The 59,056-nt window shown below is 49.1% G+C and overlaps 6 protein-coding genes across 10 annotated transcripts; 3 read left to right on the top strand and 3 right to left on the bottom strand.

The window, feature by feature from the left end:
- The first annotated feature begins 3,918 nt into the window (after positions 1-3,918).
- On the top strand, positions 3,919-8,193 carry PTPMT1 (protein tyrosine phosphatase mitochondrial 1). 2 transcript variants are annotated; one of them, XM_053925206.2, is made up of 4 exons: positions 3,925-4,357; positions 4,460-4,540; positions 6,497-6,688; positions 7,920-8,193. In XM_053925206.2, the coding sequence occupies exons 1-4, from the start codon at positions 3,962-3,964 to the stop codon at positions 8,076-8,078; spliced, it is 828 nt and encodes a 275-aa protein (XP_053781181.1). In that variant the 5' UTR covers positions 3,925-3,961; the 3' UTR covers positions 8,079-8,193. The 2 variants fall into 2 exon arrangements, with proteins under 2 accessions (XP_053781182.1, XP_053781181.1); XM_053925207.2 differs by lacking the exon at positions 6,497-6,688 and having other exon boundaries at positions 3,919-4,357.
- A 416-nt stretch (positions 8,194-8,609) lies between these two features.
- Positions 8,610-13,575, bottom strand: KBTBD4 (kelch repeat and BTB domain containing 4). Of its 3 annotated transcripts, none has more exons than XM_045194180.2 (4): positions 13,407-13,575; positions 11,853-12,470; positions 10,891-10,997; positions 8,610-10,205 (listed from the first exon to the last, which is right to left on the bottom strand). In XM_045194180.2, exons 1-4 carry the CDS (start codon positions 13,573-13,575, stop codon positions 9,345-9,347), a joined length of 1,755 nt encoding a protein of 584 aa, XP_045050115.2. In that variant the 3' UTR covers positions 8,610-9,344. The 3 variants fall into 3 exon arrangements, with proteins under 3 accessions (XP_045050115.2, XP_024414728.1, XP_053781155.1); XM_024558960.3 differs by having other exon boundaries at positions 13,302-13,458; XM_053925180.1 differs by having other exon boundaries at positions 11,853-12,466; positions 13,302-13,458.
- NDUFS3 (NADH:ubiquinone oxidoreductase core subunit S3) lies at positions 13,503-18,290 on the top strand. Its single transcript, XM_024558959.3, has 7 exons — positions 13,503-13,631; positions 13,743-13,808; positions 14,944-15,041; positions 15,248-15,397; positions 16,300-16,425; positions 16,529-16,648; positions 18,046-18,290. Exons 1-7 carry the CDS (start codon positions 13,574-13,576, stop codon positions 18,211-18,213), a joined length of 786 nt encoding a protein of 261 aa, XP_024414727.2. The 5' UTR covers positions 13,503-13,573; the 3' UTR covers positions 18,214-18,290.
- A 1,081-nt stretch (positions 18,291-19,371) lies between these two features.
- On the top strand, positions 19,372-20,990 carry FAM180B (family with sequence similarity 180 member B). Of its 2 annotated transcripts, XM_024558759.3 has the most exons (3): positions 19,372-19,518; positions 20,317-20,387; positions 20,595-20,990. In XM_024558759.3, the coding sequence occupies exons 1-3, from the start codon at positions 19,422-19,424 to the stop codon at positions 20,988-20,990; spliced, it is 564 nt and encodes a 187-aa protein (XP_024414527.1). In that variant the 5' UTR covers positions 19,372-19,421. The 2 variants fall into 2 exon arrangements, with proteins under 2 accessions (XP_024414527.1, XP_045050305.1); XM_045194370.2 differs by lacking the exon at positions 20,317-20,387 and having other exon boundaries at positions 19,381-19,518; positions 20,560-20,990.
- A 1,187-nt stretch (positions 20,991-22,177) lies between these two features.
- C1QTNF4 (C1q and TNF related 4) lies at positions 22,178-26,695 on the bottom strand. Its single transcript, XM_053924984.1, has 2 exons — positions 26,469-26,695; positions 22,178-23,290 (listed from the first exon to the last, which is right to left on the bottom strand). Exon 2 carries the CDS (start codon positions 23,283-23,285, stop codon positions 22,311-22,313), a length of 975 nt encoding a protein of 324 aa, XP_053780959.1. The 5' UTR covers positions 23,286-23,290; positions 26,469-26,695; the 3' UTR covers positions 22,178-22,310.
- Positions 26,696-41,966: 15,271 nt separating this feature from the next.
- On the bottom strand, positions 41,967-58,440 carry MTCH2 (mitochondrial carrier 2). The gene is made up of 13 exons (XM_024558892.3): positions 58,237-58,440; positions 56,005-56,089; positions 55,745-55,851; positions 52,841-52,867; positions 52,585-52,647; positions 50,699-50,756; positions 50,381-50,432; positions 49,897-49,956; positions 48,667-48,760; positions 47,470-47,517; positions 46,701-46,768; positions 45,021-45,096; positions 41,967-43,283 (listed from the first exon to the last, which is right to left on the bottom strand). The coding sequence occupies exons 1-13, from the start codon at positions 58,321-58,323 to the stop codon at positions 43,197-43,199; spliced, it is 912 nt and encodes a 303-aa protein (XP_024414660.1). The 5' UTR covers positions 58,324-58,440; the 3' UTR covers positions 41,967-43,196.
- Positions 58,441-59,056: the final 616 nt, after the last annotated feature.

The raw sequence follows: 59,056 nt of genomic DNA, 5'->3' as shown, positions 1-59,056 counted from the left end.
ATGGATGTTTCTCTCCCTCTCTCCCTCCCTTCCCCTCTCTAAAAATAAATAAAATAAATCTATTTTAAAAACCAAGAAACAACTAAGGGAAGAGATATGTTCTCTTGTAGGAGGCAAATATGGGGAGAAGTGAGCTTGGGAAGGACTGATGAGAAACAAAGTCCTGGCAGCATTTGCGTCCCTGGTGATGCCTGTTGCCATTGGCCCGCTTGCCCTTTTGGAAGTTTGTTACGTGAGTTATAGATTACCTGTTCCACCCAGGCTCATTAAGAGTTGGGCTTCAGAACCCAAGTGTTCCTCGATAAAGGAATGGATAAACAAAGTGTGATATATGAGGTCTCTCCAGAAGGAATCCAGCCATGTAATATGAAAAAGAGACATTCATTGAAGAAGACACAAGATACAGGAAACATTGTACATAGGACAATGATGCCTCAGTCCCCTTCAAAGTAGGCGCCTTGGGACATCACACAGTTCTCCCAATCACCATCAGCTACCCTGTTGTATTTTCCTGAATCTCATTGACCATCTAAAATCTCTTTCTTTTCAAAGGTGATTTTAGTTTTGGGATAAGCCAGAAGTTGCAGGGTGCCAAATCTGGGCTGTAGGGGGCTGAGTCACCTGGGTGATTTGATGTTTCACCAAAAAAACTCCGCACAAGTTGTGATGCATAAGCGGGCGCATTGTCGTGGTGAAGCTGCCAGTCGCCGGTTGCCCACAGCTGTGGCCTTCTGAATCATCCAAATGGTTTCCATGGAGGAATATCCAAGCTTAATGCAAAATTTGACGTTGCTCCACTTGCTCAGTCATTTTGAATGTGACAGCCACACAGCACACACGCTCACTCGACGGCATTTGCCACCCCCACTAATACAGCGAAGTCTCATTGTTCATGTGTGCGCATTCCAGCGCTCTCTCCTTGGCTGCCAACTTATATCAGTGTCACATTAACCGTTCTCATTATATTAACAATGGTTGGACTTTTCCTGGACAGATCTCTATACATACAATGGTATGTTGCTCAGCCTTAAAAAAGGAAATTCTGACACCACATCATGGATGGATCTTTGAGGACAGGATGCTAAGTGAAATAAGTTACAAAAGGCCATATTCTACATATTCCACGTATACGAGGTACCTAGACTAGTAGTCGTAGTGACAGGAAATAGGATAGTGTTTTCCAGGGGTGTCAGGGAAAGCTGTCATGTTCTAGGACTCCCTAATCTGAGGCAGCCTCTCTCCCATTCTTTTTTCATGCTTTGACTTGATAAATCAACTAAGTTGGTTTTGTTTTGTTTTTTTACTTGAGAAAGAAGAGGAGGAGGAGGAAGGAGAGAGAAACATCGATTTGTTGTTCCATTTACTTATGCATTCATTGGTTGCTTCTTGTATGTGCCCCGACCAAGGACTGAACCCACAACTTTGGCGCCTGGGGACAACACCCCAACCGAGTTACCTGGCCAGGGCTGAGTCAGTCATTTCTGAAAAACATCATATATTCCCGATTTGTCTGTTTCTCCCCCATGGTAACATTGAACTTATCCTCTATCACCTATATTTCCTATAAATGAAAGTTAGCCTTGCTGGTGTGGTTCAGTGGATTGAGCATTGGCCTGTAAACTGAAAGGTTGAGGGTTTGATTCCCCGTCAGGGCACATACCTGAGTTGCTGGCTGGGTCCCTGGGTTCTCTCACACATTGATAAACATTTCTCTCTCTTTCTTTCTCCCTCCCTTCCTTTCTCTCTCAAAATGAATAAACAAAATCTGTTTTAAAAAGTTAGCTCTCAAGGCTTGGTTAAATCCAGTTTCAAGCTTTTTGAGGTCGGTACTGCCAGCAGCACGCAGCACCATTTCTAGAGGCCAATGAAGTCAGGTTGTCCTGCTTTTCTCCAAGTGGAGATTAATCAGTTTAGGTGGCCTCAGCCTGATCCCTCCATGCGAGTATCCTACCAGTATTTCATCTCACGCTTTTATCCATTGATGACAGTAGACGGGATCAAGTGTTTCACCAGGGATTGTGAAATACTGAGTTCCCAATTTTATCATTCTTTCCACATTGATTAGCTGGAATGCAAATACTGAGTTTCTAGTTTTATTATTTCTCCCACATGGATTAACAGGAAGTATGCTGTAGAGAAGAACTTCCCCTCACCAACTAGGGATATTTGGTTATCCCGAAACACAGTTCACACAAGAAAGGCAAGAGAAGAGAGGGCAGCAACCCTCCCTGCTGTCGCTCGCTGAGGTATCCCGAGTGCTGGAATATTGTCTGGAAAATGGAGGCCACTCAATAAACATTTTTAAAGTCCAACTGAAAGCCATATTTTGGAATACTGTGTATACAGTTGGAATACAACTCTTTGAAAAGGACAAAGCAAATATGTGTCTATCTATGCTGACATGGCATAATACTTATATTGTTGAGTGAAAAGGTCACAGAACAGTAAATAATAGGATCAGACAACTTTTATAAAAAATGTACATTATAAGTGCATCAAAAATAGGATAGATGAAAGGGTTAATTCATTTTGAAAGGAAACAATAGCCCTGGTAGGGTAGCACAGTTGGTTACAGTATCATTTCCATACACCAAGGTTGCTGTTCCATCCCCAGTCAGGGCACATACAGGAATCCAGCAATGAATGTATAAATAAGCGGAACAACAAATCAGTGTCCCCCCCCCTCTCTCAAATCAATTTTAAAAAAAAAAAGAAAGAAAGAAACAATAGCCTCAGCCACTGTGGCTCAGTTGGTTGGGCGGAGTCCTGCAAAGCTAAAGGTCACTGGTTAGATTCTGGTCAGGGCACATTACCTGGGTCTTGGTTCATCCACTGATGGGATGTGTACCAGAGACGCCCTATCAATGTTTCCCTCACATATTGATATTTCTTTCCCTCTCTTTCTCCCTCCCTTCCCCTCTCTCTAGAAATAAAATAATATATAATTTATTTAAAAAAAATTTTTAAAGCACCAGATGCAGCTCTGGCTGGTGTGGCTCCAGCCAACCCATCCATTGAGCACCAGCCTGTGAGCTGAAAGGTCGCTGGTTGCATTCCCAGTCAGGGCACGTGCCTGGGTTGGGGCCAGGTCCCCCGTTGGGGGCGTGTGAGAGGTAACTGATCTCTCTCCCTCTCTTTCTCCTTCCTTTCTCCTCTCTAAAAATAAAATCTTTAAATAAATAAATAAATAAATAAATAAAAGCGCCACACGCATATCTCAGACAACTATTTAAATGTAAATAACCAGCATACAACCATTCCTCTTACCAGTTTGTAAGTTGTGTGTTTTACATTTAAGCATATATTTTTCTTTCCTTTTTTTCTTTTTAAAAAAGATTTTATTTATTTTGCGGGAGGATAACCAACCAACTGAGCCACATCGGTCAGGGCATATTAATTTTCTTAATGATATGTTAATGTATTTTCATAATATATTATAGATATTACATTTTTTCCATAATATACGGTTGGGTCAGGAGGAGGGAGCCATAACTTAGGCAGATGGTGAAGGGGCGGGGGCGGTGAGAAGGGACCTATCCACCCAGGTTGCCCATTTGTCCGGGATCTGGCCCTCTCCACCGAGGCAGCCCTCTGCTCGCCCCTTCAGGGCTACCCCTACCACAGAGGCTCTTCCCGGTCTCGTCTTCGGCTCGGGTGCGGTCGCACGCTCACCTGGGGTCAGAGCCCTCTCGGTCCCGCCGCGGTTCGGGAGGGTCACAGCCCACAGGCCATTGGCTGGGGCCCCACCTCCCTCGGCCCGGATCACAGTTCCACACGCAGGGGTCAGAGGCCCCCTCCCTTGGGGGGAGGCTCACCGACCACAGGCATGGGTCCCAGTCTGACACGCGGTGCAGTCACAGGCCTCTCCGCCAGGACGCGCCCTCCCTGGGCCGGGGCCTTAGTTCCCCGCCCAGGAAGCCCTGGTCCCTCCCCCGAGGCCCGCGGCCCCGCCTCCGGACCCATGCAGCGGGTCCCGGGATCCCCGGGGTCCCGAGTGGAGTCCCCGGGCGCCAGGCCGGAGGTCTCGGCGCCCGAGAGGCCTGTGCCGACCGCGTCGCCTCCGCAGGAGGCCTCGGATGAATCGCGGCCCGCGTCCTCGTCGCCCTCCTGGCTCTCCCAGCGGCCGCCGACCGCGAGCGCAGCGGTGGACGGGTCGCTGCTGCGCCAGGCCGCGTGGGGCGGGATGGCGTCCGGCACGTTGCTGGAGGCCGGCCTGGCCCGGGTACTCTTCTACCCGACGCTGCTGTACACGCTGTTCCGCGGGAAGGTGTCGGGCTGGGCGCACCGCGACTGGTACCACCGCATCGACCGCACGGTGCTGCTGGGCGCGCTGCCGCTGCGGAGCATGACGCGCCGGGTGAGCCGGGGCCGGGAGGCCGGGCCGCGCCGGGCCTGGGAGCCGGGCGAGCGCCGCCCGGGCCTGGGCCGCGGGTTCTGAGCCCCCTCTTTACCTCGGCAGCTGGTAGAGGACGAGAACGTGCGCGGGGTGATCACCATGAACGAGGAGTATGAAACCAGATTCCTGTGCAACTCCGCCAAGGTGAGGGGCTGCGGCTGGGGCGGGTCTGGAGCGCCGGGGGAGGCTGGGGGAGGGGCGCTACAGGTGACCGTGGTCCGGACCCTGGTGTCCCAGGCTTTTTTTGCCGCCTCAGGAGGAGGGTCCAGTACTCGAAGCTTAAATGGCTGCGGCTGCAGGTAGAAACTAATTGTGAAACAGAAACTATTGTGAAAGGCGTTTAAAAGTAGAGTTGACAAAGTGATTATGGTTTTGTGCACAAATGTAGTAGTCTTAATTTCGGTAATTAAGAATCAGTAAGTAAATCTGAAAGGCAACTTTTCTTTGGCTTACTGTTTTCATTCATTCAACACTGACAGCTCTAAGTATGGATCAGGCGCTGCCCTAGGCATTCAAGATGAAGGCCCTATAAACTACCCTCGTCCTCCTCCCCCAGAGTAAATTTATCATAGAACAACCCGTTAAATAACTGCATCGGGTTCATTTGGCTCTTCATTTGAGGGAATTTTTATTCACGTTAGAGATTTAGTGGAATTCCAAAGTACTGTCAAAATACAGTTCAGCCCTAAAACATAACTTTCATTAAATGTGAATGCCTGTTTGTGGAACTCCCCACCGTGGTTATTGGACATTGCCCTAACTGCACGTGAAGATGCTGCCCTCCCTGCCTTACAGTGTTGGACATCTATTAGCCTTACGCGATTATCTTTTTTGTTTACTGTATTAATATGGTGAAGATGCTGTAATTTCAACCCGTAGATCGTTGGAAACCTTGACGATATTTATGACTCCTTTAAAATACTGTGATCAGTGATGGCATACATTTTTAAGGAATGGAGAACAGTTCCTTGGACTTCCCAAAGTACCTTGCCACAAAGCCTCAGGAACTGTTAGCCAGAATGGTCAATGTTCCTTAGTGTGGTCAGTCCTGTGGAGCAAGAGTCACAAGAAAGTGCTTGGTGTCTTGGATGTGTGGCCTTTGACATTTGTACCACTTCGCTGTACTATCCATCCCATTAACCTAGAAAAGAAATCTCCAAGGCAGGCAGTGGTTCTCACATCGTCTATGTCTAAGGATGATCTGGCAGTCTTGTTACAATGCCAGATTCCTAGGTACAAGCCCTAGACATTCTGACTCAAAACTTTAGGGTGGATCCCAGGAACCTGAATATTTAGTGAGCTCCCTGGGTGTTTCTGGTGTAATTGAAGCATGAGCCACATGCTGCAGAACTGTTTGTTCATTTCATCAGCACTATTGACCTTCACTCAGAATCCTCAAGTCTCTGGTTCTAGCTAAAGAGATTAATAACAAGTATCTGGGGCCTATCTGAAGTCTTAAAGTTAAAAAAAAAAAAAAAGCTTCCCTGTTTGCCAGAGACCTTTTATCTCCTATTTTTGACTTTTTTTCTTCGCAAATTGGTAATATGCCATAGCAAAGGTAGGCGCATTGTTTTAATTTTAAAATAACTATTTTCTACCATTTACTCTCTCTAGAAAAAAGTGGTAAAAAAAAAAGACTTATGCGAAGATAAATAGAAAGCTCTTGCAAAATACAGTAGCCCGACCCCACGGCCAGGTCACTGCATAGGCACCAAGATTATGCAAAAATGTAGCTGCACAACTTTTGTAGATGAATTTTATACAGCTCACGTTTTACAGCTAAAAATGCAATTACCCAAAGGGCACTTGAAGAACATTTTAAAGCTTGGACATAATTCTAACTCAGCAGCATAGCTATCGCTCGATGAAAGACTAACCATCTAGGTCAGGTATTTAAAAAATATTTCTAAAACACACACACACAAAGAAAATAAAAATTTCTATAAAAAGTTGCTTGTTTAGAAAACAGTAAACAGTATATCCACATTGAAGGAATAAACCCTGAGGCTTCCTTGTGGCTCTGCTGCCTTGGGGAGCCCATCTTCCTACTACTGACACCTGGCTGTTTCCCTCTGTTTCTGCTGGTGGACCTGGTTTCAGGAGTGGAGGAAAGTAGGAGTTGAGCAGCTGCGACTCAGCACAATAGACATGACTGGAATCCCAACCTTGGCTAACCTCCGGAAAGGAGTTCAGTTCGCTCTCAAGTACCAGTCGCTGGGCCAGAGTGTCTACGTGCATTGTAAGGCCGGGCGCTCCAGAAGTGCCACTATGGTGGCAGCGTATCTGATCCAGGTAGGAAGGGTCTTTCTGCACTGGTCCCATTTACAGTGGATCTCCAGAACTTCAGTAGCGTAGTCTACAGGTGGGTCTTGCTGGAAGGAGCCATGTCCCGGGTTTCAGGCTGTTGGGAGGTGGGAAGCACCTGAGCTTTGTAGGTAGGCTGCTCTGTGGTTTTGCCGCCTGCCAACTCTGTGACCTTAGACCAAAGTGGCTTCTTCCTCCGAAGCTGTTTCCTCCAATTAAGAGTTACAAAGGATCTTAACACCAGCTAAAGGCTAGAAACACTTGTTACCAATAGCACGTCAGAAAGTCTAGCACTGTAAATAGTGATCACTTACAGCTCTATAGTACTCAGATTTCTTCAGGTAGTTCAGAATGTGGTTCTGGACATTAGTTTCTAGAAATGGAGGATCCAGTGGAATTTGGCCTATCAATTTGTTATGATCAGGTGGGATACTTTTAAAGAATATTTAGAAGCCAACAACTCTTATCGCTCCCTGTTATATACCCCTGCCTGGCTCATTTTTGTTACCTGTCTGGCCTCTGCAGAGCATTTACTAAGTCGCATGGGTAGTTTAAGGAAAAGGAAATGTAGAGATGACCAGCCTGGCCTTGTCTGTGTTCCTGTGCACTGGGGAGCATATGACTTCACGATGCTAAAGCTTTGGTCATTAGGACTGCTGGCTGGAAACAGGGGCTCCGGGGGATATTTTGGGCCGAGTGAGAATTGAACCAGCAGGCTAGAAATCCTATTTTCTTGGTTCTGTTGTGTTCTAAACCAGCAACTTTCCTTAGGACACAAAGATAACTCTCCCAGCCAGATTTTAAAAGTGCTGTTTTTCTAGCCATGGGAACAAGTTGCATAAAAACATCTCCTTTTTCCAGGAAACTTGTACCCAGGGGACCAGCTCAGGGAGGACAGACACCTCATAGGCCTAAGCAGGCTTGACTTTAGGATCTAAGCTTCACCTGTTCAACCTTTTGCCAGAGGTTTGGCAGAGCGAGACTCAGGTAGAAAGTCTGACTTGTCCCCCCAGCCTGTTGCATAGGAATTTGGGACTGGCTCACAGAGGGCGCTGAAGTGCTCTCCCATTTCTAATGTGTGGGACATGGTTTTGAACTCCCCTCTCCCAATGGAGTTTTAAAAAAATGAAATTCTGGGAGCCCGTTAGCACCTGTTGTCAGGTCAAGGACACCACGCCCCAGCTTCTCTCTTCGCTGATTTCTCAACCCTGCACTGCAGGTGTACAACTGGAGCCCGGAGGAGGCGGTAGGGGCCATCGCCAAGATCCGATCACACATCCACATCAGACCCGGCCAGCTGGAAATCCTCAAAGAGTTCCACAAGGAGATCGCCGCGAGGGCGGCAAAGGATGAGACGCATCGTACATCACAGACGTGAAGTGTGGGGACTAGAAAGAACTCAAGACAACCCTGCTGGCCGTAGGATGGAGAAGTTTAACGGGACCCATGGGGCTTAAGCCCAGGTGGCGTTAATAGAAGTGTGCTGAATCATGCGTGATTTTGCTCCCTTTGTCCTGTTTCATTTTCCTGAACACGGGTTCCAGTGTTCCGTCATGTGGCTGGAAAGATTGAGCATGGCTTCTATTCACAGGGCTTGGGGGTACGGAATAGGGATGGGGGTGTCCTAGTTTTTGGAACAGGGTCAAAGAAGTCAATCGTGCACCTTGTGTTCTATCTAACAATTGTAGAACCACAACCCAAAGGCATTTACCACTAGGAAAAGGGGGGCAACACTCAGCTCTGGCCAGACTCTCCATTCAGCGGCCCCCACTTTTGGAGCAGCGACCCTAGGTATGAAAAAGGAAACACAGGATGCAGTCAGGACTGTGGCTGACTTAGAACTGTGTGTGCATGTGATTAGCTTCCCTTAGAAAGTCACCCCTTCAGAATTCAAATCAGACACACATAGCCCTTGAAAACTTTTATTGGTATGAACAGTCCCTAGCTCTCGATGGGGCTTGGAACTTTTAAAAGAGTAGAGACCTTATCTATTGGAGTTTCAAAAATGTTTCTGCTATTAATCAGAAATAATCCTTTCTACTTTTTTTCTGGCTTATTTCTTAGAGTAAGCCCAAAATCAAACCAAAGTATGCATTTCCTGACCGACAGTTGAGAAAACAATAGACAAAATGACTAGGACTCTAGAGACGGTTATTGTTGACTCTTGCTGGTGAAGGACACCTTCAGCTTTGTTCTTTCTCCCGACCAAAGCCTGAAGGAAAACTCTTAACACCTAGTTCTCCGTGAAAAAATGACCAAGCAGCCATTTTGCAGGCTGCAGAAAAAAGGAAGATCGGGCATCTTTCCTTTTGTCCTGGGGTCAGGGGTCCGGGGTACTTCTCTTTAACCTTTATCAAGTCCAGAGGGGAGGCTGTGCCAGACATCTGAGAAGACGCTTGCGCTAAGCGGTCCGTGTGAGGCACAGGATTACCACCTCGGCTCAAGCAGCCAGCTGGACAGCAGCAGTCTAGAAAGCCCCCAAAGGGCTGCCCCTGTGGGTTCAGGGAAGGGCTGAGTGCTGCCTTTCGAACACGGGCCAGTGAATAACAGAACTCTGAGCTGGGACCTGGGGGGCTTTGAAGTTTGAGCGGGTAGGTGCTGGAAAAGGGGAGGACGAAAGTCAGCTGCTCTCCCCACCACAGCCTTAGGCCAACACAAACTGCAAATTAGTGAGCAGCACCTTAATGCCTCTGGTGACAGTTATTGTTGAGGTGGCAGGGTCAAGCTTGTAGGTGTTGGCATCTCCCTTTTTATATCGGTCCCGAAAAACATAAATGCTCCCGTTACAGCTGGCGATCTTCCAGAGGGACGGGGCAGAGCTCCAGGCCTCAGGAAGGCAGAGCCGGGTAAAGCTGTCCAGCAGGGGATTGTAGCACACCAGGGAGTCCCCTTCAGCCACGATGAACACCAGATCCTTATGCACAGCTGCGTGCATGCGGCCTGCGAAGGGCAGCACATAGGGCTTCACGTGGCACTTGTCTGTCTCTGTATCAAAGCACTGGATGAGCCGGGAAGGTTTGGTGAAGAAGTCCAAGTCATTCTCCTCCCCCCCCAGTAAATAGATGATCCCGTTGAGGTTGGCTCCGGCGGCCCCTGACACAGCCACCTCTAGCTGCGTCGTCTCTGTCCAGACGTTATCACCCACCCGGTAGTAGATGACTGCGTTGGAGAGGGTATCCTGCAGAGTCTTGCCACCCAGTGAATATATGGCGTCTTTCCCGGGCACAGACACAAGGGTGTGCTGGAGCCGGTCCCGGGGCAAGGGCGCACACCACTCCCAGTCCACGGTGGCATTGTTACACTTCCACATGCGCCGTGGGATGGACCCTCCCACCACGTACAAGTCCCCACCATGCTTGCAGGCTGCGGTGATCTGGTGGCACAAGCTGTTTTGGCCACTGACGCTGATGGAGTCATCTTCTGCACAGTGCAAGGACACAGCCAACGAGTGAGTACGAGATGACTCCTTCCCGATCAGATAAATGTGCACATTCTCCCCAATTTCCTATTGGAAAAATTAAAATTATAAATGGTACCTACCAGCTCTGTGCCAAGGCTGAGCTGAGACACACAGCCTTAAGGCCCTGGGCCACACACTCGTATTTTGCTCTAACCTACTCCCTCCTAGTGTTGCCCTGACTCTCCTCTAATCACTGGCTTCCAGGCATTTTATGCTGGGGCGGGGAGTCTGTTGCACTCATGCTTTCTGCTTTTTAAAGCTATCCTGAGATGGTGATTCAGACAAAAGATCCTTAGGACTGCTATGCAATAATGGAAGTAGTTCTCTCAAGGGGCTTTTGGGCTCAGAGGCTGGTGGCTTTTGAGCTCACACACACATCCTCTTCCCTGGCTCCTACCAATCAAGCCAGGGATGACTTATTCACTAGTCATCAAAGAGGCCAGGCCAGCCCTGGCTGGTGTGGCTCAGTGGATTGAGTGCCAGCCTGTGAAACAAAGGGTCCCCAGTCTGATTCCCAGTCAGGGCACATGCCTGGGTTATGGGCCAGGTCCCCAGTAGGGGGCGCATGAGAGGCAACCACACATTGATGTTTCTCTCCCTTTCTCCCTCCCTCTCTTCCCCTCTCTAAAAATAAATAAATAAAATCTTAAAAAAAAACAAGACGCCAGGCCTGTCGACAGGTGTAATGAATGTTGTTATAGTGTCCTGACACTAAAGAAATCTGCCTTACCTTCAAGCTACTCCTGAGTGACTCTGCAAAAGCTTCTCTTTCCTCTTTATTAAAATTGATCCAGGCTTCTATTGCCTCTGTTGGGTTCTGGGAACATGGAACTCCATCTGTCGAGAACCAGAGGAAAGGCACGGTCAATGGCACACTGAAAGAGAGGTTTAGAGCCAGGGGCTTTAAAGGCGTGAACCACTTTGTTAGGCTACCAGCATGTATGTATGTGTATGTGTACGAGAAGTTAATCTAAAATTGCCTTGTTTCTTTTAATCAAAATGCTGGTTTGCTATACTCCCATTTGCCACGAAAGCAATCTACTAGGCTGCAGAGCTCACACCTAAAGTGTGGTTATACCTCACCCGCAGGGTCAGGATTGTTGCCTAAACTTGGCCCATCACTTAACAAGTGTTTTAGATATCTTGACTAATCCATCATAAATTTACTTAGGTTACAGAGACATGCAGAGTGCAGGATGGATAAGAACACTTAAGCCCAGGGGAGATTAGAGTATAAATACAAATACTGCTCTGGCTGGTGTGGCTCAGTGGATTGAGCACTGGCCTGCAAACCAAGGGGTTGCCAGTTCAATTCCCAGTCAGAGCGCATGCCTGGATTGCAGGCCAGGTCCCTGGTGGGGGACATGTGAAAGGCAGCCACACATTGATGTTTCTATCTCTCTCTTTCTCCCTCTGTCTAAAAAGAAAATCTTAAAAAAAATACAAATACTTCCTCGCTATCTTCTGTGGGTTTAAGTTGCTGCTGCTTTTATTTTCATGGAGCCTTCCTCAGAAAGGGACTCTGATAGCAGCTGTACCAAATTGCAACTCAGTTTCTCTCAGAAGGTATCTAAATTCCCACCAATAATAGTGTAAACACCAGGAAGCCTGAGGGTTGCTTTCCCCTGAACTAGAATATCCAGTGAGCATATCTAAGTAGCTGGGTACAATGTACCCTCTTCCTCAACTTACCGGAGATGATATCAGTGAGCAGATGGTGGGGTAAGTGGAGAAATTCCTCTGTGCCCTGCAGCTGGGCCAGATGGGCCTTGGCGCAGTGCTTGGCAGCTGTGTAGAGCTCGGGATCACTGTGTCGATCTGCCAACCACATCACCTGAAGGCAGTTTCCCACCTGCACTGTGCGGGCCAAAAACCGAGAACATTCCTCAAAGAGAGACGTCAGCTGATACATGTCTGACACCTCATAAATTTCCTGCAGCTCATCAGCTCGAAGTTTCACAGTTCCATGGTAGATGTAATCAACCAGGAGCTGGAAAACAGACTCACTGACATCCTGCAGCACGATCACCCGGTTGTGGGCCTCCTTCAGGTTGGAAGTGAACATGGACCGGAAGAAGCAGCTCTGAGCTGAGAGGACCAGCCGGTGGAGCTGAAACTCCCGGCCTTCCACTGAAATGGTGACGTCAGCAAAGAGCTCTTCCTCCAGGCACAGTTTCATGATGCCCTGGGCCACACGGCCTGAGTGTGACCGATCTTTGAAAGTGTAGTTCACAAAGTAGTTCTCATCCATGGATGCTCCAGGCTCCTCCGGTGATTCCATGGTGGCCAGCTTCTCTCTCTGCCAGCTGTCTGCAAAGCAACACCACCCTCAGTAACTTAGGGAATCCACAGCCACAGTCTATGGATCAAACTGTGCAGCTGAGAGCAAAGTAGGCCCAGACTGGTCCTGGCCCTGTCCATAACATCTCTGATGATCCCCTCCAACCACAGCTGGGTTCATTCTCCTGCAGTGGCACCCCATCCCTAATAAAATCAATAAAATTTCTTACTCTGGGTGTTTCCCTGAGAAAACATGGAATGTTCCTTTCTGTGATGTAACAAAAGGCCTGTATTTTTGGTCAACGGATGAAAGCAAGAGGCTGGAGAGAGCCCATGATCTTAAAAAGTCTGGCAAAAGTCCGTCTTGCAAACTAAATATTGAATTAACTATTGGGTATAAAACTAGTGAGGCTCTAGAGAGCAGAAACAAATAAAAGGGATCCCCAAGTCCTTGTGTGCAGGAAGAGCCCACCCCCAACCCCCTCTCCCACTTCCCCGCTCGCATGGAGACCAGACTTTCCAATACGAGGCTGGGCTAGGACATCTGTCAGCCCCACATATGCTCTTTTCTGAGCTTCTCCCCAGCACTTCCCCGCTCGCCCTAATGACTCCCCAAAGCTCCGTCCCAGAACCCGAGTCAGAGTCCAGTTGTCCCCAGCCCCGGGCACAAGGAGGCCCATTGCCACTTGCAGTGTCGCCGCTTCACCAGGAGTCGCCTGGGAAACGGTCGCCAGGGAAACCGTTCCCCACCCCCACCAGGCCAGCCAGCCCCGCCACCCCTTGTCAAAAGCTTAGCTTAGGGAAAGGGGGAGGGGTGTGACATGTAGAACACAGAACCCCCGCCCCTTCTCCTCCTCTCACCTGCCCGGTTCTTCAGGGTCCTCGCCTTCTCTGCAGCCTCTGCCACACCAAGCTAGAGCCAGGTTCACCTCACGATTTGCCCACCTGCTTGCCTCGTTTCCTCACCTGCGTTCCCTCCTTTCATTCCAAAGCCCAGAACCCGGAATCTCTGCCTCCGGCCTCGGGTCCGCCGGGAAGAAGATCTAAGGAACACTTCCGCTTCCGGTCCGTGCCCTTGGAGTTCCGTGTCCTGTGAATCTTGTCGACAGTGCTTGGTCTGCATCCGGGGGACCATGGCGGCGGCTAGGGCCTCTTGGCGGGGGCTCGTGGGGGTCATGGCCTTGTCCAGGGGTGAGCAGGGGATAACCGAGTGAGGCCCGGGGCAGGAAGCAGCGGCGCGACCAGTGCAGGGAGTCCCTTAGGCCTCACGCTGCGCCCCTCTGCCTTTTACTCCCGGTGCAGTGTCCCGACGACCCTCGGCGCCGTTGCTGCCGGTGAGGAGGGAAAGTGCTGCAGCAGACGCGCGCCGTGAGTATGTGCGGGCCCGGCCCTTCTCGGTACGGCAGGCGGGGGTCCCTGATTCCGTTTGTCAAATGTTTGCCCTTGCTCTGGGACGCCCTTCCCTGCGTCCTGGCAAAATCTGCTTGTCCTTGGAGATTTGACTGCAATGGTTCCCGCTCTGCAAACAGAATCCGGCCCTCCCTGTGCCCTTAGGCCTCTCTGCTATGGCCCTGATTTCCCCCTTGTCCATTTCCATGATTCCCTTTTTCTTTGATTAAACTGTCAGCTGTTTGAGAACAGGAAACAACATTTGGGCCTGTTGTTTCAGAGCCCAATATAGAGCCTGTTGTAACGGTAGCTCACGGTTGAGTGCCTGTTGTGTCTGGCAACCGCGAAGTGTTTTTATGAATGACCTTATTTAGTCCTCACAACAATCTTATGAGGTAGATAGTATTCCTTTTCGTACTGTGGATCAGGAAACAGTCCAGAGAAGTAACACCTTCAGGGTTAGGGCACTGCTGAGTGACTGAGCAAACTGGCCTGCTGCCAGCGGCAGAGAACACGGAACCTTCATCCTGCAGACAATGACGTGCAGGCGCTCGGTGATTTAGGGTTGCATGAGTCCGAGCGCAGAAATATGTTACAGTCGACCACGGCCAACCGGGGGTCAGGAGACCTAGCATTTCCTCCTTTTGGGGCCCCAGTATCTTCATCTGTTTAAAATTAATGAATAAGGTTTCCACTAGATAATCCATGAGGGCTCTTAAGCCCTGAAGTTCTTAAGCTGGGAGTTTTTTACTACAGCCACGTGCTAAGGAGATACACGGAAGCGAATGTTGTTATTCCCACCCTTAAAGAGCTCCTAGTCTGGTAAGAGAGCTGAGACATACCCTGCGTTAGCAGAAATGCTGACAGTGTGAAGGAAGGACCATGGAGTACTTCCGAGAAGAGGCGAACACACCAGCTTCAGGAATGAGAGTCCTTGTGGACTGTATAGGTGGCATTTCCCCTAAATTTTCATCACTTCCTGTTTCCTGGAAGATGAACCCTCTACCCTTACCTTTCTCAAAGTTCTACCGGGATCCTCTTATAAGCCCAGACTGGATGCAGGGCTGGCTGCTGCCTTTGCCATTCCTTTGTTAAATATGCCTTTTTCTTCTAGCCACTGTCAGACCACGGAATGATGTGGTCCAAAAACAGCTCTCAGCTTTTGGAGAGTATGTGGCTGAAATCCTGCCTAAGTACGTCCAACAAGCCCAGGTAATACTACTGTTATTTGGTCGGAGTCAAGAAAGAACTGTATTCTCCAGTCATGTGGGAGTGGGCAGCCCAGTATCAAAGAAACCACAGATTCCTCCATCCCAACTTGGGCTGCTTTCCCTGCCTTACGTCAGGAGAATCAGCTGAAGTTCGCTGTTCCCTTGGTAGCTCCTTGCTGTCTCCCCCCTCCTGCCGCCTGTCTGCAGGTGTCCTGCTTCAATGAGTTGGAGATCTGTATCCATCCCGATGGAGTCATTCCAGTGCTGACTTTCCTCAAGGATCACACCAACGCACAGTTCAAATCCTTGGCTGACTTGACGGCAGTGGACATCCCAACCCGGCAGAACCGTTTTGAGGTCAGTCGGGCGATTTGAGAAGGACTATGGCATAAAGGGAGGAAAGGGGACAGAACACTTGCAGGGGACAGCTGCCAGGAGGAACCGTAGCCTTCTTAGTTTCAGTTTGGGTCAGACGGTTCGACAAAGCAGTTAAACGGGGGCCTCAGAATCAGGCATGCTCAGTCGGAATCACGACTCTGCCACCCACAGGCTGTGTGATTTCCAATGTTTTGCTTAATCTCTCTGTGTTTTAGTCTTCTTATGTGCGGAGTGAGTATGAAGTTGTCCCTGCCTCACTGGGTCGCTGTGAGGACTGAGTGAGAGAGTACAGGTAGATCGCTGGCACATAGTTCTCAATATGTTTAGCTGTTGATATTATCGATCCTATGCTGTTTGCCAGATCCTGGGATCGAGAGAGAAATAACACCCAATACCTGCCCCCCAGGGGTCCCCCACACTCTAGTGAGGGCGGAGGACACATAAACAGCTGACTGTAATAACATGTAACCCGTGGGGCGTCAGGGACATGCTGTAAGCATGCAGGAGGGCCGCTTAGCCCTGCCTGGGAGGCTTCTTTGAAGGGAGAGGGAACGTTTGTGCCGAGTCTTAATGGACAACCAGGACACTAGGAACTCGCCCAGTGAGGACTGGGGTTGGGGAGGGCAGGTCTGGGAGACTCGCCAGACAAGGGCACAGCCTGAACAAAGACAAGCATGCCGACTGCCGAGCTACATGTCCGCACGGCTTAAGCCTTTGCAGCATTGAGGTTTTGAGCCTCAGGATAGAAGTCAGGTTCATCTATCGTGCAGAACCCTAATTTACTTTTGTGTCCTCGTCAGTGATGCTCCCCCTCAGGGACTTCGTCTCACACCCTTCCGCCTCTGGCCATCTCGGTCCTCCGTTCCCTCTGTTCTCCCTAGATTGTGTACAACCTGCTCTCCATGCGCTTCAACTCCCGGATCCGTGTGAAGACCTACACAGACGAGCTGACACCCATTGAGTCCACTGTCTCTGTGTACAAGGCAGCCAACTGGTATGAGAGGGAGGTGAGTTACTGGACATGGTGGACGTGGCCTCTGGGCCCAAGGTGTCATGCGCAACCCGTGTTGGCCACGAGGGACTGGTTGCCTGAAGGCCTCTGTTTTCTAGATCTGGGACATGTTTGGAGTCTTCTTCGCTAACCACCCGGACCTAAGAAGGATCCTGACAGACTATGGCTTTGAGGGACACCCTTTTCGGAAGGACTTCCCCCTGTCTGGCTACGTTGAGGTGGGAGCCTTGGAACTGTGGTAGCAGCCGCAGGGAGGGGCTGACAGAACCTAGGGGGTCCTGGGCATGGCAGGAAATATGGATTGTAGTGGTTTAAAAGGTAGGCTCTGGATTCAAATCCTAGGCCCAGTTTTGGAATCTGGGGTAAGGTGTATAATTTCTCTGTGACGCAATTTTCTCATCTTCGAAATGGGAATAGTACTTATCCAATGAAGATACTGCAGTATGCCAAGTGATGTGCTGTAATGCCTGGTGCGTTATGAATGCTCAGTTGACATTAGCCATTATTGTGATGCTCATTTTAATGACCGGGGCAGCCTTGAGGACACACTCGGTCTGTCCCCAAGATCTGGGAGTGCAGCATTCGTTTCACCCTGCCCTGGGTCGCTGAGAAGGGAGCTGACAGGGAAGACACCAGTGTCTCAGTCTTGAGAATGGCCAGAGGCAGGACCAGTAGCACGTGACTATAAGGGCCTTACAGAGAGTTTCCGAGTTTGCCGTGACTGCCTGCGTGCAGCAGGTTGCTCACGAGCAGGAAGGTGGTCTGTTGTGTGCATGCGCACGGGCGGTCCTGCAGCGGAGTAACTCGGGAAATACTGAGACAGTGGCAGTCCGACCCTTCTCTTCACTGTACAGATACTCCTGTCTTCTCCTCAAGCCACTCTGGCCAGGGGGTCCTTCCCTCTCTTCTCCCTTTCTGTCACCCCTACTGTCCCCTTAATCTGGACTGCTTCTTCACACCAGCACCTGTTTGTTTTTACCTTATCCAGCTGATCCTCCAATAACAAGAACAGCCATAGCCCTGGCCGAGGAGCTCAGTTGGTTAGAGCATCGTCCCAATACACCAAGGTTGTAGGTTCGATCCCCAGTCAGGGCACATACAGGAATCAACCAGTGAGTGTGTAAACAGGTAGAACAACAAATTGATGTTTCTCCCCACATCCCTTCATCTCTCTAAAATCAATTTAAAAAAAAGAAGAACCATGCCAAAATTTACTGCCTTGCATCAAATGTCAAGGCCACAGGACCTGAACCTGGTGCCTTCCAGTTTAGGTGTACTCTCTTCAGCCATTGGCTTGCTCCCTAATCTTGCACATTACCTTATAAAGCATGTAGACGGGTGAGTGAATTCAGTTCTGCCGGAGAAGGAGCTCAGAGCTCACAATGATACGTATGGTCGGCAGGGGAGCCTGACCGGGTGATGGCTGGGCCTGAGGGAGAAGCCATTTTGGACTGTGGCTGGTAAGTAAGTGGATGGAGACTTGAGTCAGGCTAGGACAGGACTCTCAGAGCACAGAAGTAAAGGGGCTGGAAAGTCCCCGGAGGCTGTGGGAAACTACGCCGCTCACTGTAACAGGGCCTTCCTTTGGGCACAAACCTGTCTTTTTCTTCTGCAGTTACGCTATGACGACGAGGTGAAGCGGGTGGTAGCTGAGCCGGTGGAGCTGGCCCAAGAGTTCCGCAAGTTTGACCTGAACAGCCCGTGGGAGGCTTTCCCTGCCTATCGCCAGCCCCCTGAGAGTCTCAAACTTGAAGCCGGGGACAAGAAACCCGAAACCAAGTAGCTCCAGGGAAGGCATATGGATCCTAGAAAGCATCTTATCTGTAACTGTCTGTAAATAAAACCCTACTGAGACTGTCACTTCTTGTGTGCTGATTCTCATGAAGCTTTGATTCAGGAGAGGGAAGATGGGGGCAGGGGGTTCCCTCCTCCCTCAGAGAGACTACCAAACCAGAGTCTGATTCCATGGACTAAATAGTGCAGGTGCAGACACGGTGACCTGCAGGCCTGGGTGCATTTCTCAAAGGGGGTTCTGGAGTCGAAACAGAAAGTTCCCACAGAGTACAGGGCTCAGGATGGGTGTGGCATGGCCTCTCCTGAGGACTGGAAGGGTCTCAACAAGTGTAGAAAGCCCCCGTGGTAGCCGGTGGGTCCAGGGTAGCCCTTACCCATGCTCACTCCATCCGAACATCCACAGAATTCCCTCCACGAGTCGACAGCCAGAGTCAGGAAGAGCCGCAGCTCATTTTTGAGTCTTGAACTCTGCATCCAGCTCCCTGCAACTTGACAGCCCATCACGCCTGGGCTAAGGGAATCTTCCTGCGCTCTGGTCTGAGCCAAGAATGTTGTAAACAAGCAAAGGCAGTCCCAGGGCTGGGACCAAAGAAACTCAGGCGCTGCAGATCTGTCTTCCAGGGAGACAGCACTCCCTGCTCCAGCTGGTCCAGGGTGGGTCCCGCCAGTCTGGCTGAGTGCCTGAGGTGGAAGCCTGTCTGGGGCTGCCCAGTCAGTCCACTGTGCATTTGAAGGACTGGGCTTTGCAGCTGATGTTTCTGGCTGCTGAGGGGCTCCCTGGAGCTTGAGCTGGACTGGGCGTCAGGAGCTGGCTCAGCTGCAGGATGTTTTGGGTGTGAGGACAGACGGTAAGATAGTGTTACTGCCTGGGGTCTTTCCTACCTTTTGGAAGGGCCAAGCTCACTTTTGCTACAAAACACCTTTTTTCTATTAACTAATTGTCCTGCCCATCTGGTGGGAACAGGCTGTGGGCCTCACAGGCAGGGAGCCAGGCTCCTGCCAACAGCCAAAGATTCCACGTTTCCACGGGATGGAAAGAGCCCCTGGGAAGCCAGAGCCAGCCCCTCCCTGTTAGCGTTGACGACTGACACGCAAAGCAGGGAACGCCTGAGCAGCCTGCAGTGGAAAGTTGGAGCCATGGTGTGCGGCAGGCGGGTATAGCAGCAGAGAGCAGCTGGGGAGAGTAAGACTCGGAGGATGTGGTGGGGCATGGCGGGGAAAATGCGGTTCCTGGCTTGGCTGATGGTAGCCATTGTCCTCTTCCCTGGGATGACTACAACTCGGCACTATGCAGGTACTGGGGCTTCAGGGTGGAGTGGATGGGAGCCAAGGAAGGCTGCTGGCTAATAGTTAAGAGTTGGTTCTGTTTGAACCTAGAAACTGGGCATGGTCTGTTCCAGGCTGACCTGTACTATGGGGGTTAATGGCGTGGGCCCCACCCCCAGAACTGGACCAGTTAGGTGAAGTGAAGGGACATAGCCCTAGCTGCCCTCAATGCTGGCCCTGGACAGAGTTGGGCCTGGGCTTATTCCAGATGATGCCCAAAGCAGCACTCCCTTAATCTACCCTGGGCTTGGAACAATTATTCCAAGGGCCAGGCGCACCCTGGAGTGGGATGAAGGAAGCTGCACCAGACATCCGACCTTGCATGTGATTACTACTGAGGAGTAAGGAAGGAGTGGGTTCTTCTCAAAGGGGTCCTCAATCTTTGAGGAAGGTCACTGGCACTGTTTTAGATTATGCTGTCCCCAGATGATGACAGGGAGGGGAAGTGGGAAGTAAAGTGTCTTGTGACCCACTGGCGTGAAGCTCTTGGCCAAGAGAACTGTACAAGTCCAAGGAGTCCTGGACATTTGCCAAGGAGGTATCTGGGTTTGGGATGATGATCTTGGAATCACAAGACCTATGCCTGGGTTAGTAATTGCTGATGTGCACGTGTGTAGGGAGAGGAAGGCATGGGATGGCGTTCCTGCACTCTTGCAGCTATAAGAGCCTCTAGGCACCCTTACCAGGCAGCTGAGGGGTACTTCTGGGAGGCTGGGGTATTTAGGGTGAAGCTTGGCAGGGGCCTGACTTCTCTCTGCTGCCCCAGGGCAGCCCACGAACAGCAGCAGCGTGGGAGGTGGCCTGCAGGAGCCAGAGGCCCCGGAAGTGATGTTTGAGGTCTTTCCTCCAGCCTGGGTCATGGGGGGTGGAAGCATCCAGAGGTCCCTAAACTCAGGGTTGGGAAGGGGGATGTCACAAGTTGGGCCTGGGGGAGGGGGCAACCCAGCTTGGGTCCTACTGCCTGCTTATGCCCTGCTGGCCCACTCTTGCTCCCTGCCCTGCTCCCCAGACCCCAGCCCACTCCTTACACGGCTCCCCTTGCAGCTGCTCTGGGCTGGGCTGGAGCTGGACGTCATGGGGCAGCTGCACCTCCAGGACGAGGAACTGGCATCCACGCGTCCGGGCCACCGACTCAGGCTCCTCCTGCAGCACCACGTGCCCAGTGACTTGCAGGGTGCTGAGCGGCGGCTCCAGCAGTTCCAGGACCTGCGGACGGGGCCTCCTCTAAGCCCTTTGGACTTTGAAAATCTGCTCCTCACAGGCCTATCCTGTGTCTACCGGCTCCACAAGGCTTTGGAGGCTGAGGAAAGGGGTCGCTGGGCGCAGGTCTTTGCCCTCCTGGCACAGGAAACACTCTGGGACCTGTGCAAAGGCTTCTGCCCCCAGGGCCAGCCTCCTTCTTTGGAGCCCTGGGCCTCAATCCTGGACCCCTTTCCCTGACCCTCCCCTTTCCCCTGCCAGCCCCCCAATCCCCACCCCCAAGCCAGACCCATCCTGGGCAGGGACTTCCATCTGGCACCTGGGTCTCCCCACTGTGTTCAGGCCTCTGGGCTTAGCTTGTACCCCAGACCCCCATTTACTTCTCCCTCTTCATCTTCCCTGGGTCCTGAAGACTAAGAGCCTGGGCCCTGGATCCTGGGTGGCAGGTACCGAGCTAAAGGCAGGACTTGCAGGCAGTGTGTGTGTGTGGAGGGGGGGCGGGGGAGTCAGGACTGAGAAGTGGTCTGAGATGCAGAAAGGGAAGCTGCCCCTGAGTATGGCAGGTCAGACCCTCCAACCCCTACCCCAGCAGTCCACGAGAGCAGCAGACGCCTTCCAGGAGCACAGCACCCAGTCCTAATTCAGACACCCCTTTGAGCCCAACCACTGCTCTGGGGCCCTGAACTCCAGAGTTCCTTCTTTGGGCTGGAAGAATAGACTGGACATTTTTAATTTGGTCTGTTGGGCACGTGAAGGGAAGCAAGTGGGGAAGTACATATTCGGGGGTGGACAGGCGATGTCTTTTGGTTCTTCTCTTTGAGGCTCAGATGAACACCTCAGAGGAAGGAATGGGGCTGGGGGCGGGGTAATTGACAGAGAGACAAGCGGAGGCTGGCTGGCGTAGACCCTGATTCTGTGTAGCTCACCCTATAAAATGTTCCTTTCTGGCCTTCTGCATCCTTCCATGTCAGAGTAAGCTGTTTCACCCCCCGCCTGAGCAAATCACTCTCCCTGCCTGTGCTGGGAAGGCAGGAGCTGGGGCAACCAGGTACTGCCTGCTCACCCCATTCACACACCCTGCTGGAAGAAGCAATGTGCTGTTTCCTTAAAGCCCGTACCTCCGAGAGGTAGGAGGATGTTACCCCTTGTCACAGAGAGGAATCAGCCATCAATGGGCCCTAAGAATAGGGTCAGAGGGAACGAGGCAGGCAGAGGAACTGACTGGAAAGGGACATGAATGGGGGGCCCACAACAGGTTAGGTGTGGGGGCTTCACTCGAATTCACACCTCCTCACCCTCCCAGGGCCTGACCGAATTTTGCCCTTTGACCTTCGACCCCTCACCCTGCGCCCGGTAGTCAGTGTCTCCCGCCAGCCCCAAGACCAAACTGGCAATCAAGACAGAGTACAGGACCCCAGGAGCACAGGTGCCGGCGCAGGCCCACTTTATTGGCAGAGTCCAGCCGCCCTGGGCGGGCCGTCATGCTGGCGCCGGCGGAGGGGTCGGCCATAGCCCGTCGGCCCGGCATGCACGCCCTCGGGCTCCTCTCTGGGTGGGAGCTCAGAGCTCCAGGGGCCTGAGGCCGGGCGCGCCGGCGGGGTCGAGGTCGGGGTACACCAGGAAGCCGGAGAAGGTAATGTACTTGCCGTGGTTGCTGTAGGCCCCGTAGCCGTCGTGGTCGTGGCTGAGCAGCCACACGGCGTCGCCACGCTGCAGCGCCAGCATCACGCTCTGGCTCTGCATCTCGCGGCGCCGCGACGCGCCGTCGTCGTAAATCATGGCCTGCACCTCGTCGCGGTTCTTCATCAGCTTCACCGACAGCGTCTTGCGCGGTAGCTTGCCCAGCGTGAAGGAGAAGAAGTAGGCGCCGGGCAGGCGGCAGCGGAACACGCCAGCCGCCGCGTCGAAGTCGCCACCGATGTTGACCAGCTCGGTGTCGAAGGCGAGCGGCCGGTGCCGTGGGGCCTGGCCAGCGTCGGAGCCCACGAGGCTGCGCGTGCGCGCGGCCGAGAAGGCAGAGCGCGGCTCCGGGGGCGCGGGCGGGCCGCGCGCAGGCGCGTCGGCGTCGGCGTACACCAGGTAGCCGCTGAAGGTGGCGCCGGGCGCGCCCAGCGCGTACTGCGGGGCGCCGTGCAGCCGCAGCCACACCGTGTCGCCGTAGTCGAGCTGCAGCATGGCGCTCTGGCTGGCGGCGTGCCGGGACCCGGGCCGCCGCTGCTCGTCGAAGGCCAGCGCCTGCACCTCGTCGCGGTTGCGCACCAGCATCACCGACAGGCTCTTGTGCGGAGCCTTGCCAGCCGTGAAGGAGAAGAAGTAGGCGCCGGGCACCCGGCAGCGGAACTGGCCCGTGGCCGCGTCGAAGTCGCCCCCGATGTTCACGTACACCTTGTCAAAGGTCACCGCCATCTCCGACGTGCCCTCCAGCGGAGTGGTGCGTGCTGCGGAGAAGGCCGAGCGCAGCTCTGTGGAGCTGGGAGCCGGGCCTAGTGCCCAACAGGCTACGGGGCTCAACAGGCCCAGCAGGAATGGCAGCATGGCTCCTGGGAGGGGAGGCAGAAAGGGGAAGGAGAGGAGGGTTGGAAGGGGCCACCTGCAAATTCCTGGAGCTCCCAGACCAGGAGACTAATGATTCTCTTCCTAGCCCTGCCCTTGACCCACAACAATCTTTGTTTCCTATACCCTTGGACTAAATCAGTGATTCACTCACTTAAGCGGTCCTCAGTGTTACCTGGAGAGCTTGTTGAAACACACACTGTTGGGCTCATCTTCAGAGTTTCCACTTAGCAGGTCTAGGATGTGGCCTCAGAATTTGCATTTCTAACAAATTCCTGGTAATGCAGATGTTGCTGGTCCAGGGACCACACTTTGGGAACCATTAGATAGACCAGTAAGTCTTCAAACTTTTTTTTGCAAGCACCAGACGCCTTCCTCAGGTGAAAGCTAGAACACATCACACAGATACAAGCAAAAATGCTCTCTCTGGAGGGCCCTATAGCCCTGTCTGCTGGGTTTACCCCAACCCCTTCCCCTTGGCATCCAGGGGCTCTGAGAACACAGGGGTTGGTTCCCGGTGGGGTTGGGGGGCGGGGTCTCTGAGTTTCCTTCAGCCTTCAGGTTGCTGCAAATGCAACCTGAGGCTGTGGTCCTATTCTGTGGTCCTAGGCTTGCCTCTCACTCAGGCACTAGCTTGCTGTACTGAAGTCCTCCATGGTGGCCACTGTTTCAGCCCCCATCTGGGCAGGAATGGAACTAGCCTCTGACCCACTCAGGATCAGCTTCCACACTGGACCTCTGGACTCCCCAGTGGCTCTTTTTGCACCGAAGAGGCCAGAATAGTTGAGCTTTGAAGCAGCTTCTTGCTCCCATGAAATGAGAGTAGGTGAAAGTGACTCCCTCCAAATGGAAGGAGGGAGCGAGGAACTGCTGGGAACAGAGAGGAAGTGCAACAATTCCAGCAGGACTTTGACAGGACCGAGAGGTCAGCAGCTGTGTTCCTCAGTGACGGAGTGAAGAGGACAGAGAGTTGGACCTGGGCTTGGGTCCTGGCTCTACCACTAACAGCTGTTAAACCTTAGGCCAGTTCCTTAACTTCTCTGGGCATGGCTGCCTCTGTAAATAGAAAGGAGACCTCCTTCCCAGCTTACTGTAAGGATGCTCTGAGATAACAGGTGTGCACACAATTTGTGCATGGCCGTACCACCAGGTGTGTCGATGCTTCTGCTCTTGACCTTGAGGAAGCAATCTGATCAAGTTCTTAACATAAAGGGTTAGGGACTCAGTAGTCCTACCCCTAGGGGCCTGGTGAAGGCACTGCTTAACTCCAGGGAGTCACTCTCTGATGGTGGGATTCCATCATGCTTCCTAGTACACACAGGCTTTGGGGATTGAATACCCGAAGGCCCTGAGGTGGAGACAAAGCAGGACAGAAAATGAGCTGGCAACAGCCTAGGATGTGGGCTTCTATAGGCAATATCCTGGGAGTGTGTGTAGCTCTGTGTCTGCTGAGAGGGGTTGCCAGGTGCAGATGTGTCCTGCACCACAAGGATGTTCACCTGAGGGTAGATGGGCCTGGAATCTAGCCCACATTGTACTTGCCCAAATGTGTGGGGCTGATGCACCTGGGGGAAAGTGTGCCTTCTTCTAACCCTCATAATAAAGACCCCACGGGCCAACCCCAGCTGAACACTCTCCCTCCAGAGGAGGTACCTTTCCTAATTCCTACAAAGTCTCCCCCCGCACACCCACCCTCCCCCATAAGCTAGCCTTTACCCTTGGGGGGAAGCGAGAGGGGAGGGAGCCCATCTGGCTCTGCAGTGGTAAAGATGGCACCTCACAGCCCTGACCTGCATGGCTCAGTGTGTTGGGTGTCCTCGGGCAAAGCAAGATGCCTGAGCTGGAGGCCAGGCCCCACGGTCCCTGGTTGGGGGCATGCGAGACATCGATGTTTCTCTCCCTCTCTCCCTCTCTTTCCCTCTCTCTAAAAATAAATAAATAAAACCTTAAAAACAAAAAAGGTTGCACCTTGCATTCCCCTTTACAAAACTCTTTGGAAACATATGGGCTCATATGGGAGGCAGGTGGGCCCTCTCACGCTTTATAGATGAGAAAAGCCAAGAACCAACAGGAGGAAGCATTTTGGACCAAGGTCACCCATGGAGCGCTGAGGCCAGCTTGAACCAGGGTCTCTTGAGTCCAGATTCAGTGTGTCCTCTCCATCACCTTTCCCTCCTGGACACAGGTATTTCCAGCCAACCTGTCCTCTGCCTCGGTTTTCTTTTCTTTCTTTCTTTTTTTTTTTTTTTGCAAAAATAGAAGCAAGTGGAATGAGTCTTGGCATCAGGGGTGAAAGAGAAAGAAGAAGAAAAAAAACAAAACCAACCAACCAACCAAAAACTCTAGTGTTTTGCCTTCTGAAAGTATGGAGACATCTGAGCTCTCTCTGACCCTGCTTCACTCTCAGCTGTCCTGCCCCAGGAACCTGCCCACCCTACCCCCAGCAAGCTCCCTGCCATGGCTGGTGTACCCGCCAGGGCCAGAGGTTCCTCCAGCACCCGCCTCTTTTCACCCACCACTCCCCAGTTCCCAGATGCCTAGGTCCCCTCCTTCCCTAACCCTCCTTCCCTAATCCTCCTTCCCTAAGCAGGTCAGAGGTGGGAGGTTGTCAGGGGGGCATCGTAGCTGCAGGGAAGGAAATGGCTGTTCCTAGCTCGGTCCAGGAGGGGCTCAAAATAGTCATCTTCAAAGAGAAAAAACTGGGACACAGAGAGGTGGGCAGACCCAGAACCCCAGAAACCAACGGGGGAGGTGCAAGCTAAGGGGATCTTAGGGGCCCCCTCCCTGCCCAACCCCCCTCCCCAAACACCCTCTCCCTCAAGCCCCGCCAGAACCTCTTCCCCACCCACCTTGAAAGCCCCTGATGCTCCCAATTAAGTCCCCCTTTCACAGAAGCCAAATAATCATTTCTCAGGACAAAAAGAATCCCTCACAAAGGGATGCCCCAGACTCCCTACCGGCAGGCCCCCTCCTCCCAGACCCCCTTTCATCCATCCCTTCAGCGAAAAAGCCCTTGAGCCTCTTTCATTGAAAAAGCTCCCAGGTCCTCCTTTCAGGGAAGAAGGACCCGATTTCCCCGCGCCTTCCCCGCCCCCGCTCCCAATAAAGGAGAAACCTTGCCCCCGCCCCATCGTCCCCCCCTCCCCGCCCCCGAGCTGCCCTCACCTGGCTGGGGACTGCGGTCAGGTCGGGTTCGCTCCGAGCCCGCGATCTGGCTCGGGATCTGGGCTCCGGGCTCCAGGCTCCGGGCTCGGGCTCCGCGCGGGCTCCGGGCTGCGCACTGACCGCCCGCGCTGCAGCGGGCGGGGCCTGGCGGGGCGGCGGGGGCTCAGGCTGCTTCTCCAGGACCCAAGGCGGCGGCGGCTGGGCACTGGGGCCGCGGGTGGGCGCGGGGCAGCGAGGCGCGAAGCACAGAGGACAGCGGGAGAGCGAGCCCCGCAGACCGGCGGGAGGGGCAGCCGGGCAGAGGCGGGAAGCGGGAGCGAAGCGAGAGGGAGGGGCGCGCCGCGGGAGGGGAGCGGAGCAGCGGGCCAGAGGGCACGGCCCCGAGGAGGCCCCCTCTTCGGCTGCACGGAGCTCTGGGCCCTTCCTCCTCCATGACCTCCCTAGAGCTTGCTTCTTCCCTCTGGGTCTAGCGTGCAGGCACCATTAATCCAAGTTAGCAGGTGGGGAAACTGAGGCCTGAAGCAGAGGCCAAACTGGGGGTGGCCCAGGGCTCTCTGAAGACCGCACTCCCCCCGTCCCACGTCTAGTTTGAGGAGAGAGGACTGCAGCAGGACACAGGGGCCGGACTAGCCTCTGGGCTGCAAGGACAGTGGAAGGTGAGATTTTGGCCGGGACAGATGTCCAGGCTGAGTGGCACTGGGGTACGGGGTCTCAGGGAAGAGAAGGATAAATGGGTCAATGTCGCCGGTATAGAAAGGGCTTCAAGTGACCTAATTTTCTTCCTCTCCTCCCAATCTGAGAATGCCCACAGTCGGTTAGGAAGAAGGGGGAAGACAAAGCTCCCAGACATCGGGGGTCAGTGTGGGGACCCCAGGGAGCGGGTGAGGAAGGAGGGGAGTCCTTGGGGCAGAACTGAATGTTGGCTGGATGGGCCTGAGAGAAGGGAGAAGGCTGGGAGGGGCAGTGGGAGGACTTGAAGGGCCTGTTTGTAGAGGGACACTGAGAGCTGTCGGTACTGGGGCAGGGGCAGCAGGATCCAGTCAGAGGGCAGGGCTGGGGACAGTTGTCACATGTCGGCAGTCATCCGAGGCCCTTCCCAAACCCCCGCTCTGGGTTTTGACCCCACGGCTGGGAGCTCAGGGAGCTGCTGCTGTTCCCTCATGGTGGGGTGGCCCTCACCAGGTGGAGTGGATGGCTTTGGAAGAGCCCTCCTCTGAGGTGCCAGCTGCTGGTGTCCTCTGCCTGACCTGGTCAGCGGGGGTGGGAGGCCTGGTCTCCAGTCCTGGCTCTGCCGCAGACCCTCGGCATGGCCCCTGAGAAGCCTGGTGCCCCGTGAAGCCCTCTGGAGCTCTCTGTTACATCCAAACTTACATGATCCCAGTTAATTTAATACGTGTTAATCCTCATGAGGGTGTTGATAATGATGATTAGCTCATTAAGTTTTCTTCAGGGTGTTAGGCGAGTGATGAATGAGTGATCACGTGCCTTAAAGGAAAAGCATGAGCAGAGGCTGGGCATTGGGGTGTAGGGCGAAGCACGTGTCTAGCCCTATGATCAGGGCTATCTCCTTTACCAGCTTGAAAGCTTTATGGAGTGAGGGCATCAGGGTGAGGGTGGGACAAGCCTCACAGGAATGTGGCAGGTGGGCTGGGGGAGGCAGGAAGCCACCTCTGCAGCCTTCATCCTCTCAACCCTTCTTAGGGCATTGGTCTTCCTCTGGACCGTGAGGGTGGGGGCTGCCATCTTTCTTTCTTTCCCTGTCTTTCTTTGTTTCTTTCAGATTTTGTTTATTTCTAGAGAGGGAAAGGGAGGGAGAGAAACATCGATGTGAGAGAGATCGATCGATTACCTTCTGCACAAGCCCCATCCTTCCAGGACTGAACCTGCTACCCAGGCATGTGCCCCTATTGGGAATTGAACTGGCAACCTCTTGCCTTGCGGGAGATCACCCAATGAACTGAGCCACACCAGTCAGTCAGGTCAGGTGGTGGCAGGGCTGCCACGTTGAAGGTGCCTTTTGAAGATGTGGCTGCAATGGTGGAATGGGAGGGAAGAAGGCAGGGCTCTCCAGGCAGGACCATTAAACCCCAGCAGGGGGCCTGGCTCAGGCTGAAAGCCGTTTGACACTTTGCCTGAGTCCACCAAAGTTTCTCCAGAGAGGTCAGGGTCAGGGGTAGAGACAGGTGACTGAAGCAGATGACAGCAGGGGGTTGGGATGGGGTAGAGGCCACTGGGAAAGGGATACGGAGAAAAAGGATGCCGTGAACTGATGGGGGTGCCCGGTGGTGGGCAAGGGGGTGCCAGAATGTAGGTGAGGAGGAGGTGGTGCGGGGCTCAGAGAAAAGAGCCCTGAGCTAGGCTGTAATCCCTGCCTGCTCCTGCTTAGTAGCTAAGTTGCAGCTATCACAACACAGTTGTAGTTGTAACAGCAGGTCCTTTCCCTGAATGCCACAGATGCTGTCAGTGCCCCGCCCACCGGCAGGCCACCTGCAGACAGTTCTAGAACTCGCCAAACTTCCCGGGCCTCTCCTGAGGCATTCTTAGCTGTGGCAGTGAGTGTGGGCAGGCTGGAGGTGGAGAGTTAACACCTTCAGAGCAGCCTTCCACCAAGGAGGCTCCAGTGTGAGCGATAAATGAAACCTCAGTCGATTGTATCTGTGTGTGCTGTTTGCTGTCCTCCCTTGGCTGACTTGCCCACTCCCTCACCCTGCTTTTTGGGATCACTTCCTAGATAAACAACTTGCACCCAAATCTAAACTAAGACGATGAACAATTTTTTAAAGATTTTATTTATTTTTGGAGAGAGGGGAAGGGAGGGAGAAAGAGAAGGAGAGAAACATCACTGTGCTGTGCAAGAGAAACATCCAGCAGTTGCCTTTGGCAGACCCCCAGCCGGGGACCTGGCCCACTACCCAGGCTTGTGCCCCGATGGGGAATTAAACTGGCAATCTTTTGGTTCACAGGCCAGTGGTCAATCCACTGAGCCACACCAGCCAGGACTGTTTAATTTTAACATTCCCTGAAGTAGGTATCATTAACTCAATATTACAAATGAGAAATAAATAGGTTAATGTGGGGGCAGAATTCAAACCTAGGTCTACTTCCAAAACCCAGTCCTTAGCCACCACGCTCTGCAGCCTCCCTGGCCCTCTATTCCTCTCTGGGCCTTAGTTTTTCATCTGTAAAATGAGAGAGGAGCCCTTGAGTTTGACAGGAGGCGGTGTACCCTTGACAGGACCCTTGAGTCTTGGCGTGGTCAACCAGATGAAAGCAGAGGTTACTGGGAAAGGAAATGCTTTATGGCAACCTTTTGGGCACCAGGGACCAGATTCATGGGAGACAATTTTGCCACGGACCGGGGTGGGTGGGGGTGATTCAAGTTCATTACATTCAAGCTCACCTCCTGCTGTGCAGCCCGGGTTCTTTCAGACCTGGGCCGGGAGGGGTACTGCAGCCCAGAGGCTGGGGACCTGTGCTTTCTAGGGACCGACTCAGCGGGGAGGCCACCCTTTCTGCCTTCCCTCTTCTCCTCCCGGAATGTATACACAAAGACTGGAGCGCCAGTTGCCACCTGGGGCCAGGAGACAATAAGGAAGTGTTCCAAGGCGATGTTAGGTAGGTGCTCAGAAGGTGAGATGAGGAAGACCTGGAGCCTCCGCCCTGGAGGAGCTAATCAAGTAGTACAGAGGCTGGGTGTGGACACAAAGAACCACCTAACGGGTGAAAACGAGGTCAGCGTCCCTCCCAGAGAGAACTGCAAAGTGCCCTGAGAGCTCAGGGAGGGAGACATTCCAGCTGGGGAGATCAGGAAGGTGTCACAGAGCAGGCTGTTCCTAAATTACGAGGAGGATTTGACCTAGTGAGGACGCATGAAGGGGTGGGATCCAGAATATGAACACGGGTAGAGGTGTCAGGGTGGAGGCTTGGGGAGGGAACAGTAAGCTCAGTTCAGGAGGGAAGGGCTTCTCCAGGGAGGTCTCGAGCAGGTAAGGGTGAGTAGGAAGGGAAAAGGGAAGAGACAGGAGGGAGAGAGACAAAGAGATTGACAGAGAGGGCTGTGCAAAGTCACAATTTAATTAGCTTCCTGGTTTGCCAGGAGATTACAGGAGAATCAGCAAAGCTCAGAGTCTAGGGACCTTGCTGGGAGCTGAGGGGAAGTTAATGAGAAAGACAACCACATGCCCCGGGGAGAAATGAAAGAAGAGGAATTGTTAGCCAAGCAGAGATGCCCGCAGGAGAAACAGATGTCGGGTGCTGAGTCTCCGCCTTCCTCTGAGGCTCCAGAGCTCCAGGGGAGGGCTTTTGACAGCTCCGGGGTCAGCTCCAGCCTGATGGTGGTTCCAATTCCTCTGAGCACTGGGTAAAATACCTGGGAGGGGAAAACCTGGGAGTTGCTTCAAGGATCAAGGTCCCAACTCTCCCTGGGTCCTTCTCCCAGAGGGGAACTGAACCCCCCCCACCCCACCCCTCCTGCAGATGGGGAGGTTGAGGCCTGGGATGGGAGGTGATCTGTTCATAACCAGATGTGGCAAACTGCATTTTCCAAAGACAGCTGGGACAGTGCCCCTCACCGCTGCTTCCACTGCGACCTTGCCACGCCCCTGTAGGAGGAGGATTTACATTCAGTCACAGAAGGTGACAGGGCTGCTGCCTGGCTGTCTCTCTCCCGGAGCTCTCACACTGGCCACCAAGGCTTGAGAATGTGATGGCCAACAGCCCCTGTCAGGACCAGCCGCCTCATTTGCAAGGCCCAGCGCGAAAGTGAAAATGCAGGTCCCTTATTCAAAAGCTAAAAATTGAAATGGTGGCAACAGAGCATTAAACCTTCTAAGTGTGGGACCGCGTGCAGCTGTGAAAGTTCCAGCCACTGCTCACAACAGGGGCGGGAAGCCTTCACACTGACCTGGGGCCCAGCTGCTGCCTGAGACTGCATGCAGGGCCCTGAGTGAGAGCCACATAGCTGAACCTGTGGCCTCCAGACTTGCAAGGAGGTAGCAATGACTGTTAAGTCGGTAACTTTTGGGTTCCTGCAGCGATTGATATTTGGAACGTTGGGGAAACCAGAACTGCTCAAAACTGGGGTGCAGATGCAGGACAGCCACTGAGCCTCTTCCCACACCCTGAGCCATTGCTCCAAGTTCCCCTAGATCGGTGGGGGCAGGGAAACTAGAGGCTCAGATAACTCCAGACGGGTCAGGAGACCCAGATTCTGTGTCTGGCCACGGGATGCTGTATGTACACACTCTGATTGGCACGTCCATGGGGGCAAACGTCGCTTTTCAACTGGAGGAGGCTGGGAAAAGACCCACTCTGCTGGGAGCTGAGACAGTGGTGGCAGTGGCCCAGGCAGAGGACCGTGGTCACGGCCTGCAGGAGCCTCAGAGAGTCACAGTCACTAGAAAAGCATGAGGGAGAGAAGAAAGGGCATGTCCTATCAAGGCGAGCAAAGGAGAGGATCCCTGTGCCCCCTGTGGTATTTCAGTCCGTGTTTCTGACAAGAAGTGCCCTTTGATGACAGGTACTGGACTCTGATTCTGAACGGTGGGTGTGATGTGTGTGTGGGGGGGACACATCGCTTCGCTTGTGCTTACCCCAGTGCAGTGCCAACCAGTGGGAGGGTCAGCAGGGTCCTGAGTGACTGGGGGAGAGGGGTTGGGACATAAACGTAATTCACAACCCAGCTGAGTACCTGTTGGAGGAAAAGGGAAGGAGACAGGGAGAGGCCTGGATGGCATAGAGTAACTTATCATCAACTCCATTCTTTAAAGACTAGTCATAATAGAAATCACAGATTAAATGCAATGACAGCACTAGGGGAAGAAATTATTTCCAAGCAAAGGGATCCAGCAAGGATTAATGAACGAAGTGACATCGACAGGAAGTCGCGAAGGCTGTGCTAGACCTTGACAGGTAACAGAGATGGGAAGGGCATCCTGGGGGAAAGGACCAAGCAGCAGGGGGATCCCCCCAGGAGGCGGTGCCGAGTCTCGGTGAAGAGCAGGGACTGGCATCACACTGCTTTAGTTTGAACCCCAGTTCCGTCGCTCATCAGGTGGCTTCAGTTTCCCCACCTGTAAAATGGGCATAAGGAAAGTATCCATGCCTCGCTGTCTTGTTGTGAGCACTCACTATGTGCTATTACTATTGCTTGTTGTGTTTGAAAAATGAATAATCACCTTGGTAGGGCTGAAGTGTGGAATCCGGGGATGTTGCCAGGAGGCAGGTCCAGAAAAGTGGGCTTTGAACCTGAGAGTGAAGGATTTTAAGTACCAGGTTAAGCTTTCTAGACTTGAGGCGTAATAGCTATTTTGTAACGCCTCCTGCACTGAAATGAAATCCATAGAAAATGAACGACATGTATTCAAAAGTCAGTAGAATGCTCCAAGTGTGAAATAAAGGAGAAGTGGAAGGGCAGTAATTGTAATAAAATAATGTCTTTGATATGTAAACATTTGGGCATTGCTACACCAGAAAAACCAAGTAGAGCAGTTGGATGTTTGCACTTCGCAGAGTCACAAGTGCAACAGCTGCAAATACTGGCTGATATGGAGTGCGCAGCTGGGAGCCCCAGCACGACGAGGAGCGCTGGCCTCTGAAATAGCGAATGACTCTTTTTTTCTTTTTAAGATCTTATTTATCCATTTTCAGAGAGAAGGGAAGGGAAGGAGAAAGCGAGGGAGAGAAACATCAATGTGTGGTTGCCTCTTGTATGCCCCTTACTGGGGACCTGGCCTGCAACCCATGCATGTGCCCTGACTGGGAATCGAACCACCAACTCTTTGGTTCACAGGCCCGCACTTATCCACTGAGCCACACCAGCCAGGGCTGAATGACTCTTTCTGAAGTCCCAAATAAAAAGTCTACAATCCTCCTTCAATTTACAGGAAAGTTGCATTCCTGAAAAATTCAGGGCCCATTAAAACCATGCAAAAACAGTTTGTATGTAAAACAGAGTTAGACTCTGTTTTTTTCACCTGCATGAATGTTGTGAGAAATGAAAGCTAATGTTTCACTGAACAGCCCTAAACATTATGACATCCAGCATCTCCAGCCCCTGCCCACCAGGGTCCTTCACTCATTGTGACAACCAGAACTACCTCCTCCCTTCCCCAACTGCCTCGCCCCCTGCTTTGGGCACACAGAAGGGGGAAGGGGCGTGATCTCTTCTGGCCTTCGGGTAATATTATGTGAGGAGATGATACTTAGAGCTACTGCCACCATCTTGCAGCCAGGAGAGAAAGTGTGAGGACAAAAGCCAACACACACACGGGGGATGGCAGAGCGGACAGAGGCAAGGACTGGGGTCCTGGGTGACAGTGCCAAGCCCCTGAGTTAACACGCCCTGGACTTACCCCACCTATGAGCCTCTCACTACGAGAGATGATAAACCCACTTCTCGGCTGAGCCGTTGCCAGTTGAGTTTCTCACAGTTAAAAGCACTCTCACAAGTCATTTGCCCCCTCTGGGTCTCGGTGTCTTCATCCGTATGTGGAGAGGATCTCTTAATCTAGAGCTGGGTCCATGCAGGGAAAACATGGAGACTTGGCGAGGAGGATGCAGATGGGGAGTGAAGGAGCGGGAAGAGTCGAAAGCTGACTCCACCTGAGGTGCTGGGTACCAGGGAGGAGGGGGATGGGGAGGGAATACAGTCTGGGTAAGAGGAGGCCCAGCTCCACTTTGGGCATTTAGCTCGCACCACATTGGGGGGATGGAAAATTAGACCTACGCAGCCTCATCTTAACTGAGTAAAAATTACAATCGCATAGGAAAACACTGATGGATAAACACCAGAATATTTAGTTACTTATGGTGGGTTCAGGAATGATATTTATTTTTTTCTGGATGGTTGTTTCTATTTCCCAAACTTTCTACAACAAATATTTATGGCTTTCATTCCAAAAATAATTTAAAATATTAATAAAAACTATAATTTCTTCTCAAGTGTATCAAGAGAAGATCAATGGAGAATATAAAATCCAGTATTAAACCCAAATACATATTGAAATTAGAATATTACAAAAATGGAAGCTTAAATCAGACGAGGAAAGATACATAACTTAGTAAATTGCCTGGGGACAATTAGGTAGCCATCTGAAAAAATATTAAGTTGGATCCATACATCATGCCTTACAGCAAATCAAATTCCAAATGGATCACATATTTAAATGTAAAAACAAAACCAAAAAAAGTACTGAAGATCAAGTGATGATTTTTAAAAAGATTTTATTTATTTACTTGTTTTAGAGAAAGGGGAAGGGAGAGAGAAAGAGGAGAAACATTGATTGGTTGCCTCTCGCACATGCCAACCGGGGACCTGGCCCACAACCCTTCGCTTTGCAGAATGATGCCCAACCCACTGGGCTACAGCAGTTAGGGCTCAAGCGGAGATTTTCTAAAATTTTCAGAACGGGAAAGAACTCTGAATGACAACATATATTCCAGAGGTCATAACAAATGACGGATACATTTTACTACAGCTTAAAAGGAAGACACGGCAAAATTGCCAGAAACAAATCAAGACAAAGTGCAAACTGGAAAACATATTTGTAACTCCTCTCACAAAGAGCACATTTCTTTAATATATAAAGAGGTCTTAAGAAAAAGACAACTCAGCAGAAAAACGGGCAAAGGATATAAACAGTAAAAAGAAAATACAAGTATGAGAATAAGTACGTCACAGTAAGATGTGTTAGGGTCCCATCTCTCAGGCTGTCGAAGAGCAGCGAGATTCGCAGTACAGCCTGAGGGTGGGGGCGGGGGAGAGCAGGCCCACACACCTTGCTAGTGGGCTCAGCCGAGCGACTGGACAACAGCTACTAAATTTAAAACTGTGCATACCCTTTAACTCAATGATTCCACGTCTCAAAAAGCTCTTCTTCCGATTCATGTCTACATGTCTGAAATAAGCCATTCATTGTACACTGTTTGTAACAGCAGAGCCCTGGTCCAGCAACAGAGGGCCCATTGCATAAATTCTGGCACACATAGACAGAAGACGACTATGCATCCTTTACACAGGAATGAGGAATCATTTCAAATGATGATGTGCAATAATCTCTACAATTTACTGTAAGTGAAAAACAAGGCGTACAGCACGCTACTGTTTATGTGAAAAAAAAGTCTGCGTTAGCTGTTATGTGCACAGAATGCATCTGGGAGGGTCTGCTAGAAACTGCTTACAGCAGGCGCCTCCTGAGAAGAGGAGTGGTTACGGGGGAGACACACTTTCCACTACCACCCTTTTGTACCTAAAATTAAAACGGCTCGGGAGGACCACTATCTTCTTAAGCAGATGCTCCATTCCTAATGGCTCCTATTCAACCTGGGGCCGGCTGCAAGACCTCAGCCTTTTTCTGCAGGCACCACTGCCAAGCCAAGCTTCCTTCCTCCTGTGCTTGCGCAGCTGATTTAAAATAAATCTAAATGCAGGTCTCTCTACTTCTTTTTTGTTTGGGTGGGTTGGGGGGACCTCAAGAAATGACCAAAGCAGGCAGTTTTTATTCCTTTCCAACAAACAAACAATACATTTCTGAGGAATTGACACAACAAAGAAACTTGGTTTGGGTGCTTAATTAAGGAAGCAAGCGGAATCTGGGCTTAGGGTAGTTTGTTTATACAGTATGTGTCACTTAACAGGGATACATTCTGAGAAGTGTGCGGTTTGGAGATGCTGTCATTGTATGAACATCACTGTTAGGCAAACCTGGGAAGTACAGCCTGCTGCTCCTAGGCTACAAACCTGCGCGGTATGTTACTGGACTGAGTTCTCCAGGCAGTTGTAACACTACGGTGTTTGCTTTCCACGTCTTTTGAATTCATCCTGTTGGTTTCAGCCCACTGTTCCAAGATACTTTAGAATCTTGATTCTGACATTCACATATGAGCTTTTGTTCTCAGTAAGTGGTGCCTTCTGCAAACACTGGGAGTGTGGCAGGAACTGATAGCTGCTGAGCTGAGCCCGTGCAGATCCTAGAAGCCTGGGATTTAAGATCTCTCTCCAGATTTGCAGGCACGGGACGACCAGCTGGGGGAAGGAATACAAATGCACCCACTGGGCAATCTCTGAGGTCACTGATTTCCTCGTGGTCTCAGTCAGGAGGCATTCGATGTCTAACTGGAAACAAGGTATACTTTGTCCAAGGAATTTTCCTAGTGGCCTTCCAAATAGTTAACAACAAATTATTGTTGGTATTATTTACCGTATCTTATTCTTAGTGAAGGGACCAATTATTTTTCTAGGTGTTCTCCAACCCAGTTTAATGTTGTACTCTAGAATAAATTCTGGGGAAGTTCACCTCAAATGTCCCCTTCTCGAGTTTCCAGAAGCTACCTTTCCTGTTTTCTGAGTGTCAGGGTATTTGCAGCTGTCGGGCGCTACGGCCTCTCTCCCTTTTCTCGGCTGCCCTGGCAAGGGGTCCGGGTGTTATCCTCAAAGGTAGTTCAACACCTTGGGATCTGCACCTCATTTTAAATGGCTAGGTGCTTAGGTGTTTTCTTACTATCCTCTCCCCTATTTGGGGTTTCAACTTCCTAAGAACCTCGTTTTGCTTTACCCATCCCCCTTCGGACACGGATGTGTATTTCAAGCTGGAATCCACCAGGAGCTTCCCTAAGAGATATTTGCTTGTTCTTTGGAACTACAAGCTCCAGGAAGCCAGGAGAGTGGAGCCATTAGCACATTGTTGCCGCGTGGAATGAGCCAGTCTGAGAGGAAAACCAGGCAGAGGTGGGCAGACAGATGGATAAAAACGGAGTGCTGACACCCTAGTGGATTAGCCTCTGGCCATTTGTTACTTGAGCCAATAAATTCCTTTTCTTAAGCTAGTTGGTTGGGTTTCTGAGTAGGCAACCGAATATGCCATGTTGACTCTGTTACAAAATTAGGAGTTTCTGCTCCTTAGGTTTCATGTTTAACTCCTTAATTGGTTCCCCTACTTCATGCAGAAGAACAGGACTCCAAACATGGGCATGGCATATTGGAAATCCCCAGGCTTGCAGCCACAGGCCTGAGTGCTGGCTTTGCTACTTACCAGTCTTGGGTAAATCAGCCAGCCGGTCTGAGCTTCACTTTTGTACCAGGAAAATGGGGGGGATGTTGCTTACATGGCTGTTTTATGGGTTGTGGGTAATGGACGTATGGGCAGCACATGAGCAGGCCACCGTAAATACCCTGTTGTTAGGTGGCAAGTCCACTGGTCATCTCAAAGGCGGTTACTCTGTACATCGTCTACAGATGACGAGTCCCTTGTGTTCCCACACCGCTTTCCAGGCCACAGCTCTTAGCCATCGTGGCTTCCAGGTTTATCCTGGCCTTGACCAAGGCACCGGCAGGAATTCACGGGCTTTGGGAAAAGATGCAAGAGGAAGAGGCAGACAGGAATTTCAAAGCTCGAATAGAGGAGATGGAATTCCCTGTTTGAGACACTAGTGGAACTTTACGCCCACTTCCTATTCATAAATGCCCTGGTCTCCCAGCTTGGCTCCTCCTGCACAGGCTCCAGAGGAAGATCGCACACACACAGAGCAGCTGCTGGTGGGTCCAAAGGCGCAGAGCAGGTTGGAGAACAGGGGTGGACAGTTCAGGCTCAGGACACAAGGGTGTAGGACGCCAGGGCAAGAAGTCACACAGTCGCAGCTGTCCTCCAGACTCAGCTCCAGCCTATCTACTGCCTGCTGCGCTGCCCTCAGGCAGGGAAGACCTCAGGGCAGGGAAGACAGATAACGGGCTGCTGCAGCTGCTGAGCAGCGAGGATCCACCCAGATGGTACAGGGGAGTTGACAAATCCATCCAGGAGGCGTTTCTGAGAACCCAGCAGCGACTACTTAGAAATACAGGGGAGAGGAGGGAGGGTTCAGTCACCTCCAGCGCTGTCAGCTTGGGACATGGGGTGATAATGAAGTGTTTAATAAAGTTGGAGAATGCAAATACCCTGCAGGCTTGGGGAGAGGGGTGGAGATGTAATTCAATTTCAGGATCCATTCACAAACATTTGCTGAGTCCTCTGTGGTAGCTACTGTTCTGGGTGCTTATTCTTCAAATGCGGCTTTGAATTAAGGTTAGGAGGTGCAATTCCACTTGCCCTCAACTCTTCAGCCATCACTAACTCCATGGCTTCGCCCATGTTACCTGGGCTTGTATCCTCTCCTCTTAAATAGTAACAGCTACACACACCAAATATTTTCTCATACTGTACTAACTTTAATGGTCCAATAAGAGGGTCACTCTCGTTTAGAGATGAGGAGCTCGAGGCTTACAATGATCAAGTATCTTGCCCAAGGTATTGCAGCTGCTAGACCTAGTGACAGAGCTGGAAACTGTTCCCATTCCAGCCTCCTGCCTTCCAGCATCCTCGCTACCCTTACCGACAGTCTTGTGGCTCCCAGGCTGCTGGGTTTCAACACTTCCTGGCACATACTGCCTGGCAGGACAGTCACCACAGCGTGTCTCCGGAACTCAGTGTCTGTCCTTTCTCAGTGTACCAGGCTTTGTTCTACATATGGTCCCATCGAATCCTCCCACCAGTCCCAGGCTTCTCGTTCTCGTCACACTGCGTCCCTCCCTCCGTGCACAGGAAGCACCATAGGGAATGGGGGAGAAGCGCCGAACGCCCACGTGCCCTCCCCTGCCCCAGCACAGGCAACATTCAACTGAACTCTAAACGTGGGCCCCTTAGGGGGAGGAGAGGTGTGAGATACCGCCCTCCAGCGGGAGTGAGCAGTCTAAAGTGAGGTGTGGCTGTTGTTTCCATTTTCACCCTCCTTCTTCGTTTGTGGCCAAAGGACATTCTCCCCAGTCTTTTTGATGCCAGGAGGGCAGGGCCCCACACTGGACAGAAAGTGAGTAGGTACAATTCTGTTTCTTGTCCTTACTTAACCTCTGGCTCCTCACACTAGTCTGTTTGGAAATAAGCTGCAATACCGAACAGATTTTCCATGCAAATGTGGCACTACCAGAGAATGCTCCATTCTTCTGGCCGCCTCAGCAGGACGGAGGGTGGTATGGAAGGCCTCCTCCCGCCCAATGCCCCCTTGGAGACTGGGAGGGGCGGGGTCTGGTGCACTCTTTGCTCTCCCTCGCAGGAAGTTGGTGACTGACTCCTGCAGAGCACCTCCAGGTCGCACTTCTGTTACTCTCCCTCTTTTCCTTGACATGCCCTAAGGCACTGTTCTCCGACCATATTTTGATCAGAATCTATTTGAAAATATTTTTTTTCAAGGTTGCAGTACGTTGATTCAACAATTGTAAATTTGTATAAGTTGTAAAGTTATAAATTTGTCTGATTCCACACCAGGCATTTAGGCCTGGATTGCAGAGGAATCCACCTAGGAGACCAATGCAAAATGGGCTTTTCAAGATTTCATCTCATGGCCGCTGAGTCACAGCCAACTAGTACAGTGTGGTGGGGGCGGGGCGCTCCCCAAGACATCTCTTCAGGCAGCAAGTAGATGAGGACGCTGACTTATAGGGACAAAGTTGGTTGGAAGGAAAACGCTCTCAGCTGCTTTAGAAAATGAATCACTGTTATCAGATGTCCTCCTGAAAAGGAGGTAGTGGTGGCAAAACACTGCCTTTAATTTGCAACTTGGCCCCTAAGACAAAAATCAGATCCAAGATTCTGACTCTCTCAAGTCGGAAGCGACAGTAAGATGGGGCTCTAAGGGGCGGGGGGGAGGAGAGGTGAGACGTCACATGTGACATCCTTAGGTAAGCCTAAAAATCTCTGCAGAGGAGGTAAAACACCTATCCTTATCTATATTTAAAAAACAAAGCCACCCCAAGAAATTACTAACGCACTTAAGAAGGCAGCCTGAATGAACCCATCCAATATGCAAGGATGTTCTAGAAGAATCCACTGGAGTCCCCAATGTAGTAGAAACCCAAATAAAATGGACCGATGGGACTCCCAGGAGCAAATCCTTACTGCATAGCAACTTCACTGCCCAGCTGCATAAACCATCTCAATAGTCTAGAAGGGTAATGGTGGCCACTTCTATTTTCAGTTTCTTTACCTAGTTGCCATTCTGCAGAGGCGAGGACTGTTTCTGATTTAAGACTGTTCCCTTCGTCACCCTGTGGGAGGCCCGTTCTTGGTTCACTGCTTTGGCTGAAGTGCGTGGCCTTTTTCCTCAGGTGGATCACTGACTCACCATTTGGTTCACGGGCTACTTTCCCCCTCAGCATGCCATACCCTCCACGAAGCAGTAAATGCAACCTGAAACTCAGGTTTGACTCCAGCTCCGCCATGCGCTACGCAATCGTGAACAACTTAACCTGAACCTCACGGTCTGTATTTCTGAAGGGGGCGTAACTGCTCCCCCAAAGACTGCGAGAACTGAAACTCCCACGACGGGCGTGGCAGCCACTACTCCCCACGCCGTTCTCTCCTCGCTCCTTCACTCCCCATCGCACCATGGACTGACCCACTGCCCGCACTGCTGCTTGACCAGCTAACTTTTCAATAAAGCCCAGTGTTTTAGAGGGCCTGTTTGGAAGGGCTAAAAGTAATTTTTTTTTCCTTTAAGATTTCAAAGCAGAGCGAAGTAATGCCACTGCTGTGTAAGCCTTGGACTTGGATTTGGGTGTAGGTTGCATTCTGTCAGTTCAGTTTGCCTTGTACTATAGTTACGAAGACTCGGGGAAGGGAGGAGTTTTAAGGTGGAGACCTCCAGCTGGGGGGATTATGGAGGAGAGACTTATTTTAAAAAAGAGATGGCCCCAGAACTGAATCTTACCAGACAGGAAAAAGCTCAATGGGGAGAAGGAAAAGAGAACATTTCTAAAGTAGATTATTGCAAAGCCAAGGTATGTTTCTGTTACAGCAGGAAGATGGGATGTAGGGTCATGTTTAAACTTTATTTCACCCCAAGGCTACTTTTGTTCCCTGGTACTTTTACAGCCACCCTAAAAGTTCCAGGAAACCCCCGGTTCTTCAGGCAAGGCTTCGAAGACCATCACACTCCCCAGGAGGGATGCTTCCTGGCACTGAGCTCAGCACGGCCAAGGCAGACCCCTTGCCCAGTTTCACAGGTGCTGTTTACTACACAGTCCTTATCTATGTTATTTACATATACGAGTTCACTATTTTTACATGTGTTATCTTACTCAAATTTACTGGCCCCCGAATAAAGTTCAGACTTTTGATTACATTAATAACTTGTAAGATTTTGTGGAGAAACACAGGTATAGTACTCTTACTGGACCTATTGCTTGGATGCAGTTAGGGTGATCCGACTAGTACTTTGAACAATTCCAGGCATTGGCGAAATTTCTTAGCAGCCCAACTTGCATAGGCAAAAAACCCCAAAGCCTTGGCGCCCTCTGGTGGTAGACTGGTTCTCGAAATCGGACTCAACTAGGAATAGGCAGGCGGGTAAGAGCACAGAAGCCACAGGATAATAAACATGGCAGGTTTTCCTAGATCATCTTTACTTGAAGATTTTCTTGGAGTGGGGGTAAGACGGGTAATGCAAAACATTTTTATATTAAACAAATGCATATAATATTGAATAGAATATAAAATTCACATTACTTTTGGAGACAAAGTAAGAAACATCGAAGACATTTCAAGGTAAGCTACCCATGAGCTTCAGGCTGTATTGCTAAACCGGGAGGAGGAAGGAGGCCCCCGCATGCTCACTCCGGTGTTAGGGGCTGCTGCTTTGATCGCGAGGTCTGAGGAGCAGCGAATTAAGTGCTTACTCATTTGGCAACATCCTAGTGGATCACTTAAATACTTGAAACCATATGTGTCCTCATCTTAGAGCATTTTACCTGCTTTTAAAAGTCCTGAGTAAATAGAAGCTTTATGCTTGAGCTGAAATTCATTGCCTTCTGAAGAACCCCGTGGGCTGCATCGCCCGATAGGGAGTTACAAGTACACTTTCCAAGGGTGTCAGAAGGAAGGAAAAACAAACTACTCACCTTCTGCAACAACAAAAAGAAAACAAAAGAAAACTGAAGAAGAGTACATACAATTAGAGCTGTGTAAAGATGTCATTTAGGGACGGGCAAATACATAGCTTTTAGAGAAGGGGCTAGTGCCGTAGTATTTGCTTTTCACATTTTAAATGACAAGAATCTCTTTTGGGGGGGGAAGCCACTATGCTTCCTTTCCAAATCTTGCCTATTCTCTATCACTCTTTTTTTCTGCTGTTGGCAACAATTTATCACTTTGCAACAATAGAAGATGTGTATGCCTCACACAGAGATTTCCTAGGGTAATTTAGCAATGTATTGTCCCTTTTATGACATAGGAGAGACCGGGTTCGTCAAACATGCTTACAAGCATACAGAGGGAGGCAGGTTCTGGTGGATGCTGCTGAGTTATCAGGGTCATGACCTCCCACATAGTTTGCCTTACTAATTTTCTTAAGTTTCAGGGAATTATTTCTCGGGATTGTACTCTTCATTTTACAAAGCTCTGAATTAAGTAAGACTTAAATCACATGACAATCTTTAAGAAAATGAAACTTTTTCCTTTCTGTGTAAGTAAAATGAGAGGTCTGGAGCAAAAGTGTCCCATTTCAGAGTAACTAAAGAGGGACTCTTAGTGTTAAATTATGCTGTGCTGGGAAACAGAATAAAAAAGGCAGACACCAAACACCTCCATTTTCCCAAGATTAAATGATTATTTAAAAAGCGCGCCACACTGTATAGAAATCAACATTCTCTCCCATAATTCTGTGCATCTGGGACTATAGAAATGTCACTGTCCCTGTCCCACATCTTCAAATTAACATTCTCAGGTCACAACAATAAGTCTTCCCAAAGGGGACCTTCCGGAAAAACAAGCTATTTCCTCGGCTCATATTTCCCTGGAAAAAAAAAAATACAAATAAAGTCTAGTGTGAAATGAGGTCACCCAGTCCAAATCAGCAGGGGTCCCACAGGATGCTTCTAGGGACAGAACTGAAGGGCAGGACAAAACCGAGGCCAGCACTCCAGAGCGGCCATTTGTACCCTCTGACTCATGCTGAGCTTCTGTGGAATGAACTACAATTTTGCCACATGGGTAAGGCAAAAGTTAGTTTCTCATTTAGAGATTATTCCCAGTTTGGATTCTGGCTCTGCCACTTGCTAGCTGGGCTATCAAATGAGTCACTATGTATCAAGTGCTGAGAACAGTCCTAACGTTCAGTAAGAGCCAGCCTTACTTCTTTTTTAATGGAACAGCCTGGTGTTTAGGGAGTACTTAGGAACTCTTACGACTAATGTAATGATGAGTGAGCATAACTGAGGAGACTGCAGTTAGAGGGCCTGCCCACACACCCCACTCTTCCAAACACAGGCTGTGCAACCTTCAGTCATGTAACTGGTATTATTTAACTGTTCAAAGCCCTTTTCTTCACATGCGAGGTGGGACAATAAAAAACGGTACCCGCCTCCTATGGTCATTTTGACGATTACTAGTTGACAGGTGGAAAGTTGACAGTATCTTAGCATGATGCCTGAGATACGCAGTAAATTTCCAGCCAAGATCTGCTGTTGCCTTAAGCACTTATGGGACCAACTGTTCCCTAGGTAAGGTGTCTCATACCCTAATACATTTTCTGTCTGTTTTCTTACTATATAGAAGGGGGTTAGTTAGAAGGAAGGGAAAGAAGGGCCACCTTTCCTTTTAAATTGGGATAACAGTAGGAGAGTGTAAAACTCAGAATGAAACCCAGAGCGTTCGTGTTAGGTCTGTATGAAAATCACTCAAGACTTCTAGCGTGGATTCAGAGGGGCTTGCTGGGCACGCACACTGAGCCAAAGCAACCACAGATGCACTTGGGCCTTTTCGTTTGACTTCAGGCTGGGGAAGCCTGAGCTCTGCGAACAAGGGCCTTTCCCCTATGTATCACTAGCGCTACAAGGTACTGCAACAAGGAGCTTCTCACACACTTTGTTCTGCAGTCCTACGAAAAGTGCTTCCCACTCACAAACAGCTTTACACTGATGGCCCTTTTAAGCGATCCTGTGTTAAATTAGCACACAGCCATTATTTTGTCTCTTAATAAAGCTTGTATCTCACAGCAATAGCAAACAATAAACTAGAGTCTGGACGAAATCATGCACTAACAAGACTCTAGAAAAGACCAGCTCTAACGACATCATCGTGAACAAATAATATCATAAACGACTTATCTCTCTGGTTCCTTTCTACTACACTGTAGGAGAGCACCTGAATATATAAGGAGTGTCGGAGAAGTTACCAAAAGGTGAGGCTGAGAAACAAAAATCTGGAACCAAGGCTGTCCTTTTTAACAACCAGGATAACTATCTGCCCAGAGCCTCTGTGATTTGAATGTTATCACGCAACGGCTTCTGGATCCCATCTAGGGATTCCTACTTCTTCATTATCCCTCCTGATGGTTTCTAAGCAGCATGTTACCACTATGCCAGAGCGACATATGGAACATTGTAAAGGGCACAGTAACTGGCAGCTAAAAGCTAAGCTACAAGAATTAACCTCGGATTCCAGTGACATTTTTTGAAAGAATGAACAAAAATGAAAGAGTAAAATATATTTGGGGACGGGGCAAAAGCAGGAGAGACAACGACAGAAGTACCTCTTTCTGTAGCACGCACCAGCAGTCTATCCAAGAGTTATATACTGGGGAGTAAGGAGGGCATCCACCAGCAAGCCTGAAACAGAACAGAAGACGAGCCATTCAAGTCAGTGTGTACAAAGCATTCGCTCAAGAGTTCAGTAAATCTCTGTCAAAATATTCTCCTGCCTAGACGTTTCCCCGAAAGTCAATTTAGTTCCAACAAATTTCCCTTCCTTATATTTAGATTTTGAATCAATGAATAAACAAAAATTTCAATCAGTTACATATTTTCTAAAACGCCTAGGTTTTTAATTTGTGGACATAGAAAACTCTGGAACACAGTGCTGATATGACTGAAGAGTGGGAAAAAGGGATTTAAGAAGGGCGTGGTGTTTAAAAGAACCTAAACGTTAACAATGGATAGGAAGAGTGGTGACTACTTGCTCTTACTCAGGTATAATCACTTCCTCTCCAAAAACTGTCAGGAATCACAATATGGTTAACTCATCCTGCAAGTATGCTCTGGGCTAAAACACGGCAGGGCTCTCCAACTCACAAGCCAAACAATGTGGCAGGATACGAAACACGACAGCTGCGCTCGAAACCCCACCCTCCGCCCATTTGGTAGCGCGTTTGAAAACAGCGCCTGTGCGTCTGATGGCACACTGCACCAGGGACTGCACGGGAGCAGCGTCGAATCGACGGGCGGAACCTGTCCAATTCCAAATGGCCACTTGCCTTCCAGTGGCAGGAACTCACTGGTGTCCATCATCACACCTCCACCCACCCTTCCTGCCCAATACAACGACAGGTTAAGAACTTTCCATGGACCAATTTCCTATTTTCCTTTCTTTAATACTTTCTCCATGAACCCCCTAGGAAGAACAGGTGTAGGTTGTTGTTCAATCCCTGATAACACCTTTTGTAACTTTTTATTTCGTTGTTTTGAGAGACAGAGAGGAAGGAAACAGACAGACACCGACTCTTTGTCTTTGACTCTTACTGATGCACTCACTGGTTGATTCCTGCATGTGCCCTGACCAGAGATCAAACCTGCAATCTCGGTGTGTCACGGTAATGTGGTAACCAACTGAACTCCCTGGCCAGGGCTCTTTTGTAACTTTCAAGAAAAAGAGGGGAGAGATTTAAAACAAAGGAAAATGTGAATATAGAATAATTTGATAATTACCCTGCCCTTTTCAGAATAGGGCCTCTACTGGCCAGTGTGTACTAATACTTGACAAATATTATTCATGCCTTTCCCTATTCCAAAAAATGAAACGAGCCCTGGCTGGTGTAGCTCAGTGGACTGAGATCTGGCCTGTGAAGTGAAGGGCTGCCAGTTCTATTCCCAGTCAGGACACAGGCCTGGGTTGCGGGCCAGGTACCCAGCTGGGGGTGTGCAAGAGGCAACTGATCGTGTATCTCTCGCATGCCGATGTTCTTCTCCCTCTCTTTCTCCCTCCCTTCTCCTCCTCTCTCTAAAGTAAATAAATTTTTAAAAAAGAAAGAAAGAAATCAGGTGGTTGCTTATGACATAAATTAATGCCACTGCTGGTCCCTGAGACACACAGAGAAAAATAGAGGAAATCTGGGAACAGCATCAACTGTACTTTCATCCCCCACATTTCCACCAGGACTGCCCTGACTCAAGCACACAGGCAGCCACTACCAGGCTGAGAAACGCAAAGCACTCACCCACAGTTGTTGACAGCCATGAGGTTGGAGACAAGCACAAAGGGATAGGTCAACATGCTGGCAAAAAACTGTAGAACAGCAAAAGGCAGCGAAGTTATTAGGCCATTCCCAGTCTTCTTTCTTCGATTCTTTCTTCTCCCTTACAGCCTAGTGCCTCTGTGGCTCAATGCTCCGACACTGGTTTTGCTTTCTCAGAATCCCAGGAAAGACTAAATACATTTTTGAGCCTGGAGATGCTTCCTTCTCTTGATACACCACTACAGCTAACATGTTAACTAAAGGCCAGAAGACTTCTCGTATTCTGTGGTTGAGTCCGCATTCAAATAAAACTGAACTATAATATTTAAGAGAAAAAGCAATATAACTAAATATTATTTGAAAACGGCCCTGAAGTAAGAAAATGTAAGCACCCTTCCAAAGACAATGGAAAAGCCTTCCAAGGTCAAGTGCAGGAGCCTGTGTCTAGAGTGCATGAGGTTCTCCACAGCAGGCCCGTGGGCAGCAGGGAGAGGCAGGCCTGAGAACCAGGGACGGCGCTCTGCTGAGATAGGCCCACGTGCCCCCGAAAGCCGAACGCCGCAGCATTGGGGCTCGTTATCACTGACGCTATGCCGCACAGGCTCTGGGTTATTCTCACCTCTGACAAACACGGGCAAATCCGAGTTTCCTGTGAAACTTCTGGCTGCTTAAAGCAGTGATAACACAGGCCCAATTTAAAACAAAACAAAACAATGCCTAGATGGTCAAAAGGATTTTTAAAAAAACTCACTCCTGTGACAGCTTGGGAATAACTCTTCATTTCATTCATGGTGGACACCTAGAGCAGGAAGAAAGCCTGTGTTAGAATGAGTAAAAATAGCAAGCTATTAACAGTTAACTGTCCCCAAACATATCGATATATTTTTTTCCTTTTTTTATTTTAATTTTTTATTGTCATTCAGTTACAGTTGTGTGCCTTTTCTCCCCATCCCTCCACCCCACCCCAGCTGAACCCCCCTCCCTCCCCCACCTCCACTCTCCCCCTTGATTTGGTCCATGTGTCCTTTATAGTAGTTCCTGTAATCCCCTCTCCTCACTGTCCCCTCCCCATTCCCCCCTGCCCATTGTTAGATTGTTCTTAACTTCAATGTCAATATATTCTATTTCTAAATTATCCATTCTTTGACAGCTTGAAACTTAACTTCAAGGGTGAAAACATAAAATACTGATTATGAGCATAATAAGGCAGTGGTCCAAATGATCCACCTGATTCAACACAAGCAGACAAATCCATAGTAAATGAATTTATAAGATGGCTTAGGAGCAAATGTAATGGCTTCAGGATGTCAAAAGAGAATGAGACTGGTAACCTTGTCCCACGTCCTAGAAATACAACCCCCAGAAACCACATTTACGGTACACCTGAGAGACAGCCACTACCTCCCTGCACCCGCAGCTGTGCACCCACAATGCTTACAACACGGACTTAGTCCTGCTCCTGGGTGTGTTCTACTTCCCACCATGCTGTGGGGCTGCCTGGGTACAAAGAGGCCCTCAGCTGCGGAGGCAGGGGAAACATTACTTCTAGGAAAGGCTGATTTGCCAAACCTCCCAGATTGAGGTTCCTAGAAAGCCCAAGACAGGGGTCCCCTTAACACTTCAGATGAGACGAAACACCCTGAAAGCACAACACAACTGTCCTGCTTCTTGCTGTCCTCTCAAGTGAGGGAGTGATGAAGACGTGGCTGCCTCACAGCACAGAGGCAGAGACAGCTCTCCCGGGCTTCCTGCGCTACACCCCTGGCCTCTTTAGGTGCATCTCTGTATGGTGGGTAGTACAGGCTGTCCCGTTAGTCTCTGCGCTAACCCTTGACTGAAGTTTGGCTCTGCAACGATGAGCCTGGTGCCTAATGGACTGCCATCTTGCTTCAAAGCTAACCGAGCTGCTGGGTTGGCAGCCGCACCCCTCGCCCAGGTCCCGACCTACCCCACTGTCCAGCGCATAGGTGTTGACAAGGTAGGCCAGTGAGTTACAGAGCCACAGAGAAATGATGTCACCTAGGAGGCGAGGAATAAGACCCCTACATGAAGAAACAATAAAAATGAAGAAATGTGATCAGTAAAAAGGTAATCCACTCCATACAAGCAGTTCCCAAAGAATTCAAGCTTTCAAAACATTCCAGAATACTGAAGAGACATCAAATACCAGAAGCTAGCCCTCATAACTAGTTTGTTCTAGTCGATACAACTGTACTTGATGCTTATCTCTAATGATTTCATTCCTTTTTTAAAATGCAGGTCAGCTCTACTGCTAAGCTATGACCAATGGCTCACCTTACTATTAATAACCATAAGCAGGGAGGCCCCAAATTTGCCCACTTTGGAGAAGGGGCTTAAATACGGTTTTTACTAAACTGTATTTGATATTCAAAGTTGGCAGGGCAAAGATGAGGAAAATTACAGACTGAGAATGGCCCAAACCCAGACACAGGTGAGGGACACAAAAACCCGTTTCGGGAGTCGCGGTGGTCTAGGTGAGGCAGCACGGGGTAGGGGTAGACATTACCCCACAGACAGAAGACCAGGGGTCAAATGTCACTTCTGTCACTTATCGGCTCTATGATCGGCAGCAAATGAACTTCCCAGAGCATCCATATTTTTTAATCTCTAAAATGAGAACAATAAACGGCTGTTCTGCCCATCTTCCAGAGTATTTATGATGCACAAATAAATCAGTTTGTAGAAACACTCTGAAAATCAAAAAGGATTATTTACTTAATAATGAAGTTTTTATTATTATTAAAAAAGCCCGGGTGGCAGCCTTAAGTTCTTTCAAAGTAAGTCCCAGGGAATTTATACAGCTTTGCAAAAACGTATTCTCTCAGGATAAGGAAGCTACATGTTAGATGATTTCCCCCGTTCTCAAAAATTAATTTCCCTTATTTTATCAACGATACCTATTGGAAACTTACTATAAGGGTAGAAACTTGGAATGAATTCACTTGTTAAAACAAACACACACAACTCTCATTTTGAATGCTTTAGATAACCGGAAGCGAAAGTCTGGGATCTAAGCCGGCTGGGTCTAAACAGAGCCTCACAGGAAGTAAACCCAGAAAGCACATTCTCCTCAAGGGTTAAATAAACAGTCATGTCCTCCTTTTCTTTAAAGCGCTCCACTTACAAAAATCACACCCACAAATTGCAATTTACTCACGCAAAAAATCCTAGCATGCCCTCTTCCCGATAGATGGTGACTATGGAGTCGCAAAGTCCACTGGGTACAGAGGAAGGAAAGGTGAAATGCATTAAGATTATTTTGAAGCTATTTTTAAAAAACATTCAATTGTCACTTTTGACAAGGTCAAATCTACATCCTCCCTGCCCCTTCTACCACCCTCACTCTGCACAGACAGTTGAATTTGGACACGAAGTGGAGGTGCTACTACCTGAGGGTGTAATCACATGGAGTCAGTGTGAATTTGGCTTCGGTGTCTCTGTAACTTATTGTGAGATCCCAGGTAGGCTCCTAAACCTGCCCAGGCTATTTTCTTCTATCTACTAGTTTCTTTGCAGATCAAACGATGTAAGACATAGGAATTTGTTCTGTAAACTCTAAGGTAACATAACACTGTAAAGCACTATTATTTTAATACTTTGGCTTCAACAGATCTTGAACACTGGAAAACAGAAACACGTACCAGTACTTGGATTCTCTGCCAATGAACTGCACCATGGACCTCAGGGTGATCACTACAGAACACAGAGAAAAAACTACATTTTTTAAAACTACATGAGACAAATTTTGATAGATCTAAGACAAAAAAATAAAAAGGGTTTTTCCATCCCAAAAGACACTTGCTATGTGGATAAATTGGATAAAAGCCAAAACAAGCACAAACAACACGCAGGCAAGGCACTTCACGGAGCTCCCGAGTCAACCATCGAAGCTGCCAGGAGAGGCCGTGTTACAAAGAAACGGGAAGGAATCACACTTCGGTTACCAACTGCAAACGTACCGTGGAAGGGATGCGTGATGAGGGTAGCAGCGGAACGGGCCATCATCTCTCGTGTTGTCTAGAAACAATCAACACACACTTCTGAAATCTAAATAAACCACTCTCAGGTCCCTGTGAGAAGTAAGGTGGGTGGGCCCCGTGGGATAAGGAAGTGAGTGACGCAGCACCCTGCCCTGGAGTCAGGGGCAGTAAGTAGCTCGAATGCCTACAATATACACACTGTCCTTCTATCACACCTTCCACTCGTGGATTTCACTGTCGTTATAGTTACTTCTCAAAATTTCTCTGCAAAGATTTGTTATCTTCTCAATTTTATAGGTAATAAAAACAAAAGCAAAGAAACTGGGAGGGTCACCAGCAAATCGTCACTGAGCTGGAATAAAACTATGAGGCCTGTAGTTACATTATTAAGTTGCTTTCTCATTGTGAGTGACTTCAGAGACTCTGATACCTACACTAGACAAAAGTCAGGCTCAATTTAATCTGTACTGACATCTCTGTGGGAACAGAACTTTGATTTGCTTTTTGAACACAACCCTATAGTTATTTTAGAGCTGATGTATTTACCCTTCTGTTTACAGGACTCCATAAAAAGATAGTAAAAAAAGTTAAATTACAAAACTTGGAGGTAGTTATAAACAGAGCAGGTCTATCATTCTTTTTTACATTTGAACATTATCTTTAATCATTTAGTTAAGACATTCCTCACTCCTCTTCCAACAGCCATTCTGAAAACATCCTATGGTATAGGATGGGCTAACTAAAGTTAGGAAAACAGCCCTGGCTGGTGTGGCTCAGTGGACTGAGTGCCAGCCTGCGAACCAAGAGGTCGCTGGTTCGATTCCAATCAGGGCACATGTGTGGGTTGTGGGTCAGGTCCCTGGTAGAGGGCACACAAGAGGCAACCACACACTGATATTTTTCTTCCTTTCTTTCCCCTACCCTTCCCCTCTGTCTAGAAATAAAGAAATAAAATCTTAAAAGAAAATACAAAATGACTATTAATACATTTACTTTTATAGAAAACCAAGTTGATTCATCTTAGTAAGGTGTGTTTTGGAATATGTATTTTAGATGACAGCATTTGCTAGGAAATTGTGAAGTCACTAAAGACCATTAGACAAGGTAAAGACTAAGAAATAAAAGAGCAGTTCTAAAAGCCATCAATGGCTTTTAAGTACAGGTATGATAAGTAAGTAAGAAAGTACTTAAGTGAGTGAGTGTCAGGAATGAAACAAACTCCAATGGCAGGACACGGGAGTGAGAAATGGGTAATGAGGAATATGCCAAAGCCAGAATAATGTCCTAACGGCGTTTCTGGGTACATAATATCCAAACACAAAGGGTCTGGCCCCTATTTTAACACTTCTGTACCAGAGGATTTCAACTCTAACAGAAGATTTTCAGAAGAAACCAATTTAATTTAAAGATCAAACGAGCCCTGACTGGTGTGGCCAAGTAGGGCGGGTGTCGTCTGACAACGTGAAAGCTTGCCAGTTTGATTCCTGGTCAGGGCACGCGCCTGGGGTTGCGGTTTGGTCTCTGGAAGATGGTGTGTGCGTACAAGATGCAACCAACTGATGTTCCTCTCCCTCTCATTCTCCCTCTCTTCCCTCTCTCTAAAAAATAAATAAATAAAATCTATAAAAAAGAAATGAAATGAGTGTGCAAAATTAGTTTCCTTGAAATGCATCTATTCTAAATAGCAAGCAAACCTTTTCCACTCTCTCTTTTTTATGTTATACATACAGTGCACCCCAGTTACATTGAAGTTTAATTTCATTTGGAACAGACACTGCACATATAGGCCCGGATCCCGAATCTACCACTGCCACCTTGCACACCCTCTGATTTAGGGAAACAGCACGGGACAGAACATCTCTTACCTCCTTGATAACTCGGTCGAAGGAAGATGAGACTTCTTTCTGCACATTTCCAGGACCTAACTCCTGGAAATCAAATAAGAGAAGACAGGTATCTTGATGGTTTTAAATAGAACTGTTCAAACAGGAGCCCACCCTGTATGTCAACACTCACTGAGGCTCAAGGGAAACTGACCGCCTATCCCTCCTCCTAAACAGGGCCAGGAGCAGCAGCCTGACAGGGAAACGGGCCCACGCATGCAAATCGGCTCCGACCTACCTCAACCTTGTCACTGTCCTGGTAATGCTGCAGAGGAAGAGAAAGGAAAAGAAGGGAGGATTAGGGCTACCACAGTGTCACTGAGAGAGGACATAACATAAAAACCCTGTTGTTAGAAAGTAAAGGCTGACTGGTTTTATTCTTGCTGTAAATCTTCAATTAACTTCTAATTAGTTAATCGTTAAGTAAGTATCTCTAAGACAATTTTGTTGCTAAGTTTAACATACTGGTCAGCTGAAGGGATGAGCAAAATGCTCACGAGAACTCTCATCTAAAAGAAAAAGGAAAACAAATATCCAAGAACGTCATCTACTAAACATACATTTAATAGAAAACAAATCAGTAAAAACATAGCCTAGGACTAAGGCGATGGAAAAAACCTCATGGCTTTTTTGTGGAAAAAGCAGGACCAACACCAAATTAGGGCAAGACTCTTTTCTTCACTGCACAAAAGAACAGAGAATCAGTGCTAAGTCTGAATAGCCGGGATCGCCCCACTTTGTCTTTCGTATCTATTTCCAAAACAAGTAAGAGATTTTTCCTGTATCAGAGAAGAGAACATGAATACCTCTGGAGCTATACTGAAAGGGGAAATGTTATTTGTCGGGTATTTCAGAATAATAGAGAGGCTAGGTGAAATGAAGGAATCAGACAATGAAGCTCCTAGTCACACCAGGTTAAAAAAACAGAACCACTTTCTTTTGTAAGAAGAATTGCTTTTAAAGATCAGAAGATCAGCCTTGACTAGTGTGGCTTAGTCGACTGGGCTTCATTCCTCAAAGCCAAAGGCGGCCGGTTTAATTTCTGGTCAGGGGACATGCCTGAGTTGCAGGTTCGGTTCCCAGTTGGGGCGCGTACAAGAGGTAACGGACTGATGTTTCTGTCTCACATTCATGTTTCTCTCTCTCTCTTTCTCCCTCTTTTCCCTTCTCTCTTAAAATAAATAAATAAAATCTTAAAAAAAAAAAAGAGTAAGAAAATAACTGAAGGGTGAAACAGTTTCCGTGTGAAGAACTAACTGGAAAACCTCTCTAATTCACACCAATGAAGGCTGGAAAGCACTTACAAATCTAAGCCACTTAGATCTTGCAACTTTTTAACAGGATCAAGATTTGCTCATGAGATGATGAAGCAGTAGAATTGGGGCAACTGTTAAAGCCTAAAAAAGTACAAGGAGGCTGTGTTGAGTACTAACTGAATAAGCAGTTAGTAAGCATTTGAACTTTAGCGTGTCTGATATATTATACAAGTTCAAATTACTATACAGATTTGGCTGGCATACACTACTGCATTTCTGATTTATAACACAGACGGTAACACCCTTGGTGCCCGTAGGAGACAATAATGCACAAAACACCCCATCGGTTTTATAGTCTCAACCATCCTCATGCTGAACCACCTTCCCATGGACTGTTCTAAATGGTACAGGATTTGTATTCATAACACCTTTATAAATAGAGCAAAGGGCAATGCTGTTTAACCTACATTGTAATTGGTGCAACTGAAAAACCACTGCAATCAAAATTATGTTCTAGCATCTGAAGTTAAAAGAAGCTGGTAAAACAAAAGCATCTCTAAAAAAAGAAATGTAAGTTTGATATTTTTAAAAACATTATGAAATATCTCAAGCATACAGAAAAATTAAGAAAATAATTCACCTACATATCCACTACCAAGGTTAAACAGACATTAACATTTTGCCCTTTTTTCTTAAGATCTCTTGCCTTTTTAAAATACCACAAATACAGCTAAATTCCACCCTCACCTCCCCTTTCCAAAAGTAACCACTACCCTGCAGTTGATGTACACTTTAGTGAGGTTTAAAAAAAACCAAAAAACTTTCAGCCCTGGCTGGTGTGGCTCAGTGGACAGAGTGCTGGCCTGTGAACCAAAAGGTCACTGGTTGGATTCCCAAGCAGAGCACATGCCTGGGTTGTGGGCCAGGTCCCCAGTTGGGGGCGTGTGAGAGGCAACCAACGGATTCAATGTTTCTCTCTCTCTTTCTCCCTCCCTTCCCCTCTCTCTAAAAATAAATGAATAAAATTAAAAAAAAACTTTCAAATTTATGCAAATACGACAGAGGTATGGAAACAGTGTACAAAATATAAACGCACGACACAATAAATAAGGAAAAGGCAAATATCACATACTCACGATCCAGGTCAAGGAAAATCATTTTCATTACCCAGAACCCCCTGCATTGGTCCCTCTTTCTCTCCCTCTCCCCATAGATAAACACTATCCTGACTTTTATGTTTATCTTGTTCTTTTTGTTATTGTTCAAGATATATTTGTAACAGAAATCTTCTAGAGGTTAACTCTAAAAATGAAAAGAAAATAACTTTAGAAAGAAATAATGTTCCATCAGCTTCCTTCCTCCTTCACAGAAATAAAGTAAGCTATAAGGAGATGAAATAAGTGAATTTAATTTCTGTCCAGGTGATCAAATAAGTGTATTTAACATCTGCTCAGAACAACTAGTTCAGAGGAAGAAGATTGTGTATATCGAAATCAGTTTCTTCATTTCGCACAAATTCCCCTTGCTTCCCAGGAAAGAATGAAGAATGGGTATTTCATGTAAATGTCTTTCAAGATAAAGAAAGGCCATGGTTATAAACGTACCTTTGGAATTGCTCGGAATCAGTACAACAAACCGCATAAAAGATAATCTAGCCCTGGCTGGTTTAGCTCAACAGACTGAGCACAGGCTGCAAACCAAAGGGTCACAGGTTTGATTCCTAGTCAGGGCACATGCCTGGGTTGCGGGCCAGGTTCCCCGTGGGAGGCACATGTTTCTCCCCCTCTCTTTCTCCCTTCATTCTCCTTTCTCTAAAAATAAAATCTTAAAAAAAAAAAAAAAAGATAATCTAAATCTGTGGGGGGATTACCTGATGTTCTTCTTACCTGTAAAACTTTGCCATGGACCACGGTCCCAAGAACTCCTGAACACAGTCTTGGAGTTAGGCCTGTGAACAACCCACGCTTCCCATCGATGCTTGCAATGTACTGAGCTAAAAAACAAGTCAGAAGTTGAAATTCTAGTTGAAGAAAATGGTAACACAGACATTTCAAGGAAACATGTTTTCTCTATATTTTCTTTCAGTAGCTCCTGCCCGTCATGATCCTCAGTGCCGCCCGATTCCGAATAAATCCAAGATGCTTACCGTAAGAGAAGAGACCAGGAAGCTGACACACTTGCCGCCCAAAAATGTTTCGTCCTACTGTTGGAGGGAGAGGTTCATATCCCACCTTTCAAAACAAGAGAATATATCAATACTAAGCAATATTCCCATGAATGCTTTGGTTGCAAGGTCTTGAATTAAGAACAAAATTAGGGTTAATATGTAACACACGTTAAAATGCAGTGTATGTTTTCCAAGGCAATGATGAAGCATCCTCCTTGTCAGTTTTTCTTTTGTTGACTGGTAAGACTGGTTTTCTTTTGGTTCGAATTCTATAAAGTAAGCTATTTAGCTGAGACAGACTAACATCAAATTGAAAACAGAATAAGGGAATTTTGTGTTAGGAAGGCAAATATTTACTGAGGAGGTTCAACAGTTATTTTCTGAAGAAAATCTAGCACACTTCATATAGCTGGACAAAATGAGAAGACTGAGCTGTCAACTTCATTTTTGGTTAGTAAGATAAAACACTCAAAAGGCAAATGCAGACATAGCTGGAAAATTCACTCGGAAAATAATTATAAACTAAGACCACGTTAAAGAGCAGACTGTCATTAACAATCTAATGAAGGGCATTTTAGAGTTAATGATTGTTATTTCTACAACAGAGTCTTTTTAGTATTAAAGAGCTACCTGAGAGAATGAAAACGCAGTAGGACATTGTCTGGGCTCTACTGCTGTGATTGTTAACCCTCTCAATTAAATCACTCCCAACTGAGCTCCCTGAAAGTGTCGTTGTGCAACTGTTTTTAAAAACTGCGTATCTGAGCCCTGGCTGGTGTGGCTCAGTGGACTGAGTGCATTCGGGTCTGCGAACCAAAGGGTTGCCTGTTCAATTCCCAGTCACGACACATGCCTGGGTTGCGGGCCAGGTCCCCACTAGGGGGCACGTGAGAGGCAACCACACATTGATGTTTCTCTCCCTCTCTTTTCTCCCTCCCTTCTCCTCTCTCTAAAAAAAATAAATAAAATCTTAAAGAAAAAAAACCCACAAAGCTGCATATCTGGGAATTTCACTGAAACCCCTGAGACACTCAGCAACACATAGAGAGCTTTGGCCATCACTGGAAAACCTTCTGGAAAAGTACTGAGCAATGGGCTCATAGCAGCTTCACTACAAAATGCTACCTGCACAGACACTATGTAGCTACAAACGTGCCAATTCTGGTTTAGGCAACACAGTGCACTTTTCAATTCAATCAACCTCTTTGTTCTCGGTTGAAATCACTTAATTTGGATTAGCATCAACTCAAGAATAAGAAATGTGGTCCTTCCCAGTGTGTTGCATATTTTTGCAGAAAGGTAGATTGTGTGGACCGGAGGGCTTCTAAAAGCCGCTCCCTTCCTTGGAGCAATGCATGATGTAATTATGTCAACTCTCAACAAAGGTTTAAAAAATGAATGACCTGCTCCTCACAGGGAAATTTACAAAGACAACTGCATATACTAACTATCAGTTTATCACTAAAACCTGGCCTACTTGCCTGTGAATATAAAATACCATTTAAAAATCATCTTACAGCAGATTGGAAACTAACGTATATGCTTAAACAAGCTAAAACTCTTTCAGCTGAACTGATTTCCAGCTCAGACAGATGTGATTTTCACTGTCAGGAGCCACATGGGCTGCTGTTGTTGAGGGTGCCCAGGGGATCCTTCCGAAATTTGACTCGGCCACCACTTCATTATCACTTATGAATGAGCTCCTGTGTTTATCTGGGTATCTGGTGCTAAAATCTCGGAACAGACAGAATAGCAGCAGTAACAGTAGCAAAGAAAATAAATAAAAATAATGGTCATAAAATGTTGGCTCCCTCTAATTTCAAATTTCAACAGATTTCGTGTCCTGAGTTTGGGGCGGGGAAGGAGGTGAATGCTAATTTCAGAGGGGTGAAAGAGTAGGTCTGGGGAGCTCTCGCTGGCGACCGGCCAAGATCAACCTCAGGGAAGAAAAACCAAAGTTCAGGGGAGCCACGGGCAGGGCTGGGCGGCAGTTGGCTACAGGGAATGGAGCGGGCCTCACCGCTGGGCGGAGGGGCGACAGCTCGAGCACGCCCGCAGGCAGTCGGAGGGCGGCGGGCGGTGGAAGTTGCCCCTGGGGGAAAGGACAGGGCAGCAGAGGAGCAGCATCTCGTGGGGCTGAAGGCCAGGGAGCTGGAGCGGCGACCACAAGGGGCGCCGGGCGGCGGGGAAGCGAATGGCAACGACTCATACCTGGATGAGCACCTTCACGTACATGAGCGGCTGGGACAAGATGGTGAGACCGGAGCCCAGGAGCACCTGACTGGCCGCGTCCGCCATGATGGCACCCGCGGACCGACAGACAGACGGAACCACCAAGCTACCAAGCCAGCCCCGGATCACGTGCCAGGGCCTCTAGCTTCTCTGGCCCCGCCCGCGGCGCGCGCGCACGCACACACAGCGCGCGCCTCTCCTCCCAGTCCCCGCCCACCGCCCCGCCCTGAGAAACGGCAAGCGCTCGCGCGCCGGCCTAGGGGTCTGGGGCGCATGCGTTTGGTGGTGGGATCCGCGCCCTCCTCTGGGAAAGGCAGTTTGTCTTGCGCCTGCGCAGGCAGGAAGCATTGGGAAGAAGAACGGGCGTGGTCATTGGGTGTGGGTGACCCTGAGAGCCAAGGCAAGGTCAGAAGAATACTAAGAATTGAAAGAATTCTTCCTTTTGACTCGCCTCTGTGCTTTGCATCAGCAACATAAGGTCCAAAGGGCATTCAGCCTCAGAACCATAAAAAAAATCTAATGGCCAACAAAAACTAAGTTTGGTATCCATCAGTGGGTTGCTATTCATGGATTCAATTAATGTTAACGTCTCAGAAATGCCTTCTCTAATCTCTATTTCCTAGTATATCGTTCTGCAGCACATATCGTTGCAATTTATCTGTTTGTCTCCTCCTTTAGACTATAAGCTCCATGATTTCAGGAATTGACACGGCCTTTTTCATTGTGTATTCAGCCCTGCACATAACAGGTGCTCGTGAATGAGCAAATACTTTAGTGCCCATCAGGCTACGGGCTATTA

The sequence above is a fragment of the Desmodus rotundus genome, chromosome 5, assembly GCF_022682495.2.
Source record: "Desmodus rotundus isolate HL8 chromosome 5, HLdesRot8A.1, whole genome shotgun sequence".
Taxonomy (NCBI): Eukaryota; Metazoa; Chordata; class Mammalia; order Chiroptera; family Phyllostomidae; genus Desmodus; species Desmodus rotundus.
The sequence above is the reverse complement of the archived record's forward strand: the minus strand, read 5'-3'. Positions and strand labels throughout refer to the sequence as shown.

Excerpts from the sequence above, each read along its gene's own strand:
- KBTBD4 (XM_045194180.2), bottom strand. The coding sequence starts at position 13,575 with ATGGTCCCCCGGATGCAGACCAAGCACTGTCGACAAGATTCACAGGAC. Across the intron at positions 10,998-11,852 it reads GCTCACTGATATCATCTCCG|ATGGAGTTCCATGTTCCCAG; the intron begins GTAAGTTGAGGA and ends GGTTCTCGACAG. Across the intron at positions 10,206-10,890 it reads CACTCAGGAGTAGCTTGAAG|GAAATTGGGGAGAATGTGCA; the intron begins GTAAGGCAGATT and ends TTTTTCCAATAG.
- FAM180B (XM_024558759.3), top strand. The coding sequence starts at position 19,422 with ATGTGGTGGGGCATGGCGGGGAAAATGCGGTTCCTGGCTTGGCTGATG. Across the intron at positions 19,519-20,316 it reads TACAACTCGGCACTATGCAG|GGCAGCCCACGAACAGCAGC; the intron begins GTACTGGGGCTT and ends CTGCTGCCCCAG. Across the intron at positions 20,388-20,594 it reads CCCCGGAAGTGATGTTTGAG|CTGCTCTGGGCTGGGCTGGA; the intron begins GTCTTTCCTCCA and ends CTCCCCTTGCAG.
- NDUFS3 (XM_024558959.3), top strand. The coding sequence starts at position 13,574 with ATGGCGGCGGCTAGGGCCTCTTGGCGGGGGCTCGTGGGGGTCATGGCC. Across the intron at positions 13,809-14,943 it reads TGCTGCAGCAGACGCGCGCC|CCACTGTCAGACCACGGAAT; the intron begins GTGAGTATGTGC and ends TTTTTCTTCTAG. Across the intron at positions 16,649-18,045 it reads CCCTGTCTGGCTACGTTGAG|TTACGCTATGACGACGAGGT; the intron begins GTGGGAGCCTTG and ends TTTCTTCTGCAG.
- PTPMT1 (XM_053925206.2), top strand. The coding sequence starts at position 3,962 with ATGCAGCGGGTCCCGGGATCCCCGGGGTCCCGAGTGGAGTCCCCGGGC. Across the intron at positions 4,541-6,496 it reads TCCTGTGCAACTCCGCCAAG|GAGTGGAGGAAAGTAGGAGT; the intron begins GTGAGGGGCTGC and ends ACCTGGTTTCAG. Across the intron at positions 6,689-7,919 it reads TGGCAGCGTATCTGATCCAG|GTGTACAACTGGAGCCCGGA; the intron begins GTAGGAAGGGTC and ends CCTGCACTGCAG.
- C1QTNF4 (XM_053924984.1), bottom strand. The coding sequence starts at position 23,285 with ATGCTGCCATTCCTGCTGGGCCTGTTGAGCCCCGTAGCCTGTTGGGCA.
- MTCH2 (XM_024558892.3), bottom strand. The coding sequence starts at position 58,323 with ATGGCGGACGCGGCCAGTCAGGTGCTCCTGGGCTCCGGTCTCACCATC. Across the intron at positions 46,769-47,469 it reads ATTCCCAAGCTGTCACAGGA|TTTTTTGCCAGCATGTTGAC; the intron begins GTGAGTTTTTTT and ends GCTGTTCTACAG. Across the intron at positions 43,284-45,020 it reads GGTGCGTGCTACAGAAAGAG|GGAAATATGAGCCGAGGAAA; the intron begins GTACTTCTGTCG and ends TTTTTTTTCCAG.